This window comes from Mytilus californianus, unplaced genomic scaffold, assembly GCF_021869535.1.
Source record: "Mytilus californianus isolate M0D057914Y unplaced genomic scaffold, xbMytCali1.0.p SCAF_6, whole genome shotgun sequence".
Lineage (NCBI taxonomy): Eukaryota > Metazoa > Mollusca > Bivalvia > Mytilida > Mytilidae > Mytilus > Mytilus californianus.
Window position 1 is genome coordinate 58,003,297 of NW_026262712.1, and position 72,089 is coordinate 58,075,385.

General features: G+C 33.1%; 2 protein-coding genes across 2 annotated transcripts; one reads left to right on the forward strand and one right to left on the reverse strand.

Moving 5' to 3' along the window:
• Nucleotides 1-22,024: 22,024 nt before the first annotated feature.
• On the reverse strand, nucleotides 22,025-38,747 carry LOC127704583 (sulfotransferase 1B1-like). Its single transcript, XM_052208705.1, has 6 exons — nucleotides 38,700-38,747; nucleotides 36,950-37,149; nucleotides 34,241-34,564; nucleotides 33,511-33,611; nucleotides 26,344-26,512; nucleotides 22,025-22,585 (listed from the first exon to the last, which is right to left on the reverse strand). Exons 2-6 carry the CDS (start codon nucleotides 37,146-37,148, stop codon nucleotides 22,476-22,478), a joined length of 903 nt encoding a protein of 300 aa, XP_052064665.1. The 5' UTR covers nucleotide 37,149; nucleotides 38,700-38,747; the 3' UTR covers nucleotides 22,025-22,475.
• Nucleotides 26,781-28,845, forward strand: LOC127704584 (uncharacterized). The gene has a single exon (XM_052208706.1). It carries the CDS (start codon nucleotides 27,055-27,057, stop codon nucleotides 27,817-27,819), a length of 765 nt encoding a protein of 254 aa, XP_052064666.1. The 5' UTR covers nucleotides 26,781-27,054; the 3' UTR covers nucleotides 27,820-28,845.
• Nucleotides 38,748-72,089: the final 33,342 nt, after the last annotated feature.

Sequence of the window (72,089 nt, forward strand, 5' to 3'; positions counted from 1 at the left end):
TTAGTCACTTCAAACCACGTGTTCTTTGTTGAGTTATCGTTGTTACTATTTTTAGTACCATCAGGTGTATTGTCTGATTTCTTATCAGAATTACTGTTATCTCTTTGTTTATTTATACTAGTATCACGTGTCTGTGATTGCTGTACTGATTGATCTGACGCAACTTTTGAATAGACTGGTGTGTCTGATACATTATTGTCGTCAGTCTTATCATCAATACGCGGATCCGAATGATTATCAGCCTGTGGTCTGTAATCTCGTGGATCTTTGTACGGTTTTAACCTATTAGCATGAACTAACGGTTTCATCAATTTATGTGACTGCAGTTCACATATTTTGTACGTATCATTTGATCCGCACCGTACTATGTAATAAGGGCCCATCCATTTCGGTTCCAGTTTCTTTTCTTACCGGACCGAATCTTCATTATTTTTAAATAAACATGATCTCCAACTACAAATTTTGGAATCTTTGACTTTTTATCATAATATATTTTACTTTTTAATTGCGCCTCTTTCATATTCTCTTTAGCCGTTTCATGGATAATTTTGACCTTTTTAATCAGTTCATCAATGAACTGTTTGGGTGCTTTTTCCATTTTTTGTGTGGGGATCAATTGAGTATTGATAGGTAAAGTCATTTCTTTCCCAAATAGGACATAATAAGGCGACTATCCTATAGATTGGGTGACTGGCGTCATTCGAAATGCCATCATTACACTAGGCAACACTTCATCCCACGTGTCCTTTTCCAATGTATCCATTGGAGCATAACGCTTTCAAGGACTGGGCTAATGTGAATTTACTCTTTCGCATGATGAGTTCGTTTGCGGGTAAATAGAGCCAGCTACAATACCTCACAAAGTTAACTCGTAGCGATAAGAAGCATGTTCCCTCATTATGTGTAACGGGGAACCATATCTTGTGAAGATTTCTTTATATAGCACGTCTGCTATATGTTTCGCCTCCTGATTTTTCAGGGGGAAGCACTCCGGCCAGTGACTCAGACTGTCTGTGACCAAGAGGATAACTGAATTCCCAGAACGGGATTTGCATAATCCTTCAAGGATATCGACATGAATACGTTCGAAAACGTTTACCACTGGCATAGGATGTAAGGGCGCTCGCATTTGTGGACTTGATTTTACTTCCTGACATGTTTTACATGATGTCACGTAATTGTAAACTTATTGATACATGCCAGGCCAATAATATTTAGCTTTTATAGCTTCATAATTTTTATAACACCTAGGTGGCAAGAATGATCGTGAAATACAATTAATATGCTATTTCGTAATTCTTCCGGTACTGCAATTTGTAATAACACTCCTCCCCTTTTTGTTTTTTGTTTAGCGCGGGGTTGAAAAACGTGGTATAATCTTCATTAACCATTTCATACTGCATGCTTTCATAAGGAATATTTTTCTTTTTATCTATAGTATCTGTTAATATACCTTCTAATAGATACTCTTAGATGTATTTGAACTATGGACATTGTCTCTGTTTTATCCCTATATTTTTCGCAACGGTGTCTATGTATGCAATGTTATTAATAGTTGGTAATGTAGAGACCTGGGAATCTTTATGAATAAGTCTGAATGAATGAGAGTTATCTCAAAAAATTGTCCTGGAGGAATAGGTGCATCGTTTGAAAGGTCTTCAGAATTTTATTTTAGTAAGGATTAGGCAATCAATTTTTTTAAGAATATAATTCTATAAATTTTTTTTTTATCATATATATTATTTACTTGTCAAACTTCCGATTGTTTCATCCCTTTTTGTCAAACTATTCAATATAATTTTTTTTATATCAGATAAAAATCACGAGAGCAATCAGTTGGTCAGTTACTCGAATTTAGTTTTTAGTTAATATTACACGACAAACTATACTTATGTGTGTAATGCAGTAATGCAAATTTATTGACCAAAATGGTCAAAACCGGATCAACAACTTAAAACTTAAAACTTATAAAGAAATTGTGGATAAATATAGTTTTTTCGCTTGAATGTGGCAATCGTTTATTAGTGTTACCGTGATGATTTAAAATAGACAAAAATAAATAATGATTCAGTTAAACGTTTTATACATTGCAATTTGCAATGAAAAAGCAATCACCACAAAAGATACATGTATCTAACGGTAAAGTTATATATTATATATTTTTTTAATTTCGTTCAGAAATATTCAAATTTGATTTTTGTTTATACAAATAATTTATTTACTTATTTTAATTGTTTTTCTTTTATTCTTTTTAACTAGTGTTTTAGTAGAGAGAGAAATATAGTAAAAGCAACAATCTTACCGTACATGTGAATACAAATATATACGAATTAAATTACTGTCCATAGATAATATTGCAACTTTTGCTAGAAAATATAATATTGTTCGTGCGTGATTTAATAGTCTCTTCTGTTTTATCCTTCGGGTTGTCACACAGTTGTGTATTGGTAACTGATTGTATCTGTCTCTGTAAGAATAGGACGAATCTTCATGGTAAAACATAGTTTCGTTTTGAGGTTCGGGCTCACTGAATTGAGGTTTTGTAGTTGCTATCTCTCTAGTGCCGATTGGCTGGTATGAAATTGTTCCTAACATCACATAGGTAAATTCTTATGAATTGGTTTATGGTACTGTTTGTCTTCTATTTGTGTACTATCCGTTTACTGAAATATTTTTGTGATAGTTTAAACACGTAGCAGCAGTTGTTATACTCCTCGTGGTTGATAAATTTCTGTCTCCACCTGTGGTATTGAAAATTTCTTCAAGGTCGTTTGCATCGTCTCTTCCTTTGTTGTTATAAAGAAGGTTCGAGTCTCTACCAGTTGTTGTGAAGGTTTTTGTGGTCCTTTTTGTTGTATACTTCACAGGGGAACACTTGTTAAGGTGGGACTATGATTGTGCTTTATGACTTCTATATTGATAAACATGATGGTGATTTCCCTTCTCACGTTTGTTAAGTTCTTTTACGGTTCCTGTAGGTAGAAAGATGTCTGGGCATCTGGGGACTACATGTCGTTGTTATGGACTGGCTTGGCAGCGAGAGTGGGACTCGCGCCTTCCGACCCTTTTTAATGAAATAAATAAGACAACTCAATTTGCTGGTAGGAACAAGGATAGTACGGGCAGTAGACTTATATTTGCTTTTATAGTCACAATTGAATACCCGACATTCTTGTTCCCCAGCCGAAATTGTGCTTCTTTTGCAAACGATGGAATTTGCTGCCAAAACATTTATTGCATCATGATATGCAAAATGCATTTATTTGATTTTGAAAAGCATCAGAATTATGTTTTCTAAAATTAAAAAGAATAATATTTTTGGAAGAATTTTAATTTCTGATCTTAATAATAAAAGATAATTAAAAATTTGTTAAATTTTAATTATTATCTTGTATACATCAATCTTCGTATCTCAGCTGTTTGATTGGTTGTTAAGAACATTCTTGTGTGCCTTAATGTATTACTGAATATTCATGATGATGAAGCTTATCAACACTTCTGTGAATATGGTTATAACCTTGGATGTAATAGCAATTCGCCATACATCTGTCCGGCAACCTATTACGCGTGCTAAATAATTTGTTTAATGAGGTTCTTGACTTTGTACTATTATTGATATTCTTGCATCCCAGATAAAGTTCGTTATTCTTAAGAATCTTGATCTAATTTACTTATGTATTTTCTTCTTATATCAACGAATTATTTGAAATTTATATTCCATTTTACTTTTCACTATCTTAAAAAACTAGAAATATATTTGTTTGTTTAACTAATATCTCCTTGATTTTAATTTCTAATTATTTTGAATAACGTCCTAAATCCTTTCATAACATTAGGCAAAGGGAATAACAGAGTATTTTCACAAACATCTATGCCTATTCATACTGGCTAGTTTTTGAAAAATGATCCTCATGGGCACAATGGCGGTATAGGTATTTCGGAATGAAAATAATAAATTGACCTAGGATTAACAGCATATAAAAAGCCTTTTACTAAAACTATTTGATATACAACATTCATTTCCTTTCCAACTAATTTTTAGCTTATTAAAAATCTTGAGGTCATGGTGCTTAATGGGGCTTGGCAGTTTAAACGAACAAAAAAATGCACGCGTCTAAGTATTTGAACATCCCGCACAGCCAAACAGAAGTGGCTTATTTTACCCAACACAGCTAATGTAGATAGATGCCCCTTCACAAAATGTACTGTAGAATTGAAGATGTTAATTCAAACTCTACACACTTTTTAGGAGGACGGTTGTAATAGTGGACAAAGTAAAATAGATTTGGACTTTATAATGTTAAACCGTTTAAGAATACAGAATATAGAAAACAAAAAACATAGAAATTTGAATATATGAATGAATAAATGATTCTTTATCGAAAAAGCATAACCATGCTATGACAAAATAAACAACTTATATATCATAATATAAAACATGGATAGACAGCAGTGAACAATAGTACAATACTATGGCAAATGTGAAGTTTTGAAACTACATGAGATCTAATAGTCCATGCAGTTTTTATATATTTGTAACTTTTTATAATTTTTTTAACGTATATGAACATTGATCGATTGGTGTTTGCGCCACCTCCGAACAAGAAAAGGCTATTCCGCGGCGAATATGAAATTGATAGCAAGTTAACAGTTTGAAAATTGTGAATTTAAAGCAGTTTATTCAAATTGTCTTTTAATTACTGGTTCTGCAACAATTAAACAATGAAGATTTGCATAAAAATGGCTTGAATTTGTACTAAAACGGAAAAGTACACATGGCTTAGACGAAATGCATTAATTTTCCGCTCCTATCATTGTAATATTTCATCAAGAAATGACAACACCATGTCAGTATGACATATTTTCTATTTTGTTGTTAGCTTGTAAACACTGTTTAAACATTAATTCTGTTTATCTGAAATGGCGTAAAGTCAGTTTGTGCGCTCCACAGTTTATGAACTTAACATACAGTTAGAAACCAGTTTGATACATATGTAACGACTAGTCGATTCATAACATGTGCCATTTCTTATAGGATTGTATATCAAATGTCAAATGCCATTTGCTGGTTTAATTTGCAGTATAATGTAAATAAGGGATTATTTTTAAGTACATTTACATAGTACATCAGTGTCAATTTAACTGACTAACATGAGGAAAAATCCCTCTAATAAAATTGAGAATGGAAATGGGGAATGTGTCAAAGAGACAACAACCCGACCATAGAACAGACAACAGCAGAAGGTCACCAACAGGTCTTCAATGCAGCGAGAAATTCCCGCACCCGGAGGCGTCCATCAGCTGGCCCCTAAACAAATATATATACTAGTTCAGTGATAATAAACGCCATACTAAACTCCAAATTGTACACAAGAAACTAAAATTAAAAATAAAACAAGACTGACAAAGGCTAGAGGCTCCTGACTTGGGACAGGCGCAAAAATACGGCGGGGTTAAACATGTTTATGAGATCTCAACCCTCCCCTATACCTCTAGCCAATGTAGAAAAGTAAACGCATAACAATACGCACATTAAAATTCAGTTCAAGAGAAGTCCGAGTCTGATGTCAGAAGATGTAACCAAAGAAAATAAACAAAATGACAATAATACATAAATAACAACAGACTACTAGCAGTTAACTGACATGCCAGCTCCAGACTTCAATTAAACTGATTGAAAGATTATGTCTTCATCATATGAATATCAGGCACAATCCTTCCCGTTAGGGGTTTAGTATCATACCATCATAACATATATGAGAAGAACATAACCCGTGTCATGCCAACAACTGGTTTTTAAATAAATGTTTTTAGTGCCGAAACACATTTGAGTGTAATTCAGTTCAATTGTGCACCGAAATAAATACAGAATAACGCCATTATGAATGTTGGATATCCGTTGTATATCAAATACAGTGTTTGCTTTCAGCTTTTGAAAATCTAACCCAGAATGCATTAGTTTATCGAGCGTGACTGTTTTAGCATAAAGACTGAGGGGTGGGTAGAATAAGGGAGCTACCATTTGATTTTTATGAGGGGGGGGGGGGGGGGGGGGGGTATAGGATGAAAAATTTTGTCCTGCATTTTTTTCAGTTGTAATCTCTGTCCTGTCTTTTTATTTTTCACTCTATTCGGTCCTGCATTTTTTTTTAAAGTTTATCCTGACTTTTATTTTTTTTTTGCAAGTGTCTCATTCTGCCATTTTTTTACTCCAAACTGCTGTCCTGCATTTTTTTTCAAATTTCATCCTAGCCCCCACTCCATAAAAATCAAAAGGTCCCTAAGGCTATCGGTCCGCCAATTTGAAACCTCTCATTTGTTGTATTGCATATTCCCAAATGGGTTCTTGTATCTACAAATAGGAATACTTATTCCTAAATTGGTACTTATATCTCCACAAATGATTGCATATTACCAAATGAGATCTTGTACGTCTACAATACACAGCACACGTCACACACACGTATTTAATCTTACAGACATAGACGTGACTTGTGTGCTAACACATTCACCATTGTTTACTAAAGAGTGAAAATAATCAATCTTACTGCACATATTAATTTAATTATAACAAAAATACAACTTATGATAAAGAATTACACGAAGTAATTATGCCATAAACCAGTGTTCTTGTGAGCAAATCGCTAAATGATATCTCCTCACCATCTCAATTGTCTTTCAGGTGTAAAGGTCATTTGTATGCCAATCAAAACGACTGACCGAATATTTTGTGTTCATTTGCAACTTCCTATGTGTATTATCTATGTTGAAGGTTATTGAAAGCCATTTTAAAGGGTAATGAGGAATTGCGCTTAAAGGCGAGTAAAGGATGGACCCACAACGAACACACCTAGACGTAATTAACTAAAATGAACCTACCTATAGATAATTACTTTCTACTACTTCATTTTAACTCTAGTGGATATTTGTCTCATTGGCACATCTCCTCATTTTGACAATAACGCTTAGCATCTACATTAAACGCTTATTAATAGCATAGTGTCCTCTATACATTTATTTTCACAGATAAACGCTGGTATGTGACACTTCGAGTAGTTTGGTTGAAATACAATATTTCAAGACATCAATGGATGATAAATATTTGTGGCGAGAGTGTATGGAAGATGTCCAAAGACTAGTTAACAACTCAAACACAACAATGTAAAAAAACATGATATCTGAATAAAATATTGTCAGTTTTATCCATAATAAAAATTAAAAAAAAAAACCCAATTTAATGGGACAGACATAGATTAAGGGAGATAAATATTAAAATCAGTAATGCGTTTGTTATAGGCAGTTTCATCATTACCTTTTAAAAGCGTTCATGTGAAACAGACGTTTAATAATCTGTTTGACTTTGAAGCTAATGATATATCTATATAAATCATGAACACAAACGTTCCAGTGACTTTTAAGAGTTACGTCCCACATCATATGTCTACTTTCTAAAAGTTTCTGTTGATGAACTCTCATGGCTTTACACTTTCTATGTCAACAAGGAAAAACAAATGATTAAAAATTAAAAAAACTCGTTTTCACACAGTCATTTTTATTCGTACTGAAATTTGAATTTACTGTCTTTCATTTTCTCATTGTACAAAGCTTCATATAGTTCATTCTGGGCAACAGTATAATAATTCTTCCAATCGCCTACCTCACCTGTAAATAAAATTATAAAAAAAATGAAAACAACATATTCAAAAAAATATATCAATATGCAAATAAATATATGAATTACTTTATTCCTTGCAATTAAGTTCGAAACAGACATTCGTATTTCGTTATTACTCGTTGATGTTTTTTTGTTGAATAAATAAAAAACAATCCTATCATTATGCAATTATGTTCCAAGCAAACATTCATATTATTTGTATAAATATATTTACGAATAAAAAAGATAGATAAAGATATTTTTTACAATAAAATAGAACTTTGTCCTATATAGATGTCTTCATATTCTAGATAATCTCTATCTTTGTAGATAATAACACCAGTTAGTTGTAGTTGTGGACATGCTACTTACAAAAGATAAATAGATGGCTGTTTAACGGCTAGTGGCAAATTAAAAGCAGTCTCAGGACGAGAACATGTTAATGCGATACTAATATGAACCCTACTCTGTACTAGACACACTATTCTGACTCCCAGACAAACAGTCTTTGCTCTAACGTCTTAAGGCCACGAGCAAATACATATTTTACTGTCTTTGGTTTGACCTGGCCGGGGTCCAAAAAAAAAATTCTTGAAAAATCTTTTGTACTTCATCTTGTTCTTTTCAGAGATCACTTGGTCAATTGGGAGCACTTACCTTTTCTGTAAATAAAACTTTGCCCATCAATAGCCCTGAATTTTGACCCATCCATTTTGTTCTTCTGCATATTTTCAAACGATGTTGCCTTTACTATGCCCTCAACAAGTTCGTTTGTTAATTTTATTTCAAGAAAGTCTGCAAGCTTCTTAATTTCTTTAGTTGGATTCTAAAATGAGAGCTGGCTCACATTCAAATCGTTGAAATAATGCTGTATTTAATACGATTACTGCTAGTATATTTTGATTACATCTTTCATTTTTTTCTTTGAATGCCCGTTTTATGCAGAAATCATTAGCATTACAATTCAATGTATGTTTCATAAGAATGCGTTACTTTGATTGGCTAACAACAATTGCGAGGCACTCCAATATCATAAACAGCTTTGATCGTGCGCACATTTTCAGTATGAAGCGCTTTTACACCCCCAATAAAATTATAAAAAGAAGCATTCAATTCTTAAATAGACGATTCCAATGTCGAATGTTGTATGTTAAGTCTTTAAGTCATTTCATTGCTGAGCGTCAAAACCCGCTTCACATGTTACGTCACAAATATGAATTCCTACGCAGACGAAAAGGTTTTGTAAGTGTTCGTGAAATGTTCGTGAATATTTTTAGAAATACTTCGGCATTTAAACAGTTCTACTGAGGTGTCAACTTGGTCTTTCATCTACGAACTTAACAGTTTGTTTTAGTTTGGGAGTATGTTTGCGAGTGTACACAACAATAAACTTCTTTAAAACAACCTTTATTAATTCAATAAAGAAATGTCAACTGAAACATTAGGGTTTTTACTCAAATATATTGTAATGGTATCACCACAAGGGCGGTACCTTTGCTGATAAATCGTAGTCTATGAGAATATCTTCAACATGTAGATAATGGAACTGCCTTTACTAATTTGAAAGTTAAATCCTCAAAAATAGCATATGGGTCAATACCCCGAATGCACCTCAAAGAAATTTTAATATGCAAACCAAAAAATCGCTGTGCAATGATAATAAATATGATACTATTTTTAAAGATTGACTTAGCTCAAACATTTGTCCTTTTTCTGAAAATCAGAGGTCCATAGAATAAACTATTCTGAATTCATTGTATGTTAATTGTCTATTCTGTAAACCCCATCTGGGCCCTCATAATATGATATACCTTTTTCATATCCTCGTAGTAACAAGTGTAAATCAGTCCCGGATGGTCCTTTTCTGCTTGTTCCATTCCAAGTTCATAATCAAACCATGACCCATACGGTACTTCAAAAGAAAAAAAGACATCAATGTTTATGTTTAGAAATTGACAATTAATGTGTATTATTTTGTGATAAAAATGCATTTTTACACATACCTAATTTAGATGTAATTTTTAATAAAATATATTCGTCTTACATTTTACTGAAAAAAATATAAAATTGCCGTATGCTTCATATATGCTTCACTGCATATGTTTTAGAAGAACGCTTCTTTAAAATCATAAGGTAGCCAGTATTTTTTTATTGATTGCCTAATACTTGACGGTCGATATTCGTTTACTATGGAAAAATCAGGAGAGAAACAAATTTGTTTCATCCTAATTGGATCCTCAAATGGGGAAACAATTTTCTTAAGCACTAAATAAATCAACTACGAGTTTCTCTGGCGATGCTGAAAAAAACAAATATTTTCCTGTAATTGTCTGGGATCACACAAGAAAACTGATGACGTGAATAATGACCAAAATTACTTTTTATATATGCCAGTATATGTAGCTATAGGCCAATTAGCATACAAAAAAAAAACAATACGGTAAGTCGAAGTAATGCCTTTAACTCGAAATTGATGTATATATGTGCAACTGTGTACGAAAAAAGTAAAATCACAAAAAATCCTGAACTCCGAGGAAAACTCAAAAAGGAAAGTCCATAATCAAATGGCAAAATCAAAAGCTCAAACACACCAAACGAATGGATAACAACTGTCATATTCCTGACTTGGTACAGGCATTTTTATTATGTAGAACGAATCTTACATTTTCCCGTCATCCAGATTTCAAAGTACTCATTCCATGGTATATCTAAATTGTCACAAATATCTTTCCTTGTGTGGTTATGGTCTGAAACGCTGACATCTTTAGGATTCCTTATCATGTGAACAATTTTCCCGCCTATTTCAATATGACGTGTTGGTATATATTTAAACTGCACATGCGTGTCGAGAAGTCTGGGAGATGGAAGTGCATCAAGCATGGATAAGTCTAACATTCCTTCCAACATCTTTTCTCCCTTTGTCTCTTTAACTAATTCTGTTTTATTACTTATAATCAATGCCAATATTTCATATAACCAATGTGTGCCTGGAATAAAGAGATGTACATTTTGTCTGAATTGCCTCTCTTTCATTTTCGATAGTTCATTTTCTCTTCGCTGTCATTACATGTTCTGCTTTAGTTATATACTATGTATGTAATGAACGTTAAAAGGTATTAATATGCCAATAAGGGCTTTGTTCCTTGCAAAATTAAAATTATCTGAGTAAATTTAAAAAAGCAAACACTTCCTTTCAATCGTTATCCCGTTATATGTGATAGACTTTTTTATTCTTCAAGACAACGGAACATATATCAATTTCTAATAACTATTTAATTTATTAAAACATTTATAGTTATTTGTTAGCAGAACATATGCTCTTCCTTTGATCTCTGATGGATAGTTTCATTATTGGTAATCAGACCATATGTAATTATATTTAATTGATAAAAGTGACGAAAAACAAATGAACAAAAATTTAAAAGAAGGAGCACAATGTATTCAACATATATCTGTATGTACTACTACGTTTAATATGGCGATAATAAAGGTATATTTTAAATCTATTTTTTTTATTTAACACATATTCATAAATTTGGTGTCTATATTTTGCAGAACTGAAATTAGGTTGATACCGTTAAATATTTGAATGCCCTATTGTTGATAGCTTATGGTTTCAAGCTGCGTCAATACTCATTGCGGCAATGCAACGTTCAGGCGTCATACACGTTTTTTGTTTCATATAAAGCGAACTATGTCTTAGAATTCGTTTTATTTTAGATGTTATTTATAGTTGTGGTGTTGGACTAAAAAATAAAGTGTCATTCTTGAATATCATTTAGTTTGATCACCTTCATAAACGTACTAACATTTTAATGTAAAACATTTTTTTTCGCAGATACGTTTGCTTTCGCGTTTAATAAGTCCTTTTTATCAAATTTGCGGCACTTTATTTCCTCGATTTCCTTACGTTATTAATTTATTTGTACAACAGACGATTTATATTCTCAGTATTTTTCTTCTCATAAAACATGTAAAAGTAACGCATTCTATGTGATATGAATGGATTTTTACTCATTGTTGAAGGCCATACGTTTACCTATAGTTCTAATCTTTACCTCATTAGGTCTCTAGTGTAAAATTGTTTTAAGGACAATCGTTTCACATCTTTTTTTTTTATACAGAAACATGAAAATCGATTGCGAAAGAGATGAGGCCAATTTCCCATGAATTTGTTTCTCTCACAAGATTAAAGTCTCGAAGTTGTTGACTCATATTAGAAATTGAAAACTTAAGAGTCTACATAATTAAATTAAAACATTTATCAACATATTTACGTAAATCCCCCCAAATAAAATCAAAATTTACTCAAGGCAATGTTGCTGTTGAAGGCATTTTGATACAAAATAGCAAATTTTACATATTTTTTGTAAAATTTTGCATCGAAGGAGTACACTAACCAAACTCTATTAATTTGTATATGAAAGGCAACGACCCTACAGTTTTGATAAACATACTTTTAGTTTTTAATATGGATGTCCTTCTTATACATTGTTTGGTATAAATTCTCAAAATTAGACAAAATCTGTCAAAATTTCGCTTTTGTGCTAACTTCAGTGAACAGTGTTGATTTAATTTTTGCAGCACTGGGTCGATACCGCTACTGGTCGACTATCAATCTTTGGTGGTATCATCAATACTGTAGTCAGTACTTCGTATATAATTAGAAATTATTAAGAAACTATAAGGTTTCAACTCCCTCAGGCAAAGTTCACCTTCGATAGATTTGGCTATTATTTTAGGTCATTCTTGTTCATATAGTTCGTCAACAGTTTCGGTTTGTATACACCCTTGACTTTCAAATATTCGGATTTGACCGTTTCTGGTGAAGGTAAATCCAGAAAAGCGCGTCGGACGCATGACACTTTTAAAGTGTTGTTCTCATTTCTTGCAAGCGTTTATGAATTGGCGATATGTTTAAAAATAGTAAATAGTATAGTTAGAACCTTAAACTACACACCTGGAGCTGAGATACCGTGAATTTAGGTAAAGATAAAAATTATTTTCAAAATGGCATGATGTGAAATGAATTCGGGGGTTATTGATTTTACCTCTTTAGTTTGTTTACAGTGTGGTCACAACTATTATACATGTACCTGATTTTGAATGAGTGCATATTAATATATCGGTTTCTCGTGACTGAAAGTTCTTTATTTCCTGTATAGTCTGTTCCACTCCTTTCATTCGATAAGTTAGCAAGGATGGATAAGGTATTCCTTCATACTTTGGCCATGGAACAGGAGGCAATGACTTCATTTGCTCCAGAGCCTTCATCATTTCGGGAGGTACGTCCAATCTGTGTAGTCAATTTCGCTAAAACGAGTTAATAATCAAACTTCAAATTGAATACAATGTTAACGAAACTTCATTTAAGAAGTCAAATCTCATTACTTTATAATCTTCCTGAATATAGACGTAATATTTGCTGCTGTTTATAATGAGTATAGTGTTACGTAATATGGAACGGACCGGATATGATCTCTGCGCCCGAGATTGCTGTCGATGGTATTTTAACTTGTATCATGAATAGTGGAATGTCACGGTGCTTTTTCTTTGTTGACTGTTATGTATGAAATATATTCCAGATCTTGATGAACCAACTACAACTATGGGGACATATCTAGTTTCAAACGTTCTGGTCGGTGCAAGTGTTATCTACGAATTATTTATGTCTCCTTTCAGGATTTCCTTGACATGATATGAACTATATATTGTGTACAAGATGAACATGAATAGATTGCATTTGTCGTAGCCATAATCCTGTCTTCCTATCATTGTTTATCATACCAGGGAATGCGAATCAACATTAAACATTTACTTATCATGACGTATTCAACTAGTGGAGCAAGAATAACGTGCCCTGTCGGAAGATCTGAGTTCAAAACCAGTTTTTGACGCAGTCCATGCTATTCAATCCTTAATTTCCTGTTTAGTGTTTTGTAAACGGACTGGTTTTTTTTTCTTAACACTTTTTCTTTTGTACATGATGATTTTGTTGATTTTATTAAAATTATGGTAATAAATTCTCTGACATTTAAAAGTAAAACGTAGATTGCGTTCTCGGCCAGTTGAACTCTATAACATCTCTATCAACACTCACGTCAATTAGATAAACTAGATTGAAGCACATTCAGTGATATCGATGCATTGTACATCGTGAATTTGAAAGTTTAATACAAACACATTCTAAAACGGAACAATTTTCATGGTAAGTTTGATAAATAATGGAGAAATGCATTTCTGTTTGAGTACATGTGTACAAACAACAATACACTTAAGGTGGTACCATACACCTTGACTAAAATAAATTTGGCTCGCTTAATTTTCATAAAACTTTTTTAAAATATTTACTTTGACCCTCTGACAAATATATAAAAATTCCCCAAAAAATGAACCACACGCTTTATCGGAAAACTTTTATTGGATATATAGCAGTTTGACAAACACTAATTTTGATCATTGAGAAGCTTAATATTTCCTTAACAAAAGAACGTAATTAAAACGTTCAGCTGATTTTTACAGAGTTATCTCCCTGTAGTGTTATGTACCACCTTAAGTTGTGTTGTTTGTCAGGTAGACCATTCAATCAATAATGTATAACATTGAAACAGTTACTGTAGCCTTAACAGAAATATATGGTTATTAAAAATATTCATAATTTACTATTCTCTTGTGGTTGTGGCTTGTTATCTATTTCTTGCATGAAGAGATAAATCTCGTATCACACTGCACGGAGTGTGATACGAAAAAGTGATACGAAATTCTTCGTTAGTGTAATTGACTTATCCAGCATCATGAGATATTACGACATTTCCATTGGCTATTCGTTAGGTCATTGATAACTTTCAAAGGTTAAGACGATGTACATTTCGTCCATGGCAACGGACATATGTGATTTCTTCAATAATATACAAAACACTCACACTTTTCACCTGGAAATCTTCTTTTTGTCAAATTTAATTACATTCTGAAGCGTATAAAAAGTTTTTTTAATGTCCGGTATTTAAGTTTGACAAAGGGACAGGACATATGACGTTATACTTGAATGTTCAAACGACAAGATAAACTATTCTTGGAATTTTTAATTTAACACAACGAGTGTTGACCATAAGAAAAATAGGTTTAACAACTTGTAAGAATTGGATATCGCTTGATATCAACTCTCGTTATTTAATTTAAATGGTAATAATAAACTCGCCGAAGGCTCGTTTATTATTATATTGAAATTAAATAACGAGAATTGATGTCAAGCGATGTCCAATTCTCACTCGTTATGAAACCTATAATTATGTATACGACATTCATATCAAATTTTATAACATTTCTCATATAAATTTTCGATTAACTGAGTGTATATTATCAAAGTACATGTATAGGCCTACATGTATAATAAATACATATATGTTAAATAAAGGTATAACGGAAAATGTTCAGAAATATGATATATATTAGGGATTTAATTAATATAAACCGGATGTTTCTGTTTAGATGAAGTATGTCAAGTCAAAGACTTCACTGTCGGTGAGATTTTGTAAAGATATATATTGGATTGATTCTGGAGACACGTTTTAAAAAAGGATCCCGTGTTTTTAAAATATATAAAAACATGTTTATCCCCCCTTTTTCCAAAAATCTTTATCACTCCAGATAGATGGGGCAGCCCCAAGTCGGTAATAATTGGTACGTCCTTAAATATAAATAAATAATAGTACTTTAAGCAAATATGACCCTTTTAAGTACTTATTAATTGACAGAAAAGGCACAATGACGGGGTTTCCAAAGGAATATTAGTTTTTTCAAACTTACATGTATGTCAATGTTGATTTAGAAAAAAAAGTGCGCTGTATGTTATCTTGTTTTTCTTCTCCTGACGTCAAATCTGTTGCTTAGTTTTTCTGTAAAATATGTATATTTCACATTATGTATATAAATTAAAACAATTCTAATGTATTACATAACTCAATGAGTTTTAAAAGAAACCGATAACTATAATACTCATAATGTTGCTAATTTTGACCGAACATACCTTGATTTTCTTGTCAAATATTAATAATACATGTTTATTTACTTATTCCTAGCTTCTCCGAAAACAGAAATAACAAAAAAGACAGCATTTCATCATGTTTATTAACTACATTGTCAATATTATCAAATTAAGGTATACATATACACCATTTATGACCTCGACGACAAGAAACGTGATTTGAATCCCAATAGTTATTAGACAGCATACTTAATCAGAATTATCTGCAATACATTGAAGATCAAAATTCTTTCAAAATTTATCTTTGCATAAAATTAAACATCGAACAAGAGGGTATCTATACTTTTTGTTTAGAAAAAGGAGGGATCCAAGACACGAATATAGAGACTCCATGGCAAGAAGCATGTATCGCTTACCTAGCACTTTTGTTTTATACAATGCAATAAGAACATTTGCGTTAATTGGATCGATACTGTGTTGGGGAAAACATTGTTTTGCTGATCAAAATCGCTATTGATGGGCAATTACTGTAAGGAGTCGGCCGATATCGACCTTGTTGACTCTTGAAAATCTTCTATCGTTGATGAATTAAATTTGGGTATTTCATAAGATAGAGAAAACGCTCACAACTTACCGAAATATCGTGAGCCTAAATCCATCAATTGGAAATACAACTTCAAAATACTGATGGATTCAGTCGAGGATTATACCAGGCAATGGGCTAAACGCGAGAAAGAAGACGTAGATACTCTTTCCGAATGGATTAAGGCTGTGAGGTCGTTGATACAAATCCGAATTAAGAAACTAAATGGGTCTATCAATACCCACGCTACGTCAATTTTTAAAGACCCAAATGTTGCAAAACACTTGTCCTACCTCCATGACAAATATGTTGTTGTCCCCACAGATAAAGCCCCAAACAACATCGTTTTTGTGTGTAAATATCATTACATAAACTGCTTGATAAATGAATTAGGTATTGACAATTCATTTGGAAACTCAACATATACCCTCACGACACTTACCAAAGAAGAAATCTTGGATAATCATAGGTCTGTTCTATGTTCCTTTGGAATTTTAACCAAAGATGAAGAACTGGATCTTCCATCACTGTATTGGATACCTAAACTACATAAGTGTCCTTACAAACAACGGTATATTGCTGGGTCTTCCAAGTGCTCCACGAAACCTCTTTCTAAATTATTAACATCTTTTTTTTCCGCAATCAAAGCCGGGCTCCAAAATTATTGTGAAACTGCCTATTCTAGAGGTGGCGTGAATCAGATGGGGATACTAAAAAATTCCAAAGATCTTTTAGAGTACATACAATCTAAGAGTCTCTCATCTTGCAATAGTATTAAAACATTTGACTTTTCTACACTTTACACAAGTATTCCCCATTCCAAACTAAAAGACAAATTGAAAGAGTTGGTATTACTTTGTTTCATTAAAAAGAATGGCGAACGTAGATACAAGTATCTTGTCTTGGGGAGGGATAAATCCTACTTTGTAAAGAATCACTCTGATTCAAACAAAAAATTCTCTGAAACTGACATTATCAAGATGCTTGATTTCTTGATTGACAACATATTTGTTACGCTTGGAGGACGTGTTCTTCAACAGACTGTCGGAATTCCAATGGGAACCAATTGTGCCCCTCTTCTTGACGACTTGTTTCTTTATTATTATGAGGCTGACTTCAAACAGGAACTTCTTAGGAAGAAAGATAAAAAGTTAGCAATATCCTTTAACTTTACGTTCCGCTATATAGATGATGTTTTCTCACTATATAATACAAAATTTGGTGACTATGTTGAACGAATCTATCCCATCGAACTAGAGATAAAGGATACTACAGATACAGTTAAGTCTGTCTCATATCTTGACTTACATCTAGAAATTGACAATGAGGGTCGGTTGAAAACAAAACTTTACGACAAAAGAGATGATTTCGGCTTCCCAATTGTGAACTTTCCATTTCTATGTAGCAACATTCCAGCAGCGCCTGCATACGGAGTATATATCTCCCAATTGATACGATATTCCCAGGCTTGTATTTCCTATCATGATTTCCTTGATAGAGGATTGCTGCTCACAAGGAAGCTATTAAACCAAGAGTTCCAAATGCTGAAGTTGAAATCACCCCTTCGTAAATTTTACGGACGCCATCACGAGTTGGTTGACCGTTATGGAATAACTGTTTCACAGATGATTTCGGATACGTTCCTTATGTCGTAACTACAATATCCTTCCCTTTTCACGAATGTGACCTACCGAATTAGACTATTTACCGGATTTGTAATAACATAAGCAACACGACGGGTGCCACATGTGGAGCAGGATCTGCTTACCCTTCCGGAGCACCTGAGATCACCCCCAGTTTTTGGTGGGGTTCGTGTTGCTTAGTCTTTAGTTTTCTATGTTGTGTCATCTGTACTATTATTTGTCTGTTTGTCTTTTTATGTTTGGCCATGGCGTTGTCAGTTTGTTTTCAATCTAGGAGTTTGACTGTCCCTCTTGTATCTTTCGTCCCTCTTTTACTGTAATTTCAAGGCGGGCCCTAGCAATGGATTACATGAAATTTGTTTGCTAGATGTCTACCATGCTATATATGTGCGCTAAAGAAAACGCTTTGGGTAACAGTGTACCGGAAAAAAATCTAACAAATGCTGTTGATTTGTTCGTCTATACTTATCGTACACGACTTATTTATTGGTTACAGTCAGATTTATAGTTCTGTATTTAATTAAACTGTTTTACGATGGATGGCCTTAGGCAGATTTGGCATTACGTTTTTGGTGGTATCATGGTAGCGTGCTCGCCTCGAGTGTGGGAGGTCGTGGGTTCGATCCCCTACCGGATCAGACCAAGGCTTTTAAACTGGTATTTGCTGCTTCTCTGTTAATCACGCGGCATTTAGGAGTAAGAGCTAAGACTGGTCGGCTCGGAGTCAGAATAATGTGTCCGGGTAGGGTGACTGCGGACTGTTACCTTGTTAACTAGCACGTTAAAAATGCGGCTAAACGTGTCTGTCTAGTAAAACGTTCAACAGCCATCCATTTATCTATTCCGACGTTTTTTTATTTTTTTTGTTTTCAATGCACTTCAATTTCGCATTTGATCTTAGCCTTCCAACTGCTTTGATTCGCGGCCATTGATGAGACTTATACCGAGCGTATTAAATAACAAATCTGGTATCCTTGATGAATTTTTACAACTGGGTCCATGCCACTGCTGGAGGACATTTCGTCTACGATGGTGTCAACAGCAAAATAGACAGTGCTCATGTGTTGATCCGAAATATCATTGAAACGGTCTTTTCGACTGTCATACAAGTAAGAGATTTAGCTAGCTATAAAACCAGTTTTAGTCCACCATTTTCTATATTAGGAAATGCCTGTACCAAGTCAGAAATATGTCACTTCTTTTCTATTCGTTTGATGTGTTTGAGCTTTTGATTTTGCCATTTTATAAAGGACTTTCCGTTTCTAATTACCCCTGGAGTTCGATATTTTTGTTATTTTACTTTTTCCTTTTAATTCACTTCTATGAAACATTAAAATCATTCAAAATACTTAGGATTTTCTACCCCCAGGAATTGCTAGACTAAGCCAGATCCAGCACTTATTTTGGAATTTTGGGTTATCAATTCACTTCTTGATTTTGACTGCTTTGATTCAAACGTCAATAATTAGTCTTATGTAGACAAAAAGCGCGTTCGTAATATTAAATTATTATATAATGAACATAAAGGATCAATTTTTTTAAGTAAGTTCACTTACTTAGCCCTTGTCATTATGTTAAGCTTGTGCTGTGTGGAGGCCTTAGAAAGTTTCCCTATGCTTGATGAAATGTATGCTCTTATGGTTTTTTTTTTTATAGTTATGGCCTTTTTTATTCAGTGCGTTGAGATTTTGTTTGTTATGTATTGAAGGCTTCACTTTGACTTTTGGATGAAGGTTAGCAATAAAAGCGCTGTTCCTCTGCTTTGTAGTGTTTTTGGTTGTGCATGTACTGAATTTGTGTCATAAATGGATATCCCATATACTCTCTTTTCTATTAAGACATTTGACTAATGTTTTGTTGTGTATTTGTACCTCTAGATCTTTTTAGTTGTCTTTTGGTAAATATAAAACATGGATAGACCGCAGAGAACAAAAGAAAAATACTATGACAAATGTAAAGTCATGAAATTATATGAGATCTAATAGTCCATGCAGTTTTTATATAACTGCAACTTTTCTTAATTTTTTTCTAACGTGTATGAATATTGAATGATTGGTGTTTGCTTTACGCCACATCCACACAAAAAGGCTATACCGCGGCGAATATGAAATTGATGATAAGTTTACAGTTTGAACACTGTGAATTTAAAGCAGTTCATTTAAATTATCTTTACTGGTTCTGCAACCATTAGGCCATGAACATAGTGCATACACATGGGTTGAATTTGTACTAAAACGGAAAAGTACACATTGCTTAGACGAAATGCATTAATTTCTCGCTTCTATCATTGTAATATTTCATCAGGAAATGACACCACCATGTCAGTATGACATATTTTCTATTTTATTGTTAGCTTGTAAACACTGTTTAAACATTAATTCTGTTTGTCTGAAATGTTGTCAAGTCAGTTTGTGCTCACCATAGTTTATGAACTAAACATAGAGTTAGGAATCATTTTGATGCATATGTAACGACTAGTCGATTCATAACATGTGCCATTTCTAGCTATAAAACCAGGTTCAATCCACCATTTTCTACATAAAAAAATGCCTCTACCAAGTCAGGAATATGACAGTTGTTATCCATTCGTTTGATGTGTTTGTTTTTTTTTATTTTGCCATTTGATTGGGGACTTTCCTTTTTGAATTTTCCTCGGAGTTCAGTATTTTTGTGATTTTACTTTTTTCTTACAGGTTTTTATGTCAAATGTCATTTGCTGGTTTAATTTGCAGTATAATGTAAATAAGGAATTTTAGTACTAAGTTGTAAATAACATTTTCATACATAGTAGTGAATCTTATTAATAATATTAATTGCTCATCCGATAAGTGGAAAGCTCCGAAGTAAACGGAGGTACATACATGTACCTGTACAGAACAAAACAGAACAGTACATTTACAAAGTACATCAGTGTCAATTTAACTGACTAACACGAGGTAAAACCCTCCAAACCATTCACATTTGAGCGTAATTCAGATATTTTACGTGCACCGAAATGTATACAGAATAGCGCCATTATAAATTTTGGATATCCGTTTTCAATCAATTACAGTGTTTGCTTTAAGCTTTTTGAAAATATTACCGAGATTACATTAGTTTTTAGAGCGTGACTGTTTTAGCACAAAGACAGATGGTTGGGTAGAATAAGGCTATTGATGCGCCAATTTGACACCTCTCATTTGTTGGAAAGTAATTTCAGTTCCAATAACCTGTGAGTCAATTAAACGTTATGATATTTATACATCCCGTACAACTAAACAAACACAAAACAACAAATATCCCCATAATGGCTCTTGTATGTCCACGGACATTACATATTCAAAAATGGTTTCCTGTTTTTCCAGAGAGGATTGCATATTCCAAAATGGGCTCTTGTATCTCCAAATAGGAATACATATTCCTAAATTGGAACTTATATCTCCACAAATGATTGTATATTACCAAATGTGATCTTGTACGTCTACAACACATAGCACACGTGCCACATACGTATTTAATCTTACAGACATAGACCGTGCGTGACTTATGTGCTAACACATCCACCATTATTCACTAAAGAGTGAAAATAATCAATCTTACTGCACATTTTAATTTATTTATAACAAAACTACAACTTATGATAAAGAATCACATGAAGTCAATACATGCCATACACCAGTGTTATTGTGAGCAAATCGCAAAATGATATCTCCTTCCATATAAATTGCCTTTCATATGTTAAAAGTTCATTTATATGCCAATCAAAATGACTGACCAAATATTTTGTGTTCATTTACAACTTCTTATGTGTATTATCTATACTGAAATTTTATTGAAAGCCTTTTTGGAAGGGTAATGTGGAATTGCGCTTTCAAGTGAGTAAAGGACGGATCCACAACGAACATATCTAGTGGTAATTAACTATAATGAACCTACCTATAATTACTTTCTTTAACTTCATTTTAACTTTGGTGGATAGTTGTCGCATTGGCAATCTTACCACATCTCCCCATTTTTACGATAACGCTTAGCATCTCCCTGAAACGCTTAACATCTCACTGAAACGCTTATTAATACCATAAAGTCCTCTATACATTTACGTTCACAGATAAACGCTGGTATGTGAACAGTTCGACACTTCGAGTATTTTGGTTGGAAATACAATTTTTTCAAGACATTGATGGATGATAAATATTTATGACGAGAGTGCATGGAAGATGTCCAAAGACAAGTTAACAACTCAAACAAAACACTGCCTAAAACATGATATCTGAATAAAATATTGTCAGTTTTATCCATAATAAAAATTTTTTAAAAATGAAATTAATGCGACAGACCTTGGTTAAGGGAGATAAATCTTAAAATCAGTAATGCGTTTATTAAAGGCAGTTTCATAATTACTCTTTAAAAGCATTCATGTGAAACAGAAATTGAATAATATGTGTGACTAAGAAGCTAATGATATATCTATAAAAATCATTGACACAAACGTTCCTGTGACTTTTAAGAGTTGCGTCCCTTATTATATGTCTAACTTCTAAAAGTTTCTGTTGATGAGCTCTCATTTCTTTACCCTTTCTCTGTCAACTACGAAAACAAATGACTGAAGTAAGTCGTTTTCGCACAGTCATTTTATTCGTACTGAAATTTGTATTTACTGTCTTTCATTTTCTCCTTGTACAGAGCTTCATACCGGTCATTTTGAGCAACAGTATAATAATTCTTCCAATCGCCTATCTCACCTACAAATAAAATATAAATATTTGTGGACAACATATTTAAACAAACATTTTATGTAAATAAAATATATATTCTTTGATTTCTTAACTGACGTTCGTATTCAGTCGTAGTTATTCTATTATGTATATTAAATAAATAAATAGATAAATAAATAAAAATTAGTATGTACATGTAATTAAGTTCTAAACAAACAATCATAATGGTATTAATATTTTTATTCAATTTTTTTATGATACCCCCGCCGAAATATTTCGGTAAACAGGAAGTTGTTGAGTGATGAATCTGAAAACGCATCACACGGTGTAACTTACTTATAAAAACCCTGAAACCAAATTTTGGAAATCCTTGTCAAGTAGTTCCTGAGAAAAATGTGACGAAAATTTTCAACTTGGCTATCATGTGTAAAATAATACAAGTGTTCGGTAAACAGGAAGTTGTTGAGTGATGAATCTGAAAACGCATCACATGGTGTAATTTACTTATATAAACCCTGAAACCAAATTTCAGAAATCCTTGTCAAGTAGTTCCTGAGAAAAATGTGACGAAAATTTTCAACTTGGCTATCATGTGTAAAATAACACAATTGTTCGGTAAACAGGAAGTTGTTGGGTGGTGAATCTGAAAACGCATCACACGGTGTAACTTACTAATATAAACCCTGAAACCAAATTTCAGAAATCCTTGTCAAGTAGTTCGTGAGAAAAATGTGACGAAAATATTCATGGGACGGAAGGACTGACGGATGGATGGATGGACTGACGGAAGGACAGACTGAGATAAAACAGTATACCCCCCCCCCTTTTTTTAAAGCGAGGATATAAAAACGAAAATTTCTGAATGTAATCAATTATTTTGAAAGTTAATCAAACTGTTAAGGATAAGACATGAAATGAATTTATTTTACACACACAGCGTTTTAAGATCAACATGATTTTTAAAATAGGTTTATTTATAAAGTATCTATACTATTAAATGAGAAGACCTCATTTTGTGTGTCGCTTCTCTTCCTTCCACAATAAATTAATCATCATGCCTCTGTGTCCTATAGGTACCATGCATAGTCGCATTTGTCATCTATTCTAATGATTATTCAGTTTGGGTTATTTTGGGAGAAAAACGAAAACAAAGGCGTCCGGATATTGTTTCCGTCATCGGACGGACTTTTAAGTCATAGACAAAGACTTCCGTTTAGGACTGTTTAAATTACACATAATTTTCATTAAGTTATCGGGGACAGGACAATTATTTTCGCGTTTATCTGCATGTATACTATGATCATACTACTATAAAAGCTAGAGACTCTCTATATAATATATCAGTGACCGCCGTGGATGATAAAGTTGGAATTGCTAGTAAATAGCAAATACACTTTATTTATGATAAACAATTATGTATGTTCATAGTATACAGAAAACGCGAAAATAATTGAACTTAACAGAAAACAAAAAAATAACGAACTTCGGAAAAAAGGGAGAGGGCTAGAAAATATTGTCCTGTCGCAGTACCTTTGACTTTTGATACCTTTCCTGAAATTCTCCAGTCATAAAGTCTTTTACAAAAATTCACCCTAATACAGTTTACATACTTTCAACCACGCTCTAAATGCCCGCGATTTCGTGGGTGTGTTCTAGTGTTAATGAATAGTTGAAATGCGTTATAGGACCAGGATTCATTTCATTGAAAAATGATCGTGCCGATTTGACAATTCCAGGCACTTCCAGGCACTTCCCACTGGTTTTTCAGTTTGTTCATTATATGTTGTATTGTTATAAATGTACCAATATCCAATGTTTGTGGGTTATGAGCTCACAAACATGTTAAACCCGTCACATAATTTGGTAGCCTGTCCCAAGTTCATGTTATTCAGTGGTTGTATTTGTTTTGTTTTTAATGTTTTAGCATATACACTTGCATCAGGCGGTTGGTTCTCTCGTTTGAATTGTTTCATCCTTTGTCATGCCAGAGTCTTTTATAGATGACTATAAGATATGTGTGTTGCTCATTGATGAAGGCCGTACAGTAACTTATAGTTGCTTACATCCACGTCACTTGGACCCTGGTGGATAGTTGTCTTATTGACAATCATACCATATGAAATACGGACAAAATTGTGGCATGTACTGGTTAAATTTACATTTTATTATTTGTTCTGTGTTTTTTGTTAATTATACACATTTTAAATGTGATACCCAACAAAGTCAGAGTGAATGAAAGTTTTATATGTAGTCATGCATTCTGCTCTTGAAGAAAACACATTCTATCAAAACCAGATTTGATAACGAACACCGAGTGTCGTTACACAATTCAATTTCAGTGTATGTTTGTTTATTTCCAGGTTCTAACAGACTATGAAATAAGACATACGTTAAGGTTGTCACCTTTTTAAAATATACCAAAAGCCTGCTTAAAGACAAGTAATACCCTATTCCAAACACTTCTTCCTCATAGTCTTTTAAAAACCCCGCCGTCACCGGAGTGGACATTAAGTGTTACCCTTGTCCGTCCATACGTCCCAAAATTGGTTTCCGTTCTCTAACTTTAGTTTGCCTCAACCAAATGTTATGAAACTTACACGCAATGCTAATTACCATAAAATACAGATCAAGTTCGAATTTGGATTACGTCACTTTTACCGTTCTCCAGTCATGGCCCTTTATAGCGGTATATGCAAGCGAGTGCATTATCTGTGTCCCATTTATTCAAATTACGTATAAGGTCAAAACTTGGCATCAAATCAAATTCAAAGATAGTCAAATTCAAGAACTTTTTTTAGAGATAAAAGCCTAGGACGAGCACGGTTTCGCGATTACGAAATATAAGGGTCCAACGGGAGTTAGATCGCTTTGTGAATGAATAAAGTGTAATATAGTTGAATAACATGAGTAAGAGTGCCAAATCAAATACTCTTCCCAGCGATAATATGATATTTTATACAAGTATGTCATGTATGTGTTAACGATGACTAACAATAGACATTAAAAACAGAATCGCAGTGTACAATCTACACGCATTCGTTCATTAATCTTTTGATAAATTATCAAATTGTTGCTTATTTTTTTCTAATGGCAAAAGAAATTCAGAAACCATGCGATGACAAATCAATTTAACTTTTCCTGTTGATTAATCTAAACATTCTGACAACTAGATATCTACATTTAATGTATATCATATCTATGTGTTGTACAGAAGAATACAAAATATAAAGGAGATATTCAGTTGTAAGATTGCCAAGGAGACACCTATCCACACAAAACCAAAGGACATGGATGTAAAAGTCAACACTTCTGCGCTTAAAATAAAAAAATGTGCGCACGATCAATGCTTTTACATGTAACCATATAAAATTACTTGTTTACGATACAATCATCAACATGATAAACTTAATAGTTATATGAAGCTTTTCGTTTGTTTTTCAATACATTACATCAACATTGTCACGGATACATGAGTACGTGCAATAGCTTTTGTATTTTATACGGAAATAAAATATGATAGTGGAGTGTCTTGCGATTGTTGTTAGAAAATCAAAAGTACGGATTATAATAAAACAGACATGTACATGTAATTTAATTATACATCTCCGGGTTTCAAATGTTGAGATTTAGGTTCTTTCTAAAAGTAGATACAGAAAAGTGATTCTGGAGTTCGAAATTGTAAAGATTTATTTTCATTCAAAGAAATCAAGCATATAAACTTGTACTGTAATTGTATTCTTTTTAGAGATCACATGGTCAACTGGGAACATAAGTAATAAACTTACCTTTTCTATAAATAAAACCTTGTCCATCACTTGATACGAGTTTTGACAAATCCATTTTGTTCTTCTGCATATTGTCAAACGATGTTGCCTTTGCTATGCCCTCAACAATTTCGTCTGCTACGTTGATTTCAAGAAAGTCTGCAAGCTTCTTAATTTCTTTAGTTGGATTCTAAAATGAAAGCTGATTGTTCAAGTCGTGGAAAGAATGAAGTAATTAATCCGCCTACATGTACTACATACTGAAGAAAGCTTTCATTTTTTTCTTTTAATGCCCGTTTTATGCATAAATCAGAACACATCTTTTTGATAAATTATTTTTGTTCCGTCTTAAGATCTCTTTACTGAAAGGAAACGAAAAAACTCTAAATCAAAACATGTTCTTAGTTAAAAAAAGTCTTGCATTGTATTCGAAATAAGTGAACGTTTGACCTTTATATAAATATATTTATTAAAGGTATTGGTCACATGACGTAGTTACGGTCAAGTGATTGTTTACTATAAACACGTGTGTGTGTTTACATCAAGCACATGGTGTGTGTTTATGTTCTATTTGATTGGATGGCATATACCCGCAATGCGGTTTTTACGGGTATATGCGCTCATGAGATTCGTGAAAAGCATGATTAAGTATTACTTAAGGGGTTCGTTTGAGAAAATAAAGTTATTCGATGTTTGCCTATAGTTAACGTAGCAGCAGTTCGTTATTGTGGTATGTCTGACTCCGAGAAACTTCTAGATTCTGACCATGAATCTTTGCCTGGTCCTAGTGTACATTCGTTGCCTGATGGTAGTTCTGCACATCATACTGGTAATAACGACTTGGTGGATACATTCTCGCTGTTTAAAACCTATCTTGACGGGAAGATCGCTACTCTTCACAAAGACTTGGCCGTTGGCAATGAGAACTTCGCTACCAAACTCAAGCAAGAAGTGTCAGTTAAACTTAAAGGTGAGGGTAACCAGATACAGTTCAATTTCAATTGTGAAATTATGGCCGACCTTGTTAAGCTTCAGAAGCGTATTCCTGATGAAGATGCAGCATGTCTTAAATTGGTATCTGGTGCTATCCTCAAAGTTAAGAAGCGTAATAAACTCATCCGCATTGCAGACAAATCTCCCGCAGGCTGGAAAACCGTCCGCGAATATGAGAGTGACGACCTTGCCTCCGACTCAGAAGATGAGAAACGCATTCGTTCTGCAGAAAGCCGTGCCATTAGGAGTATCAAGGAAAAGAAAAGACCTCATCCTTATAGAACTGTTACAGCTACTGTTTCTGCTCCTCCTGCTCCAATGCCCAATCAACACAATGTTCGACAAAACAATTATCAACAGCCGCCCTTTCGGACCAGCAGACGGAGGGAACCCTCATCTCATGACATCTGTTACAACTGCAACCAGCTTGGTCACTGGCGAACTCAGTGCCCCCTTTTCAGTACAAAACCAGCTGTCCCAGGGACATCAAGGCAACAGAGTTAATGATAAGTATTTTGATACTACTTTTTTAGATGAAAGCAATCTTTACGGACAGTTTGAACTGTTTCTGTCACATGCAAAATATTTTGATAATATTGATATTTCATCTGTTGCAAAAGGGGTAAAATATAGTTTACGCAAGCATATACAATTCTGGAAACATATAGGTGCAAATGAATTTGTTATCAATACTATCCAACATGGTTACGTTATTCCATTTTTGCAGACTCCTACATCTATGTCATTTAAGAATAACAAATCTGCAAATGTCCATTCTAAATTTGTAAATGAAGCAATTTCAGAATTACTGAATATCGGATGTGTTATTGAAACTCCATTTCAACCGTTTGTTGTAAATCCGCTAAGTGTTGCAGTTCAAAGTTCGGGCAAAAAACGTCTGATTTTAGATTTAAGTGAACTGAATGTTTTTATTAAAAAAGAAAGAATAAAATTTGAGGACTGGAAAGTGGCTTTAAATTATTTCACAAAAGATTGCTATCAATTTAAATTTGATCTTAAGTCTGGATATTTTCATTATGACGTATGTACTAAACAACAAACATATTTAGGATTTTGCTGGAACGAAAAATTTTACTGTTTTACAGTGTTAGCCTTTGGTCTATCATCTGCTCCATATCTATTCACAAAATGTCTACGACCAATCGTAAAATATTGGCGAGAAAATGGCGTAGATATTGTACTTTACTTAGATGATGGACTTGGAATGGGTAAAAATAAACAAGAAGCTTCCGAATGTTCATCTTTCGTGAAAACCTCCTTGTTAGAAGCAGGGTTTTTAATTAACATGGATAAATCTATTTTTGAGCCAGTACAATGTTTAGAGTGGTTAGGTTTAGTTTGGGATTCGTCTGATTTTTCAATTAGTATATCAGATAGACGGATTGATAATACACTTACATCATTGGTTGATATTTTGAATAACTTTCCTAATTTCACAGCACGTAAATTGGCTCAGGTAACGGGAAAGGTAATTTCTATGTGTCCAGTCATGGGTAACATAACAAGTTTAATGACCCGTTATTTACACTGGGCAATTGAATACAGAGTGAAGTGGGATTTAAAGTTAATATTGGAATGTCCTGATTGTGTATTTAATGAGCTCACATTTTGGCTGAATAACATTAAAAGATTGAACAGAAAACATTTAGCAGGTTATTCTTTTCCTCACGTGCTTGTATATTCTGATGCCAGTAACGTAGCTGCTGGTGCTTACTCGATAGATATTGACTCTAATATTTTTCATCAGATGTGGACTTTACAAGAGTCCCTAAAGAGTTCTACATGGAGAGAACTTCAAGCCATTTTGTTGGCTTTGATGTCGTTTAAGAACCGTTTAAGAAATAAATGTGTTAAATGGCATACAGATAATATTAACTGTGTTTCCATTGTTCAGAAAGGAAGTGCAAAAGTACATTTACAAGAGATAGCTATTAATATTTTTAAGTTGTGTTCTGAATTGAATATTACTTTAGATGTTGTTTGGATCCCGAGATCTAAGAATACAAAAGCTGATTATATTTCTAAAATGATTGATATAGAAGACTGGGGAACAAATAAAGAATTTTTTAAATTAGTAGATAATATGTGGGGTCCGCATACTGTGGACAGGTTTGCGAGTAATTTGAATAAAAAATTACCAAGATTTAATTCAAAATTCTGGAATCCAGGTGTTGAAGCAGTTGATGCGTTCACGCAAAATTGGAAAAATGAAGTAAATTGGATTGTTCCTCCAATTTCCGTTGTCTGTAGAGCAATCAAACATTTGATTTTATGTAAGGCTAGAGGCACTTTGATAGTTCCAAAGTGGCCTTCCTCGTCATATTGGACAATGATTTTTAAAAAAGGTTCGCATTTGCAACCCTATGTAACTGATGTTTTAGAATTTCAACCAAATCAGAACATTTTTATTCATGGTATGAATAATAAGTCCTTGTTGGGATCTTCTGAATTCGTTTCTAGTGTTTTAGCTATTAGATTGAACGCTCAGTTCATGTAAGAATTTACGACAAGGCTGTTGAGCAAGGTCGTATGGTAAAGACAAGGCCAATCTAATGGCAAGGTCGTATGCTGATGACAAGGCCAAATTAAATAGGCAAGGTCTCACCTGACATGGCCAGTGTGAAAAATAAATCTGGCAAGGTCATTTAAATATATTGTAAACTAGTAGTAGTATAGTAGATTATATTTCTATTTGATATGCACGTTTTTCAGATATTTTTTCATGTGGAGTCTGGAAATCCTTGCCTAAGCCAGTTGACCAAGATTTATCATCTTTATCTAACTGCCTACCTGAGTTCTGTCTCTATTCGAAAGCCGAGAATACCAAAAGAAAATACTCTTATGCATTTAACAATTTCTGTAAGTGGTGTAATAACTATTCTTATGTTAAACCTTTACCAGCTTCAGATTTTTATGTTTCATTGTACTTAATACACATATCAAAGACATTTAACTCGTATGCTAAGGTTGAAGAAGCATACTATTCAATAAGCTGGGCTCACAAACTAGCTGGCTTTTCTAATCCGTGTAATTCACAGTTGTGTATATCGGTTAAAGAAGGAGCTCATAGAAAGATTGGACATATTATTGTAAATAAAAAAGAACCAATTACGCCAGATATTTTAAAGAATATTGTTAATAAATATGGTAAAGAATGTAACAATCTTATAGAAATTAGAATTTGTTGTATGTGTCTTATTAGTTACGCAGGGTTTTTAAGATTTTCTGAAATGGTAAATTTAAAAAGATCTGATTTAAAATTTGCTGATACACATGTCTCTTTGCTCATACAGAAAAGCAAAACTGATCGTTATAGAGAAGGCACACAAGTTTTAATTGCTAGAACAGATACACAAACATGCCCTGTTAGTATGTTGGAGAAATATTTGTTATTATCCAATATAGATGCATCATCTTCAGATTATATATTTAGATCCATGTATTTATGTAAATAATCTAGATCTTATAGACTGAGAGGTTTTAAACCTTTGTCATATACTAGAGTTAGAGAAATTATATTATCAGCTCTGGAATCTATCGGTTTAGATAAGTCAAAATTTGGATTACATAGCTTGAGATCAGGTGGAGCTACTGCAGCTGCATCAGCTGGCATTCATGATAGATTATTTAAGAAGCATGGTAGATGGGCTTCAGATAAAGCAAAAGATGGCTATGTAAGAGAAAATGTTAAAGAAAAACTGACAGTGTCTAAAAGTTTGGGAATTTAATTTTTATAGATATACTATATATGTGTATTATTCTTTGCTCAGATCTGCTTGGCTTTCTTTGTCTTTCGAAAGGCTGCTACACCTGTAGGCACACTTATCCTATTTATGTGTTGTTTTATTTATTAAATAATTTATATTCGTTTGAGCTGGCGAATTAGAATATAAATATATTTATTAAAGGTATTGGTCACATGACGTAGTTACGGTCAAGTGATTGTTTACTATAAACACGTGTGTGTGTTTACATCAAGCACATGGTGTGTGTTTATGTTCTATTTGATTGGATGGCATATACCCGCAATGCGGTTTTTACGGGTATATGCGCTCATGAGATTCGTGAAAAGCATGATTAAGTATTACTTAAGGGGTTCGTTTGAGAAAATAAAGTTATTCGATGTTTGCCTATAGTTAACGTAGCAGCAGTTCGTTATATGTTTACCCACCCACCCACCCCTTTTATGAGTTGGTTATTGTTAACGTGGGCATATACATATATTACACTATATTAATATGAATTTTTCCTCTTTTGTAGATAGATTTTGATTGTGTTACTGTATATTCTATTATATGATTGGATTGGTAGTGTGCTTGTCTGAATTATAGTGAAGGACTTTAGTTTGAAGAATTGTGAATGTAAATAATATTAAAGGCTGCTACACCTGTAGGCACACTTATCCTATTTATGTGTTGTTTTATTTATTAAATAATTTATATTCGTTTGAGCTGGCGAATTAGAATATAATTATCCTTCTTTCCTTCTTGTGAATATATATAGTTTAGTTAAGCATTGTGACGTAGGAATTTTACTTATTCATTTGGGAAATTGTGAACTGTTTTCTGAAGAAATGAAATGTACTAATATTGATATAAATGTAGTGTTGTCTCACTCATATCTACTCCTAGGCGTCGCCCATACTCCGCACCTATCCTTGTTTGCAAATATCATTTCATTTTCTTTACTTGTGTATTTACTTTTTGAAGTTGTGTTACGTCTTACTGAATTTGCCATTTCCGTTCACTTAGACAACCATCAAAAACGTAGAATGAAACAATACATGTTGGATTTGACATCAATAAGAAGATTATCCAGAAAAGCGCTTCGGACGCATAAAATTATTTTACGTGATTTTTTGTTTTTTTTTATCGGAAAAGAACAATGCAATATATTCAAGCGAATCGCACTACGCATTGCATGCTCTTAAGATGATGATTAACATTATAAATAACTGCTATGTTGAATGTTGTCATGAAATGTTTGATTGGAAATACTTTCATGTATTTTAACAGTAACGAGGTCTATTGAGATGTCAACTCGGTCTTTCACGAACAAACTTAATAGTTGATTTCGTTTTTGGAGTATGTTTGCGAGTGTAGGGGCCTACACAACAATACACTTCTTTAAAATAACCTTTATTACTTCAATAAAGAAATGTTGACTGAAATATTGTGGTTTTTACTCAAATACATTGTAACTGTTACACCACAAGGGCGATAACATAGATGATAATTTGTACTGTGTCTACAAGAATATGTCCAACAAGTAGATATAATGAAACTGCCTTGACTAATTTGAAAGTTAAATCTTTAAAAATAACATACCATGGGTCGATATCGAGAATGCACCTTAAATAAATCTTAATATTCAAACCGAAAATCGCTGTGCAATGATAATATTTAATAATTGTCTGAACTTAACATTTGTCCTTTTTTGAGGATCAGAGAACTATGGGATAAACTGTTATGAAGTTCTCATTGTCTACTAATACGACTTGTAAAAATCTCTTAAGTGAACACCTGTAATAAGGTCTACGAAGCTTATTAAATTCCACGTTTTTAGAATATAATGCATTCTGGGTAATATTTTCAAATAGCGTACACAACGCTTATTTATTTGTCTGCTAATACGACTTGTAAAAATCTCTTAAGTGAACACCTGTAATAAGGTCTACGAAGCTTATTAAATTCCACGTTTTTAGAATATAATGCATTCTGGGTAATATTTTCAAATAGCGTACACAACGCTTACTTATTTGAACAGTTGAAATTCAACCAATGACGTAAGATCGACTCATTTTCCTCTTAAACCTGAGCATACGGCAACTGAGGATACAGCAAGTCGCACCTAATAAAAAATAAACGGTCTTAATGAGGGTCTCTACAATTCTGTATTGTTTAATTTTTAGCCATTTTCTCTATTCAATTTCTTCATAAATTTGGACCATTATTCTATATTCTTTATAGTTAAGCGCCCCATTTTCATTTTTCTCTTTTTTTATAGCTTAGCGCCCCAACATTTTCTATTCTTTATTTATTTGCCTATTTTTTACTATTCTTTATTTGTTTTTGCCTATTTTTCACTATTCCCTGTTTTTGTCCATTTTTCTGTAGTATTGGCCTTTATCGTCTATTCTGTAAATCACATCTAGACCCTCATAATAGAATATACCTTTTTCATATCCTCGTAGTAACAAGTGTAAATCAGTCCCGGATGGTCCGTTTCTGCTTGTTCCATTCCAAGTTCATAATCAAACCATGACCCATACGGCACTTCAAAAAAAATTAATAATACATCATTGTTTATGTTTAGAAATTGATAATTAATGTGCATTATGTCGCGTTCAAAACTCATTTTTCAGATAATTCTTTTTGATGTTTATCAAATATATATTTCATAGTGTCTTACATTTTTACGGAATAGTTATAAAAAAAATAGCCGTACATGTATGAGATATGCTTCATTGCATTTTTTTTTATCAGAATGCTTCTTTAAAATCATAAGGTAGCCCGTATTTTTTTATTGACTGCCTAATACTTGACGGTCGATATTTGTATGCTATTGACAAAACAGGAGAGAAAAAACAATTGGTTCCATCATATTTTGGATCCGTTAATTGGAAAGAAATCTTATAAAGCACTAAAATCAATAACGAGTTTCTTGGACGCTGTTGGAAAAACACATATCAAAATTTTATCTGTAATTGGTATACAAATTCCAGTACAATGTGCATGTAGCTATTATAGGTCAATTGGTATACAAAAACAATATGTCTTTGCAAATGCCAGTACATGTAGTTATAGGTCAATTATCATGCAAAAAACAATATGGTAAGTCGATGTCCTGCCATACAACTAGAAATTGATGTATATATATGGAATTATGTACGAAAGAATCTTACCTTTTCCCGTCATCCAGTTTTCAAAGTACTCATTCCATGGTATATCTAAATTGACACAAATATCTTTCCTTGCGTGGTTATGGAGTGAAATGCTGACATCTTTAGGATTCCTCATCATGTGAATAATTTTCCCGCCTTTTTCAATATGACGAGTGGGTATATACTGGAACCGCACATGCGTGTCGAGAATTCTGGGAGATGGAAGTGCATCAAGCATGGATAACTCTGGTATCGCTTCCAACATCTTTTCTCCCTTTGTCTCTTTTGTTAATTCTGTTTTATTACCTATAATCAATGCCAATATTTCATATAACCAATGGGTGCCTGCAATAGAGAAATGTATAATCACTGAATTGCCTCGGTTTTATTTTCGGTAAATTATTTTTCCTCTGATTTCATTACATGCTCTGCTTTAGTTATATACTATGTATGTATTAAATGTTAAAAAGTGTTAATATATCAATAAAAGTTGCTTTTCTCCTTGCAAAATTAAAATTTCCAAAAATCTTTTTTTTTAAACCAAACACTTCTTTTCAATGGTTTTTCCGTGGGAGACTTTATTTTTTTTTTTTTTATTCTTCAAGACAACAGAACATGTATCAATTTCCAATAACTATTTATAAAAAAAAACATTTATAGCTACTTGCTAGCAAAACATATGCTCTTCCTTTGGTCTCTAGTGGATAGTTTCAGCATTTGGTAATCGGACCATATGTCATTATATTAATGATGAAGTGACGAACGACAAATAAATTAACGAAAAATTTAAGAAGCGCAATACAGTCAACATATATATGTGTGTACATGTACTAACAATGTGGTGATAACAAACAACAGTGTATTTTAAATCATTTTTAAATGAACACATATTTATAAATTGGTGTCTACATTCATTTGTAGAACTGAAATTAGGTCGATACACTTGAACGTTTGCATGCCCTATTGTTAATTGCTGGTGGTTTAAAGCTGCGTCAGTACACATGGCCGCAATTCGCGGAGATACGACTTTCATACTAGTGTGAAGGCAAGCTATCCGGGGTTAATATTCATGAGGCTAGCCTTCAATAATATTCATGAGATGAGACCGCGTTCGATGAAGTGGTGTGGGTAATTAATAGAATTTGTGACAATAAAATAACTCTTTGCGGTAAATATCCAATACGGTTTTGCTATTTATACATGTAGCAATATAAAATCTTAAATCAATAGGTGTCTTCTGCAAGGTCCGCGTCTTTTAACATTTAAAATGAAAGAAAACAAAAAGGTCAATGCCTCAATACACATAACACCAAGAAACGATTTATTAAAATTATGTGATAAGTGAAATAATATAAACTGAAACAACAATAAATAAAAGGATGATTAGATATTGAAATTTAGCGATTACTGTAAATAAAGAAATTTAACAAAAGCGATGAAATATGCATATACTCTTCAAAATGGGACATCCACACCAACAGTCCATATCAATGAGGGGCCTGATGGGGGGAGGGGTCTCATCACGATTCACGAGTTGATTTTTTTGTCAATCACGATTCACAGAAAATAAATTTCCATGATCACGGATCACGAAAATATAAAAAAAAATAAATCTGTAGAAAAACGGATCACGATAGCGAAAATGCGCCGATCACGAAGGACGAAAATAACCCATCAGGCCCCTCATCAATACGGTTAATATAAATAATTATCATCTTTGACTTCTCAAAGTGTTTAGGAAAGGAATTATAGGGAATTAATTGTCATATGGGCATTCCCTAATCTGTTCGCTGTCTACAAATATAGTCCCAATTTAAAGTAACACATATGGTATGTGGTATGGCCTTTGCTCATTGTTGAAGGCCGTACGTTTACCTATAGTTTTAACCTTTACTTCATTAGGTTTCATTGACAATCGTTCCACATCTGTTTATTTTTATACAGAGACGGGAAAATAGATTGTGAAAGAGGTTAGGCCAATTTACCCTGTATTTGTTTCACTCACATGATCAAAATCTCGAAGTTGTCATACTGGAAATTGAATAGTAAAGAGTCTACATAATATACTTAAAACATTTATAAACATTATGGATGTCCTTTTTATACATATTTGTGATAAATACTCAATATTGACCAAAATCTGTCAAAATTGCGCTTTTGTGCCGATTCCGGTGAAAAATGTTGTTTTCATTTTTTTTTTTGCAGCACTGGGTCGATAACGCTGCTCGTGGACTATCAATCCCCGAGGGTATCATCAGCTCAGTAGTGCTTACTTCGTTTACATTATGAAATTATTAAGAAAGCAAGGTTTCAACTCCCAGGCAAAGTTGACCTTATATGTTATTATTTTAGGTCATTTCTGTTCATATATCTCGTCAACTGTTTCTGTATTCTGTTCTGTTCCTATACACCCTTGGCTTTTTAAAAGAATATTCGTCTTTGAGCGTTCCTGATGAAGGTAAATCCAGAAAAGCGCTTCGGATGCATGAAATTTATAACGTGTTGTTTTCAGTTTTTTGCAGGATTTATCAATTGGCGATTTGTTTAAAAAATGTTAAAAAGTATATCCTGAACCTTAAACTACTAACATGGAGCTGCGATATCGTGAATTTAAGCAAAGATGAAAAACATTTTGAAAATGGCTCTGATGTGAAATAAATTCGGAGGTTATTGGTCCTACCTGTTGAGGTTGTTTACAGTGTGGTCAATATACAACTATTATACATGTACCTGATTTTGAATGCGTGCATATTAATATATCTGTTTCCCGTGACTGGAAGTTCTTTATCCCCTGTAGTATCTGCTCCGCTCCTTTCATTCGGAAAGATAGAAAAGCTGGGTATGGTACTCCTTCATACTCTGGCCATGGAACGGGTGGCAATGACTTCATTTGCTCTATAGCCTTCATCATTTCGGGAGGTATATCCATTCTGTGTAATCAGGTTCGCAAAATAAGTTAATTACCAAAATTTACAATGAATATAATGTAAACAAAACTTCGCTCAAGGAGTCATATTTCATTACTTTGTAATGATTATCGTTCTGAATATAAAAGTAATATTTGCCGCTTAACGTTTAGAATGTATCCAATCACCCAACTATCTGACTACATTTATAAAAAATATATCTCAGTAATCAATCGCCGTATCAGAATCTCATGGATTCTGGGAAATATTTTCAAAAGCATACACCAAAAACGTTGTGCCTGTGTGATTGGCTTGCAACGTCCAAAACAATTGAAATTCAACTAATGACGTGACGTTCAACGTTTTGTTTTCATTTTGGGGTACGAACAATGAAATTACCCTCGATCCTTAAGATTCTGAAACGACGAAATTGTCTTTAAAAAATAATACTTGTAAACATACAAAAAAATCGGAAACTGGATCAGTCATTCCATACCATTTATTACTGAAAAGTACAAGCTCCAAACCTGTTTGTTTTTTATATGATGAACTTTTGATGGTATTTTAACGCTGTGTAGAATAGAATGTCACGGTACTTTTTCTTTGTTGATTGTTAACTATCAAATCTATTCCAAGTCTTAATGAACCAATTAAAATTATGAGAACATAACTAGTTGTTTCAAACATTCTGATCGGTGCAAGTGTAATGTACGAATAATGTATGTCTCCTTTCAAGATATCCTTGATATGAGTACTTATAATGAATTCATAAAGATTTGGTTGACTATTTTCATATCAAATTTCATATTTGATGTTTTTATTTTTATATATTTGATACCACCGTTTATGCTAATTTTGGATTAATTATCTTTATATATATTACGAGAAAAAAATTCTTCAGCGGAGAACGAAGGCAGGCTGATTTAAACGTCCATTTATAATATTTAAAGACAAAAGTATAACAGAAAGTGTTCAGAAATATGATAAGTATTACATGTATTATGGGGATTTTATAACCGGATGTTTCTGTTTAGATGACGTACAAATGTATGTCAACATGGTCAAGGCAAGACTCCACTGTCGTCGAGATTTTGTCAAGATACATGTATATTTATTCTGGAGTCACGTTTAAAAAATTATCCAGTGTCTTTCAAAATATATAAAAACGTACGAGCCCCCAGTCGGTAATAAGTGATACGTCCCTAAATATAAACAAATAATAGTAATTTAAGCAGATAAGTGCTGACCCTTTTGAATACCTAGATCTATTGACAGAATAGGCAAAAACACAATGACGGGGTTTCCAAAGGAATATTAGTTTTTTCAAAAGGTTTCAACATAGTACTTACACATGTTACACGAATGTCAATTTATTGAGTGGTGTTGATTTATAAAAAGTGTGCTGATTGTTATTTTCTTTTTATATCGTGACGTTAAATATGTTGCTTAGTTTTTTTCTGTGGAATATATATATTTTAGTACATTAAACAGTTAAATTAAAACATATATCAATGCGTTTTAAAAGAAACCTATATTATAATACACACAAGTGAACTGACTTTGACCGAACATACCTTGATTTTCTTGTTAAATGAATGTTTGTGCAAAATAAACTAGGTCAGTATTTATTTGAAAATATTAAGGTTAATATTTAGTTCGTAGTGTGTCGAAATCTGGAATTGTCAAATCATTGGATTTTCCTACTTGTAACTGATGCAAGATACTTAAAATATTAATATTAACTTATTCGAGGCTCCGAAAAAGAATATAACTAGTAAGACAACATTTCATCATATTTATGTTAATTAGGGATGCATACACAAAATACGGTCAACCTTTTGAACCTCTATTAACGTTCAATATCTAGCACGTACTAAATTGTCAATATTATTGAATGATTAGTGTACATAATAAACCATGTACGACCACGTTTAAAGGTGGAATATACACCCACTTTGTTGGATATTTAATTTATAAAATATGTACATTTATCCGTTTTTTTTCTTCTAAATCTACCCTTAAGAGATGTAAAAAAAAAACCCAAACTTATAATAATTATATTAGACAGCATACTTAATAAGAATTATCCGTAATACATCGACTGATCGGGATTTTGAAAAAGGACCCCCAAACTAGGAAACGTTAGGAGTGGTCACTGGAACATATAAAAAGTCTATACATTAACCATATGTAACTCCAAAAGGGGGCCCGGGCCGCCGCCCCCTCAAATTCGCCTCTGATCGAAGAGAAAAATTCTCTCAAAATTCAGCTTGTGCCTTGAGGCTCCATAGCAAGTAGCATGTATTGCTCACCTGGCTTTTTTGTAGAAATTTCATTCAACACAACAATGTTGGGAAAAATCTTGTTTTGCTGGACAGAGCTTCGATCTGTCTATTCATTACAGTTAACACGATAACAAGCAAATAAAAAAGGGGTAGAAATTGTGATTTAGAGCAAAACTCCTGTAAATAAAACCATAGATAGATCTACCATCATAGATACAAGGTTTAACATTTTATATGCCAGACACCGAGCAGTCAATTTTAAAGATTTCAACATTATTCATATATTAAATATTTAGATCTTGTGTTGCTGATCACTTTTACTGCTCAAAGTTTCAGATTATCTTATATTTAACAAGAACCGGGCCGATGCCACTGCTGGAGGGCATTTCATTTCCCGAGGGTATCGACAGCGCAGTCAGACAGTGTTCATGTGTTGTTCCTAAATATTATTGATACGGTCATTTCCTTTAAATTTACTGCTATGAAACGTTAAAAGCATTCGTAATACTTATAAGGATTTACTACCCCCAGTCATCGCTAGACTTAGGTAGATCTGACACTTTTTTTTTTGTTGGAATTTTGGGATTTCAATTTCAATTCACTTCGTAATTTTGGCTATTTTGATTCAAACGTCAATAATTAGTTTTATGTAGACGAAAGGCGCGTTTGGCGTTAATATAATTAGCATAATGGATCACAGTTTTTTTTTTTTATAATAAATTTGATGTCGAATAGTCTCTGTTAAACTGATTTATTACTGGTATTGACTACAACTAATTTTACTTACTTAGTTCTTGTCATAATGTCAAACTCGTGTTGTGTGGAGGCCTTAGAAAGTTTCCCCGTGCTAGAGGTGTGTGCTCTTATGGTTTGTTTTTGTTATGGTGTATTTATTCAGTGAGGTGAGATTTTTTATGGTATGTTTTGAAGGCTTCACTGTGGCTTTTGGATGAAGAACAGCAATAAAAGCGTTGTTCCTTGTCTTTTTGTGTTTTTGGTTGTGCATGTACTGATTTTGTGTCATAGATGGATACCCCATATTCTTTCTTTTCTATTAAGACATTTGCCTGTTGTTGAAGTTTGTATTTTGTATTTTTTCCTCTAGATCTATTTTTGCTGTCGTGAGGTTGCTATTTCATTGACGTTTATCCTATTATCCGTTTACTCACACTCTTAATTTGCATAAATATACAAACAGTAAATATGAATATACAAGTATATATAGACTAGATTTTTGGTATTTTGTATCTAGGAACTACATACTCTTTGTCAAATGGATTTACCTATAATCTATCGTATGTATGTATGTAGGTACGTATATATGTTCGCCCGTCACACGTTTTTTTCAGAAGCATATTTCTCCGATATTACCAGTTATAGCTTTTTATATTTGAAATCAAGCTTGTTCTGTTCATTATAAGTAAAACCCTTTAAAGTTAACTTTCACATGTATGTCAACTTCATGTACAGATCAGACTCATTTCATTATAATCATTATAAAAGCCATCTGACATTTTGTATCACTAAAGCTTTATCATTTTAAGACAAAGTTAAACTGGTATTTTTGGCTGTTATATTAATTTTGATTGATTTAAATCCAATGACATGTTTGCATGGATTCTTTGTTTTAAATTAAAACTGCTGAGAAATCAACAACATCGCCGATTGCACTGTGACCAATACCTTTGTCTACTCATGGAATATAGCTTGCGTTAGTTTAGTGGTGTCTTTAATCTAAGTTTCAAAACTGTTAATGGTGTATAGTGATTTGTAGATGGTGTACATGTACAGTTCATCTTTTTTTTAACAAAAATGATTGTCTTTCAAATTTGTTTGTGTCGTCAATTGTTTTGTACGGAAGCGTATTAGCGCCACACGTTTTTTTTTTTATATTTCTTCCTATGTTTGCATTAATTATAGCGTTAATTATAACGCAAACCTTTGCGAAATAACGCAAACCTTTGCGTCATAACGCAAACCTTTTCGAAATAACGCAAACCTTTGCGTTATAACGCATACCTTTGCGATATAACGCAAACCTTTGCGATATAACGCAAACCTTTGCGAAATAACGCAAACGTTTGTTTTATTTTATTTCTTATTTAAGTTTCAAAGGAAGCAGCTGTAAATGGAGGAGGCTGCATATATTAAAATTTATGACCCTTTGTACTCATTGCAATGTAAAATGCTTGAGTGTTTAGCACACATCATGGGATATTAATGAGCAGGATAACACATGTATATATATATATATATATATATATATATATATATATATATATATATATACAAGTCTAAATTGAAAACAACGTTCAAACCTATGATTGCGTTGGATAAAAACGGCAATTTTTATACGTGTGCATGCAAAACAAATTTCTTGTTAGAGGGGTCTACATACAGCACAAACAACATTTTCCAAAAGACCAAAAAGGTGAAAAAGTATATTTTAACAAAACGCATTTGACTAACAGGTCGAACAACAAATGTTCTTAAATCCTGCTGACTGCCATTGGCGATTGCCAAATAAACGGATCACAAGGTGTAATAAATGGATCTTAACTTTAAATTTAATACCAAACAGAAAACAATAAACTTGCGGCGAAGATGGTATACCGCAAACAAAGGTGCAAAGATTTTTTGTACACCATATCCGGATTTCGACAATTAATGTCTCTTCAGTGATGTTAGGAATCGAAACGGTTATTGGAAGGCCACATAATTTACCTCAATTTGGGATAGACTCTTGAATTTTGAGGAGTCAAAATAGGATGAACGGATCATAAAAACCCGAAGGCAAATATAATACAAGCCCAAACGAAAAAATATAAACAAGTCTAAATTGAAAACAACGTTCAAACCTATGATTGCGTTGGATAAAAACCGCAATTTTTATACGTGTGCATGCAAAACAAATTTCTTGTTAGAGGGGTCTAAATACAGCACAAACAACATTTTCCAAAAGACCAAAAAAGTGAAAAAGTATATTTTAACAAAACGCATTTGACTAACAGGTCGAACAACAAATGTTCTTAAATCCTGCTGACTGCCATTGGCGATTGCCAGATAAACGGATCACAAGGTGTAATAAATGGATCTTAACTTTAAATTTAATACCAAACAGAAAACAATAAACTTGCGGCGAAGATGGTATACCGCAAACAAAGGTGCAAAAATTTTTGTACACCATATCCGGATTTCGACAATTGAGGTCTCTTCAGTGATGTTAGGAATCGAAACGGTTATTGGAAGGCCACATAATTTACCTCAATTTGGGATAGACTCTTGAATTTTGAGGAGTCTAAATAGGATGAACGGATCATATAAACCCGAAGGCAAATATAATACAAGCCCAAACGAAAAAATATAAACAAGTCTAGATTGAAAACAACGTTCAAACCTATGATTGCGTTGGATAAAAACCGCAATTTTTATACGTGTGCATGCAAAACAAATTTCTTGTTAGAGGGGTCTAAATACAGCACAAACAACATTTTCCAAAAGACCAAAAAAGTGAAAAAGTATATTTTAACAAAACGCGTTTGACTAACAGGTCGAACAACAAATGTTCTTAAATCCTGCTGACTGCCATTGGCGATTGCCAAATAAACGGATCACAAGGTGTTATAAATGGATCTTAACTTTAAATTTAATACCAAACAGAAAACAATAAACTTGCGGCGAAGATGGTATACCGCAAACAAAGGTGCAAAGATTTTTTGTACACCATATCCGGATTTCGACAATTAATGTCTCTTCAGTGATGTTAGGAATCGAAACGGTTATTGGAAGGCCACATAATTTACCTCAATTTGGGATAGACTCTTGAATTTTGAGGAGTCAAAATAGGATGAACGGATCATATAAACCCGAAGGCAAATATAATACAAGCCCAAACGAAAAAATATAAACAAGTCTAAATTGAAAACAACGTTCAAACCTATGATTGCGTTGGATAAAAACCGCAATTTTTATACGTGTGCATGCAAAACAAATTTCTTGTTAGAGGGGTCTAAATACAGCACAAACAACATTTTCCAAAAGACCAAAAAAGTGAAAAAGTATATTTTAACAAAACGCATTTGACTAACAGGTCGAACAACAAATGTTCTTAAATCCTGCTGACTGCCATTGGCGATTGCCAAATAAACGAATCACCAGATGTAACAAAATGGATCTTATAATAATTTATTACCAAACAGAAAACAATAAACTTGCGGAAAAGATGGTTTATATATTACAAAGAAAATTGAGTAAATTGAAGTTATACCAAAGAAAATAAAAAATCAACCCCGCTAGTGTAGCCGAATTTAAGTATACTTCCAAAGTTAGCGCTCGTTTGAGCATTGTGTAAGGTTGGTTAGATTCAAAGAAGCTACCCTTTTTCCATAAATGTATAAGATGAAGATGTTATTTTATTATAATTATGTTCTCTACATTCAAATTGCTAGCCAAGCATCTTAAATAGCTACCTCACTAGATTGAAATTAAAATTCAATGACTTTTTTTAAAGAATCTTTATCATATTCTGAGATTTCAACAAACGATTTCTTACATCAAAATTTCAAAAGAATGTTTTTTTCTGAATAATAAATTTTAAAGCAGAAAGATCATTTTGTCTATTTGACTTATAGTTTCACAATTGAATGACATTATTTTTGTTCTTATCTAGTTTACCACTTTCCGTTATTCAAAATTTTCAAAATCTCGGCCTTTCAATTAAAATTTGCCTATACCATATCTATTTACTTGTTAAATTTATATAATCTTCTGATGCATAAACCATTTATTAATTTGTGTGTAATTGCACTTCAAGTATTCCTTTATTTCTATGCATATTTATTATAATGATTTTGCCTTGTGTTCATGGTTCTTCTCTTAACTAAATCACAACCGAAATTTGATGACAGATGGACATGAAAATGCCGACATTTACAAAACACTGCTTTCAAATTATATAATAAACATAAAATGTAAATTCAATATTATATATAGTTTTTTATTATTAAATATTCAAAACTTAATGAATAATTAAAATCAAAATGTTTGCGTTATTTCGCAAATGTTTGTGTTATTTCGCAAAGGTTTGCGTTATAACGCAAAAGGTTTGCGTTATAACGCAAATGTTTGAGTTATAACGCAAAGGTTTGCGTTATTTCGCAAAGTTTTGCGTTATAACGCAAAAGGTTTGCGTTATAACGCAAACATAGGAAGAAATATAAAAAAAAAAAAACGTGTGGCGCTAATACGCTTCCGTAGTTTTGTTATAAATCAGGCCATTGTTTTTTTTTTTCGTTTGAATTGTTTCACCTATTGTCATGTTTGAACCTTTAATAGCTGACTATACGGTATGGGCTTTGTTAAAGGTTGATAAATAGTTGTATTATTGTCAATCATACCTTATCTTCTATACATGGTATATCTGTGAATTGCATTATTATTTGAACATCCATGCATCGTAAAAGATAACAATAATGTTACTTTTCATACAGGAACATATATTTTAATTTATTATATACATATCCCTTTCGACAACTCTGAGATTTTTTGGTTCTATGATGCAGAGTCTTTATGTAATAAGAAAAGCTAATTAATCATAAATTGATTTTAAGACAGTACTGTAATTGACGGTTTCGATCAAAGGTATGTTCAATCTAAAAATGTTTAAAATCTGTATTTGCTGCTTTTTAAGTATTGAAAGGCGTAAGAGACAACATTGGCTGAATTTGTTCCAAAATGATGTGTTCCATTGTGATGACGCAATTGCAAGTTCAAAATGCGGGTCAACGTGTTGATCTAATACAAAGCATGGTTTATATTCATATAACATTAACTGACTTTTCTCTCTTTCTGAGTGTGAGTGTAATATTTGCCGCATGACGCCAAACCTCACCGATCTGTCATTTCCTCGTGAACATCCGCTTTGTGGTGATTGATAAATTGTTGACTTTTTAACGCAATATGAAAACCATTAAGTAATAATTACATTACATGTATGTTTCACGAGAATCCGTTAGGTTGATTGACTAACAACAATCGCGCGTCATTCAAAAATTAACCATCATATCAAAATGAAATGTTACATTCGTGATGACACGTACTTCCACAAGAAAAGTACAAAAGTAAATAAGATAAAAACTAGATAAAACCTTTTTGTTCATGGTTTCAGGTTAGGGTGAAGGTTGGCGCCTGTTAAAACGTTTAAACTCGCTGTATTTGTTTGCACCTGTCCTAAGTCAGGAACCTGTTTCAGTGGTTGTCGCTTGTTGATGTGGTTCTTAAGTGTTTCTCGTTTCTCGTTTTTTATATAGATTAGACCATTGGTATTCCTGTTTGAATTGTTTTACACTAGTCATTTTGGGGCCTTTTATAGCTTGCTGTTCGGTGTGAGCCAAGGCTCCGTGTTGAAGGGCGTACTTTGACCTATAATTGTTTACTTTTTACACATTGTGACTTGAATGGAGAGTTGTCTCATTGGCACTCATACCACAGCTTCTTATTTCTATTAGCATTAAAATGTTATTATAAGAAATGAACGCTTCTTTTAGTATTTTGATAAGGTTGTAAAAGTGTTTTTCCTGCACACATTTTTAAGCGCTTCATACAAAATGTGCTTCGGTCTACACTTTTACACCGCAATAAAATTACAAAAAGAAGCATTCATTACTTAACTTCAGCTTGGGAAGTTTTTGCACTAAATAAACTGTATAAATTAACTCGCTGTTACGTTTTTTTTTTGTGTTATTCATTCACATTATATCTAAAAATTCTTTTTTTGTTTGTTTAAAAAACATTCTTTAACCACTTTATGTCAGTCACATCTGCTGGACTAACAATAATATATGTTTAACAGACGTTTTGACAGAAAAATACATCAAAAAGTTCAATAGGGCACAGAGTTCTCATTTGTATGATTTTTACTTAAAGCGGCGCAAATCTGGACAAGCAGAAAATGTAATATTAGACTAGCTGACAGATTCTGTCAATATACTGGCTAGTTTTGACATTAAATTGCCCTTGGTCAAGTTAAGTTAATCCGTCTGTTGAAACATATCTCCTAGATGATAAAAGAAAAAAAGAGTTGTAAAAGGTAACTCAGTGTAAATGAACCAATGAGATAAAACATGTGAATGATATACTTTAGAGATCATGATTGTAGGCACCTGATTGTGTATACACTTTAAAAAACTATATATATATGAATATTTGAATCTCTTCAGCAGCCTCACTAGACTCTATAATCGTTACTCAGAGAAATTCGCGTCAAAATCTGAAAAAAAACTATGGTTCACAATTGCTGTTATACATGCAACATGCACACTTATAAATAGGAGGGGATCTGATTCCTTACCGAATGAGATTGCATGGTCAAGTTTAGTTATGTGAATCTTAATATAAGGTCTGTCAAATTAAACTATTTTCATACTACTATTAAGATATATGTCAGGTTGCAACACATGCTTTGTGTGTGTGCATACCATTTGTAAGGCGACCTGGATTTGATGACATCTTTTTCCTTTGGTCTTAATGAATAGTTGTCTATTTGCATGGCCGTCATAGTTACCACATCCCGTTATTTATATTCTTGCACGTTTACGTTAGTCACGGGACCTTATATTGTATAACTTTCTATTTTAGAGGTCTAAATAGGGACTATTGAGTAAAATGTACACGATTTTGGTTATGCTAGACCACTGTTCATATCTGATATCAATATAGACTATATATTTTACAGTTTTGTTCTTATGTTGTACTGTTACAACACTGTCCCGTGTTAAGAAAGGGTTAAGCGCTCATAGATATATTTAACTCCGAAACACCTTTTTATATAGATATAAGAAGATGTGGTATGAATGCCAATGATACAACTCTCCATCCAAGTCAAAATTTATAAAAGTAAACCAATATAGGTCAAAGTACGGTCTTCAACACGGAGCCTTGGCTCACACCGAACAGCAATCTATAAAGGGCCCCAAAATTACTAGTGTAAAACCATTCAAACGGGAAAACCAACGGTCTAATTTATATAAAAATATGACTGTAATGCATTTGTTGTTGGTTTCTGTCTGTCATATTCAGCTTAATTATTATAGCTTTATTCAGACTGGATTTTCTCGTGTGAAATGTTCAACATGTTGTCATGCCGGGCCCTTGATAGTTTATTATACAATATGGTGTATGATAATTGTTGAAGACCATAAGGAGACCTGTGGTTGCTTATATCTACGTCTTTTTGTCAATGTTGTATCTTTGACAATCATACCACATCTCCTTATTGTTATAAAGGAAAAGAATGTTTTTAGACTCCAGAACACAATCGTGTTGCTAACATTTTTTTTTAAATATGTAATAACAAAAATGTCACTATACATCATGATGGCAACATCAACTGATAGAACTAGTAATTCATTAAAGAACTGATGTTTAATAAACAAAGATAAGAAGTTATTGCTAAAAAAAAAAACTGACAATAAGATATTAAGCTTCTAAGTGGTGGACGTTTTTGCAAATCAAGAAATTATTTGAGCGAAACATATCGGGTGTTTTAGCGTATTGGTATAATATGGAAGCCGGCTAGTGTTGGGTTGTAGTGTTAGTGTCATCACGACTTAGTAAACCGTTATAACGATTTACTTACTCCTTTTGACGAATAAGCTATTAGTATATTTTGTAAGACTTATTAAATTTGTGGATTTTCTTTAGAAGCCTAATTTTGTATTCATTATCAACATTATTTATAAAAAAAAAAACAAATAAGTAAAGCTACAGAAAATTACATGCATGTACTGCAAGGATAGCGGATAAAATATGCGTACCCTATATACCAACTTCCAAGCAAGGACCGAAGCTCATAAACTCGGCAATGTTAAACGCAGGACTTCGGGAAAGTTCGGAGAGCCGACAACCTTGCTTCGGAAGATGCCTATATACATGTACATTTATAGAGTTTTCCTTCTTATGTTGTAATTCTCTGCGCATTTATAGCTCGAAATACTAGTAACCGTTAAAATTCGGATCGGTACACGTATAGTTAGTATTCTCAGAAATTGATTAACTTACAGGGTCAGAATTGGAGAGTTGACGAAGTCAAGTAGAATGACTAAAAATATTTTCCAAAAATTTGCATTAATGTTACGAAAATATAAAGAACTTTTTTCAACGCCATTTCATAACGACAGTAATAGCAGATTTTACACGTATTCTGTAAAAGTTTGTTATTTAGCACATTCAAAACTAAAATGAATTCATTTTATCTGAACAACCAATGCTTTACTTCGAGAAAAAAAGAAAGGTTTGCAATGTGCTTCTGATATATCTTAAAAATAAATAATGAACATTTGTCCCTCCCCCTCCACCCCCCAAAATGGCAGTTTTGGGCCTTCTGAAATTATATATTGGTAAAATTTTCAGAAAGATAACGTATGTAGCTTTATCAGAATATGTAAATTGCTCTATCGATACTGTCAAAGCTAGCGTGGTGAAGAATCAGGAACTTTTTAATATCGCCCAGCTTTGTAAAATAAATTCAGGGGAATCTGGCCTTGGCTTGAAATTGTTATGGAAACAGTTGACGTCCAAAAAATATTGATACACTATCGAGAATACAAAACGAAATAAAAAAATATATCTGTTTATAGGTTGTTATCTATATTAAGTATTTGAGTATACTAGTATGTGGGAAATGTGATGAAAATATCTTTTTGTTGTCCACTAGGTCATCTAATAGCGGAAAAAACTGTTAAAGATTGATAAAGACACTTATGACTGACAGTTTGTCAGTTTTGACATGGTTTTAAATAGAACAACAAGTACCTTGAACGCAAATCGAACTTGTTGATACAGTCAGTATATAGTTAAATAAATATGACAGAGTTGAATAGATACACATGGTTTCGTGAATGTGTATAAAAGGAGACGTGGAGTATAGTTATGTCACCAACGACAAAATGTCCCAAAATACATCTATGGTGCAACATATGACCTTCTAACATGTCTTTACAATATGGCAAACTTTAAATCACTCTGGATCTTAAAAAGGGGAATATATTTAATAAAAAGAGACAGAAGACACCGAGCGGACATTCAAACCCCATAAGTCGAAAGGAAACAACGCTATGTCATAAAACTAAAAACGTCGAAATTTCTGACCAAACATTATGCAACATAAACCGCACCAGAAACGGGGATGTTACCAGGTACTCCGAAAGGGTAAGCAGTTCCTGCTCCACGTGTGGTGAGAAGAGACTATCAAAGATATGATATTAGCAACAGACCCCGATGAGGACACTCACACAAAACCCAACAACACAAACGAACACACAGTGATATATAAAACCGAAGAAGTAAGAAGTCAATGACGAAGTTGTTCAGAGATTTAGAACCAGCCTTATGCAATAAAAATGTAGCGGGTCAAATAAGTTGTTTTAGCCGTCAATGCAATCAATTAGGAAATAAGTGATTTAATTTGACATGTAAATACTTTAACATTAGTGTAAACTAAATACAAAATATGCAACATTTAACTGAACTCTGTAAAAATGAACATGGTGTACCAAGATGTTCCCTTTGCAACGAACTTTTAAGGCTTTACCATGCTAAAAAATAGAATTTAAAAGTACTTTTTCTTCAAGAATCTAACAAAATAAATTATTTTTTACGACTTAACTATTTGATTTGCAATTTTAACTAACTAGAAAATATTACAAGCCGTTTTCAAAATATTCACAAATGTCCACTGCGTAACGATATGTGTCCTCTATGAAACAATCTGTGTCCACTACGCAACGGGTTGTGTTCCCTTCGCAATAAAATGTTGCGTATTGGACCGTTGCGCAGTGGACGTATTTACATATAAGCCATTTGGTTACATGTGGTTTCTCAGGGATACATGTTTTTATGATTATTGTCGTAGATAATACATTTTATTTCATAAACTCCACGTTTTTAATGTTTTGAGGTCAACATTTATTAAAAAAGACGTTGCAAAGTGGACAAGTAAAAAACACGATATCAATAGGACTTGCAAATTGATTCAAGAGACATTCAAACTCAAAAATCGAAAATAAACTGACAAACAGACAAACAATAGTACACAAAACGCAATGTAGAAAAATAAGAATAAGCAACACGAACCCCACCAAAAACTGGGGGTGATTTCAGGTGCTCCGGAAGAGTAAGCAGATGCTGCTTTACATGTGGCACCCGTCGGTTTGCACATGTTCGTACAAACCCGGTGATAAACCTAATTCGGTAGGTCACATTCGGGGAAAAGGTGACAGTGTTGGACCCTATCCGTTGCCATCTGTAAAACGGATATTACATAACGGTCAACTAACTCGTGATGGCGTCCGTAAAATTTACGACGCAACGATTTCAGCTTCAATTCTTGGAACTCTTGGTTTAATAGCTTCCTTGGTAGCAGCAACCCTCTATCAAGGAAATCAAAATAGGAAATACAAGCCCTTGAATATCGTATCAACTGGGAGATATATACTTATTTTCGAAAATTGCCGACGTAACCATGGAAACTGCAAAAATGTGAAAAATTTCGAAATGCTTCAAATTTAATGAACCTTTACTCAAATGTTGACTGGCATATGTATGTAAAGTATTTGACTTTGGAATTTTCAAAATGGCCGCCGTAATCATGGAAACAGCACAAGTGCCAAATATTGAAATTTGATCCAATCTTGATGAATATTGTGGATTTTCGTTGCTTAAGATTTTTTTCCTACCAAGTTTACAGCATTGAGGTATAATTATATAAGCGTTCCCGATTAAGGGAAATTCAGAATAGCGGTTCTGATGCAACAAATCTAGATTGGTATTTTAATATCATTTTACTCAAGAAACAACTCAAACTAGTTATGAAAAACTCAATGATAAGTCTGGTCAATATTGGTCAATTTATACATTTTGTATTCAAATCAGTGTTTTAATTTTAATAAAAGTTCTTAGAAACAAATGGGCCCTATATATGACTTTACTACAAAAAAAGTTAATTTATAAGGTTACTGCCATTAAAAAAAAAGAAGAGACAAATGCATGTCACAACCCGAAGTTTTAACTAAAATATTAAATTTCACGTTACGGAAACAAGATTTTAAAAATATTGAAAGGAAACGATAATAAAATTTGAAAACTTCTGTACAGTAATAAATCACTTTGCTTTAATTTTATGTATTTGCAACATGGCTAAGGTCATGTTTGGCTTGATATAAAGTTGAAAATAAAAGCAGCATTTATCTTGTTTATATATATTTTTATGTAATGTCATGATTTTAACCAACAAAACAACTTTTTTGTCGACTTTACACATATTTTCAAAATAAAACCATACGTGCTTAACAGAAATAAATTTAAATGGTGCCTATTTCAGCGAATTTCGTGTATTTTTTAACATAAATAAATAATCAAAATTATGTTTCTTGTCAACCAGAAAAGGATCAAAGAACACCGGTGATTACGAATATAACATGGATTTTATTTCAGGAAGAACACCATTTTAACAGTTTAAAATTTAATGTTTTATAATTAGAACAACGCTTAAAGGAAAGTCCTATTTTGATATATGTAACTATGTATGTTTCAACTAAAAATGATTGACGCTAGGAAAGTTGTATAAAACAAAAACGTAATAGTAAAGGAACATCTGCATACAACACAAAGATCAAGAAAACGAGGGAAGAAAGAGAAAGAACAATGAATAAAAGGGGATGTAGAAGAGGATGGACACAACGTAAAAGAAGAAGGTTGGGGTGGTACATAACACTACATGGAAATAACTCTTTAAAAATCAGCTGAACGTTTTAATCACGTTCTATTGTTAAGAAAATGTTAAGCTTCTCAATAATCAAATTAAGTTTTTGTCAAACTGCTATATATCCAATGAAATTTTTCCGATAAAGTGTGTGGTCTCAACTTTTTTGAAATTTTCATATTTTTGTCAAAGGGTCAAAGTAAATATTTTGTCAACATTTTATGAAAATTAAACGAGCCAAATTGGTTTTAGTGAAGGTGTTTGGTACCACCTTAAGAAGACAGATTTGGAGTAAACGTAGATGAGGAAGAATATTACACAACGACGACCACAAAGAAAAAGAAAAGGATACGAAATAGTATTCATAAACAATTCACCTGACCAAAAACCCCAATATAAATGAATGTTTCTGCTTCATACGTGTATGATTGTTTCAATTTATTCCAAACAAGTGTTGTATCACATACATTCACATCATTGGCCGCACTGAAATCTTTTAAAACAGAACATAAACTACAATAGGAACTTTAGAGGACGGTGAATTCAAAAAGGTGAAAAGGATCATGAGTTCCTTTCCACCATCAAGTAAATCATATTTGTTGTCCAGTGACATGTCATGTATAACGACTGAATGAAGAAACAGAACTTCCACAGAGTGATTGCCATTTGTATGACAGACATTCCAGAACGGACAAACTTGACAGAAAACTCGGTTAAAAAACGAAAATAACAGTGTGATTTTTATACGTTCCTAGAGCTATACTGGATTTACCTTCATAAGGAACGCCCAAAATCAAATATTTGAAAGTCAAGGACTTGTAAGTATCGACACAAGTTAAGAGCTATGTGATCCAAAAAGGGATTTAAAATAATAGCTAAATAATATGATTTTAAATGTGAACTACTTTGGTGGTCTAGATCTCGTTGTTGAAGTGTGGTCCCTTGGACACACCAAACCAAAGTCTTTAAAGCTGGTATGTGCTGCTTTTCTCTAAGCATGTAAAATGTAAGAATAAAAGGAACGACTGGTGGGCTCGGATTAAGAATACTGTGCTTGTTCCGGGTGACATGTTTTTATTTGGACTAACACGTACAGTACAACACCTATCTAAGACTACGTCTTATATGAAAAACCGAACTTGTTTGCAGTTATGGTGATAGTACTAACATGTTCTTACTTTGTTTCTTTTTATGATAAATTTCAGGAGAGTACTGTTATGACCTATAAGGAAACTAAACTATTTTGCCAGGTTAGGTGATGATACATGTACTCACATTTTTTTACTTTGTTCCTTTTTGATGGAATTCAGGAGAATTAAGTTATTTCTCCTACTTTAGTATGCAGTTTTAGTATTTAAAGTCAAATGACGGCATGGTTATCTTTATATTGTGCTTGCCTATAGTATTCGTAGCAACGGTTAGTATTTCTATAAAAAAAATCAAAAGCATTTTCTGAAATTCTCAAAAAATACTTCCATAGGCCTTAAATATTCTGCAGTTACAATAAATTGAACATTTCTGTTTCATACAGACATGTATAACTGCTTAAATTTACTCTTAAGAAATTTTAAGAATGGTCTCGCGTACATTCACGTGTTTCACCCATTCACGTCATATATTAAATTAGTCTGCACTGAAAACTTAATTAAACAATATAAAATCTAAAACAGGAATTTAACAGGATGATGAACTCAAAAGCTGAAGAAAAATAACGAGTTCCTTGCAATTGCCACTATCAAGTAAATCATAGTTGAAGTCCAGTGACATGTCATGTATATCGAATGAATGGAGAAACAAAACTTCCATAGACGCAGCAGACGCCCATTTGTATGGTAGACATTCCGGAACGGACAAATAGGTCGTAAAATAAACCATAGCATAAACTCAGTTAAAAAAATGCAAGTAACACTTTGTAAAATTTATGCGACCAAATTGCTTTTTTTAACATTTAGATCTACCTTCATTAGGAACGTTCAAGGCTAAGTATTTGAAAGTTAAGGATGTATAAGTACCAAAACAAGCGAAGAGTATGCCAAATAATTTGATTTTAGATTTGAACTACTTCGGTTATCTCGTTGCTGAAGTGTGGTCGCCTCGACGCGTCAAATCAAAGACTTTAATGTCTTGTATTTGTTCATTTTTTGCTTAGCCAATAAATATAAGAATTAAAGAAAAAGCTGATCGACTCGGATTAAGAATACTTTTTTCGGTCCGGCTGACATGTTTTATATGGTCTAAAAGAGGGACGAAAGATACCAGAGGGACAGTCAAACTCATAGATCGAAAACAAACTGACAACGCCATGGCCAAAAATAAAAAGACAAACAGACAAATAATAGTACAGATGACACAACATAGAAAACTAAAGACTAAGCAACACGAACCCCACCAAAAACTGGGGGTGATCTCAGGTGCTCCGGAAGGGTAAGCAGATCCTGCTCCACATGTGGCACCCGTCGTGTTGCTTATGTTATTACAAATCCGGTAAAAAGTCTAATTCGGTAAGGCACATTCGTGAAAAGGGAAGGGTATTGTAGTTACGACATAAGGAACATATCGGATATCATCTGTGAGACGGTTATTCCATAACGGTCAACCAACTCGTGATGGCGTCCGTAAAATTTACGAAGGGATGATCTCAACTTCACCATTTGGAACTCTTGGCTTAATAGCTTCCTTGTGAGCAGCAATCCTATCTAACATGTACAGTATAACAGGATGAAGAACTCAAAAGCTGGAGAAAAATAACGCAAGTGGATAGTGGGGGCTGGTTTTAATCAGACTGAGTATAACACCTATCTCATGTCTTATAAGAAAAACTAAACTATTCTGCCAGTTTGGAAGGTGATACTCACATTTTCTGACTTTGCTTCTATTTTATGATAAAAGTCAAGAGAATACTGTTATGTCTGCTAGAAGTACTTTATTGTGAAGTTTTATTATTTAAAGTCAAATGACGGCATGACCATCTACACTAGTGTTTTTGCCTATAGCATTAATTACAACAGTCATTATTTCTATAAAAAATCAAAAGTGTTTTCTAAAATTCTCAAAAAAAACTTCTATAGACTTCAAATTTTCGTCAGTATAAATAAGTTGAACGTTTCTGTTTCATATATGTATAACTGTTTCAATTTACTGTTAAGAAATGTTAAAAATTGTCTCGCGTACATTAACGTGTTTCACCCATTCACGTCATATATCATATTAGTCTGCACTGAAAACGTATAAAAAAATCTAAACAGGAACTTTAGAGGATGATGAACTCAATAGCTGAAGAAAAATATCATGTAAATCATAGTTGAAGCCCAGTGACATGTCAAGTATAATGACGAAACACAACTTCATCAAACGCAGTAGATTGATGGCCATTTGTATGGCAGACAATTCGGAACGGACAAATATGTCGTAACATAAACCATAATATAACATGTAAATTCAGTTAATCTAATTTTAGATTTGAACCTCCTTTGGTGGTCTCGTGGTAGTAGCTTTCTCAAACTTCGGAAGTTGGTATTTTGCTTAACATGCAACATTTAAGAGTAAAAGGAAACAATGGTGGATTCGGTTTAAGAATACTCTGCCCGGGCCGGCTGAGATATTTTCATTTGGACTAACAAGTTCAATACAACACCTATCTTAAACTGTACGTCTGGTAGGGAAACTAAGCTATCTTCCAGGTTAGGCGATAATACTTACATTTTCTGACTGCTTCATTCGATGATAAAATTCAGGAAAATTAAGATATGTCTGCTAAGAAATACTTTCTGATGCAGTTTAAGTATTTAAGGTCAAATAACATCATGCCGATCTTTCTATTGTGTTTGCCTATAGTATTCATAAAAACAATCATTCTATGTTTTTTACATATAAACAATTAAAAGCATTTGCCAAAATTCTCAAAACAGTTCCCATGGGCTTCAAATTTTTAGAAATGAATTGAACGTTTTTGTTTCATACATGTATGATTGTTTCAATTTACTCTTAAGAATTTGTACAAGGCGTATATTCACGTCATATGTCCTATCAGTCGGTACTGACAACTGTAAAAAAATTAAAAAAGAATAAACAACAGGAACTTTAATGGATGGCAAACTCAAAAACTGAAGAAAATTTATGATTTCCTTGTAATATTCGTGCAGTGATAAGAAATGTATAATGACTGAATGAAGAAACAAAACTAATACAGACGCAGCAGGTTGATGACCATTTGACTGTGTATGATAGACATTCCGGAATGGACAAATATGTTTTAAGACAGCCAGTTAGTTACCATATAAGCATACTAATGTATACACATGCCAGAGTCTGAGCTTGTTTTGATATATGATATAAAAACTAAATTGAAGAAAAAAGGTCATTTATTCAAAATCATAAAATGCAAAAAATACATTTTGCAAATAAAACATTTGACATAAAAGTTCATAATTAATATGAAATTATAATACATAATTAATACGAAATTACATCAACTAAAATCATACCAATTGAATAAATGACAAAGAATAGCAAAGGTGGGGAGAAAAATCTGCCCCACCAATAAACATATATACATATCTACTTCTCAAGATAAAAATAAGGAAGGTATGCGGGTGGGAATTTTTCACAAATTGTTTGATAAGAATTATAAGTTAACACGTCAAAAGCTAATGATAAAAGGAAGAGACCACAACGTACTTACACGTGAACTCGTGCTGACCCCGCAAGATAATTGACCAATAAGAAAGATGTAATTCAATCGTGCACTGGTCATTAGTGAAATTTCTCTACACGTGAAAACATGTTATCTAATTTCAACAATTTATCGTTTAATCAAGTATGACAAATCTGTAATAGTTATCCCATGGGGACGCGGTGTGTCAGTGTAAGATCACCCCGATGGCCGGAGGTCAGAGGGTGATCTTACACTGACAGACCAAGTCCGAATGACAAAGAATAGCAAAAATTTACAGTATAAATAGCTCACTCTTTATTTAAGTCTGAGTAATAAACAATTAATACATAATTATCTTATTATCTGATTTTATTCAGCTTAATTTTCAATTAGCAAATTAAATTTGTTGTAACATAAACCATAACATAACATGTAAACTCAGTGTATTTAACTTTCGATTTTAACCTCTTTGGTGATTTCCTGATGGTAGCTTTCTCGCCTTGAAAAATGGTGTGTGCTGGTTTATCGCTTAGCACGCAACATTTAAGAGTATAAGACATTTCTGATCGACTTGGTTTAAGAATACTCTGTTCCGTCCGGCTGACATGTTTTCACGTAGACAAACATGTACGTGTGCAACAAATATATAAGACTGTTGGTTTAGAAGGTAAAGCTAAATTCTGCTAGTACGGGCGATAATACTCACATTCTCTGACGTTGTTACCTTTTATGATGAAATTCACGAGAATACAGTTATGTCTGGTCGAATTATTTTTTACATCGCGATGACCTTGAGGTCATTCTGATGTATTGCTATCGCCTAGATTTCCATTATGTAAATTAGTTTTGGGTTTGTAACCGATCTATAAACATGATAAATATGCGCTCATAAACGAGTGCAAAATAACATTCCTTATCGTTTGATATAAATACATCTCTTCAATGAATACTGATAAAAATATTTTTGTTTACAACATAAATTAATAATATGAAAATGTTTTGTAGTTAGATATATATCTTTATATATAAGTAAAAAATCATTGATAATATCAATGCACACGTACCGAAAAATTGTGTTAAAGCATGCGGACAAATATCTCAAAGAACGTTTTGCGACAATACCGGCAAGGACCGGTAACTCTGTAATTTTTTTTGCGGGAAAACATGAATGCCTACTCGTATCCAATCTTAGAAAAATCGAATTTTTACAAAAAGTGTCCACCATGCACTTGCATTGCACTATTATTAGAATAGTAGAATAGAATGATATACAAATGGATGCAAATCATATATATATGTAACTGTTATTTTAATATAATATATAACAACAAATCAGTGTATACTGATTTGTATCACTACTATATTATAGTTATTACGGTGAAGTTGAATTCCCTGTCATTTATCCATCATCCACGCACGAACTTGTCTCAGAAAAAAAATATATCTCTGTACATTAAGCTCAGTTTCAGGTAAAGAGATATGTTGTTTTTTTTCTGAGACAAGTGCTTTTGATCATCCTCAAGAACTTGTGGTCATCCGATGTTCAGTACTTCAGTACTTTGATTTATGCTGTATTGGTATTCAAAGTCATACGACGTCATGACCACCTTTCTAGTTTGCTTTTATATAGTATTTATAACAACAGTCATTATTTCTATAAAAACTCAAAAGCATTTGTAAAAATTTCCATAAAATATGTCCATAGGCTTCAACTTTTTTGCAGTAGAAATAATTTGGAATTTCGGTTTCACACATGTATGACTGATTCTATTAACTCTAAAGAATTTTTGTCTCGCGTACATTCACGTCAAATATCTTATTCGTCAGCGTTTAAGTTATATTAAACAAAACAAAATAAACAACAGGAAATTTAGAGGATGGAGGTGAACTCAAAACTGAAGAAAAAGTATGAGTACCTTGCCACCATCAAGTAAATCATATCTGTAGTCCATTGACATGTCATGTATAACGACTGAATGAAGAAACAAAACTTCCACATATGCAGCAGATTGATGGAGATTTGTATTGTAAACATTCCTGAACGGACAAAATGTCGTAACAATGTCGTAACATAAAACTCAACAGAAACTCAGTTAATTTAATATTTGATATGAACCTCTCCGATGGTCACATGGTGGTAGCGTTATCGCCTCTACGTTGGTACTGGTATTTGCTGGTTTAGCACTTAGCATATAGCATTTAAGAGTTAAACGAAAGAATGATCAATTCGGATTAAAAACATTCTGATCGGTTCGGGTGACGTGTTTTCACGTGTAGTAATATGTAGATGTACACCTATCTCAGACTCAAAACGTGGCCATCTTACTATTGTACTTGCTTATAGTATTAATAACAACAGTCATACTTACTATAAAAAATCAAAAGCATTTTCAAACTTATCAAACATTATTTGCATGGACTTCAAATTTTCTGCAATGAATATACATAACTGCATTTGTTCATGAATAGATAAGAAAATAAATTATACAAATTTATCCAATCATATCGCTTCAAAATTGACTTCAATCAGCTGAGTAATAAAGCAAAATGGCCACCTAATTCACGTAATAATGAAATACTATTTTCATTTGTGTGAGATGTTCATTATGAGTTGTTTAAATCGTTGTTTTAAAATTAAAAATGGGCCAAATAACCAACAATTTAAAAGCGTGAATAGGTTGTAGGTCAAGGGAAACTGAATAATCATATTATCACATATTAGAGTGTTCGCCTGCAATGCGGTTCTGGATTCGATAGCAAGACGGATCTCACAAAAGCATCTCTGCTAAGTATGCGTCATTTAAGAATAAGAACATAGGTGTTTTTAAGGTGTAAGAATAATGTGACCTACAGTTGTTTACTTCTACAAAATGTAGTCTCTGGTGGAGTGTTGTCTCATTGGCAATCATATCAATCATACTTCTGATTTTTATAATGCTAATCTGACTTCTACCTTCCCTATTCTTATAGAAAAGTTTTTATAAGGCAAGAGGTAAATGGGATGTTTTGTTCCGATACAGTCTGTGTGCCATAGTTTGAGATTGGCAATTACCTCCCATACCATTTGATTAACATAACTAATATAAATGTACTCAGTGCACTTTGAAAAGATGTTTGACTCTTAGGCCAAGTAAATCAAAGCTTATATAGATAAAGCCTGTCAAAAAACGTTTACCACTGACCCAGATAATACATAAAGACTGACCACCAACATTTGTAAATAAATAAAAAAACATAACAAGCATATTTGTCAAAAAGATTTATGTACAAATGAATAACAATATTTAGAAACTCAGACAAATCTACTCTGACTTAATTAAAATGCTGTAATAAGTTAATGTAATCTAAAATGGTCAAAATAGAGTTAAAGATATACATGAAGTTGCTTCCCTTTGGCAACCCATAGTACTTAGAAATTCACAGGAAGACCTTGACGTGTAAAAAAATGGAACAACAGAATGGAAATGAGATATAGGTCAATGTACCAATATAATAAAATATAAAAAAATCATTTTATGTTACTTTTATTTGTTTACTTGTATTTGTCTCTTTCTTGACCTCAATAAATGTGTTAGTCATTGCTGTAAATGTAGCTTACTATTGTTTCCTGCATATATTGAACTGATGTTTACAGTTTTTTCTTATGTTGTGCTGTTACACTATTGTTCCAGGTTAGAGAAGGGTTGAACGCTTTAAAACATGATTAACACCGACACATTTAATATGTACATGTGCCAGTCTCAAGTCAGCAGCCTGTACATTCGTGATTGTTGTTGCATGCTGTCTGCTATATTTTCTTTCGTTTATTGTTTTGTCATGAATTAACCGGTTGGTTTTTTTTGTTCGAATTGTTTCATATTTTATCATGTTGTGGCATTGAACAGCTGCATGACAGCGCATTACGGATGTTTATGTAAGAACAATGAAATTACCCGTTGTCCTTCAGATTTGTAGATTAAAAATCGAATCGAATTACAAATGTCCAGCCTATTGTCATTGCTAAACACTGATTCTACTAGCTCAGTAGAACAGCTCTCAATCAGTAACATAGTGATGTTTTTTAATCGATCTTATAAACAATGTGTTAAATCTAACCAATAGTCTTAACAATATTGAAAAATAAAGACCACCATATCATGATCGACGAGGATGCGCCCAGCTTCTTGTCATCCGATTCGTATGACCTTCAACAATGAGAAAAACACATACAGTATAGTATAAGACTAAAAAAGGTAACGGGATGACATTATTTAAAACAATTAAGAAAAAGAAACATGTGTGTGTGAGCTCACCCTCTCCTGACCTTGGACAGTGATGAAACATGGTAAAAAAGAAAAAAAAATGTAAAATCAGTTGGAAAGGGGCTAGACTCATTAGATCGGTAGTAAGAAAGAAAAATTAAAAAAAACACACAAACAACAAAAGACACAAGACACAAAGTACCGTACTTTGAGTATTCGCAGTTACTGATTTCTAGTTCAAAGTTCAATTTCAACATTATAATTGACTTAGCTTTCCCTGTCTAAAATAACAATCGGTACAATGAGATTAAAGACGTCACAAACAGCATTACAAAAGAACGTACCACGGTCAGGATGCAGGACCATAAGTAGTAATAACTGGAAATACATAGTTAGAAGTATATGTATAAATATGTTTAAAATTTCGGAAGATAAAATCAATCTTAATTTAGAACCAATTAAGGCAATATTTCATATTCGTTTTAGTGTATGGACAATGAAATTATTTACAAACAAAAGAAACGAAGACGAAAAGAACTTTGTAGAAATGTTTTATTATTGGCCATCTATTATAGCTGATGAGCTAATCTATTGAGTATCTAACTTGTCAAACTAAATTTTACAGTGTATATTTAATGTTGCGCTGTTATCCCACTTTCCCAGGCTAGCGGAGGGTTGAGCGCTCAAAAACTTGTTTGACCCCACGACATCCTTCATTTACATGTCCCAAATCTGGTGCCTGTAATTCAGTTAAAGTTGTTGGTTGTTATCTGTTATAGTTTTTTTTTTGTTCTTTTTTATTTTTGTCAAAAAAAAAATCAGGCCGTCTGTTTCTCAATTGAATTGATTCACACTTTAGCATGTGGCTAAAATTGGAACGTTACGAGCGAGGGCGTACTTTTTATTTATATCAGGGTATTAAAATAAACAAAAACACTTTTAACTATTTTCACACCATTAGTTTGTAATTAGAAATGTTGTATGTCTACTCCCTATCTACGTACATATTTTCTATACGATAAATTACATGTCATTTTAAGTTTATAGTTTTGAAATTTATACTCAACATCTGAATATATTTACCACTGTTTGTTTTGCTAAGATGATGTTAGTATGCAAGAAGTGTTTTTTAAAAACATATTTTATTATTTAAAAAAAAAATATCTCGAGCATTTAAGGTTTTACAAAGATATATAGCATTTTCCGGTGAACTAGGAACTACTTTTATCTTTTGTTAGACTCACTCAGCTTTAGCCTACTTGGTAATTTTAATCTATTTTTCTGAAGCCCAGTAGTCAGCACGTCTGTTTTGACATGACTTATCATTCAATTTGATATATAGAAATGAGAAGATGTGGTATGAGTGCCAATGAGACAACTCTCCACCCAAGTCACACTGTGTAAAAAGTAAACAATTATAGATCAAAGTACGGCCTTCAACACGGAGCCTTGGCTCACACCGAACAGCAAGCTATAAAGGGCTCCAAAATGACTAGTGTAAAACAATTCAAACAAGAAAACCAATGGTCTAATCTATGTAAAAAACGAGAAACGAGAAACACTTATGCACCACATCAACAAACGACAACCACTGAACAACAGGCTCCTGACTTATGACAGGTGCATACAGATATAGTCATAATTATAAATTACCTGTTTATAGATCTTGGAATTTTTCGAAATATTAAGGATTTTCTTCCCCAGGAATAGATCACTTTAGCTGTATTTGACAAAACCATTAGCGGCAAAACATTTCGGACATTTGGGTCTTCAATGCTTTTTAACTTCGTTCTTCATTTGGTCTTTTTAAACTTTTTTTTATTCGAACGTCACTGTAGACTAAACGCGCGTCTGGCGTTCAAAAATTTTAATCTCGGTATCTGTCATGATAAGTTATTTCCAGTTGACGCATTTAAGCTGTTTACTGCACAATTTTGTTGTTTCGGCACATGTCCATCACGGAACTCCGTATACTGACATGAGGATAATCTATTCTGGCCATTTTGGCGATATACGTTTAGGAGTAATACCACCATGATTGTTTTCCCCTATTAGTCTTTGTTAAATTGGCACTATTCAAAAAATTGTGCAGAATTTATCTTTGTTTCAAATACAGAAATACTTGGCATGAGTAAAGTTTTATCCTGTCCAGTACTACAGACAAAATTTAACATAACATTTCATTGCATATAAGATGATAACTATCAATAGAAGTTAACCAATCAAATTTTCACACCTTTCCTTTCTTTTTACAAGCTTTAGTAACCATGTAACCTCAAGTTTACAAAATACTTTATAGAAACACCAAATAAAAAAGAATGGTGCTTTGAAACACCCATGCAAGATATATGTTTATGACTCAGAAATTTTTTACTGCAATGAAATGTAGGATTAATTTCCTACAACTGTCAGATTCAAGGGAATATTTTTTTTCGACCCTTTTTGGTGTTTTGAAACACCCAAGATATATGTTTATTACTCAGAAATGTGTTTACAATTATTTCACCTTTGGCAACTAACCTGGAAATACGTTGAAGTCTTCATCCTTTCTATGAGCTACACAATAATGTCTTTCAAAGAGTTGTTGATACACACTTAATATAACTTCTGTTATGCACCTTTTGTGAGGGTGTATTTTAAAGATCAATTGCTTGATTCGATTCCATATTTCTTGAAGACAAATAATTGCCTCTGAAGACAGGTGAAAAAATAGTTTTCTGTCACGCCTCCGACGAAAATCGCAGTATGCGAGACAAAGGTATTATTATCTTGCGGCGGCGGCGATGGCGGCGCATAAACTATTTGTATAAAGCTTTATATTTTAGCAGGTAGAAGACGCGGATGCTTCATTCTTTGTATGCAGATACATTATGTTATGAAGTTTCCGTCTGACATATGTCCATTGTCCTTGACCTCATTTTCAACGACTGATTGAAAAAACTCAGTTTTTTTTGTCATGTGAATTTCTCATTTATTATGAGTAGTATGATAACTATATATGGGTTCCTTGCAACGCCTTAATGTCCGTCAGACAGGGTTCACCTGACCTTAACCTCGTTTCATGGATCAGTGATTAAGGTTAAAGTTAAGTGATTGGGTCCGTTTCTTAGATACTATAAACAGAAGGTCAACTATATGTGGGACATGGAACGATTGTAAGGGGCACAGGTCAGTCTGGCAGGTTTCATCTGACCTTGACCTCATTTTCATGGTTCATTTGTCAATGTTAAGTTTTTGTATTTTGGTCTGTTTTCCAGGTACTATAAGCAGTAGGTCACATATGTTTGGTGTATGGAATGAATCTAACTTAAAGGTGTGCTTGTCGGTCTAATCGGTATTATCTGACCTTGACCTCATTTTCATGGTTCATTGGTCAATGTTTAATAGGTTTTTGTGATTTGGTCTGTTTTGTAAATACTAATAGCAATTGGTCAGCTATATTTGGTGTATGGAATAATTGTACGTTGTACATGTCTGTCTGGCAGGTATTGTCTGACCTTGGCCTCATTTTCATGGTTCATTGGTCAATGATACATTTTCGTAAATTTGTCAGTTTATCAGATACTATTAGCAACTTGTCAACTACATTTGGTGTATGGAATGATTGTAAGATGTACATGTCTGTCTGGCCTATTATCACAGAACATTGATAATGTTAAGTTTAAGTGATTCGTTTAGTAAAACCTTCATGTAACAGACTTACAACATAAATTCAATGATAAATAAAACAGGCGAGACATCTCAGCATCTGCACTCTTGTTTTCTACCCCCACCCCTCGAAAAAAAGAAACGAGACAGAATCATAACCAAGTAAGACTGTGTGTTTTTCCAAATGATGAGTAGAGAAACCAAAAAAACATATTACGCAACGTTACTTCTATCGTAATTTATCTTAAATCACCGACAGCCATTTTTAATGAAACATGGCTGCCACAGCCAATAAAAACGCTGTTAGCTTACGGAAATAGAACAAACAATTTTGACATATGTCTAAAACAATGAGTTATATGTCTTACAACCGTATGAATACTTCAAATTTATATTACTTCTATAAATAGACACCATATTACATTCTAAATGATAGATTTACTTTCATTTTATGTAAAACAAAACTATTGAAGCTGAATCAACATATTCATGGTCCCACAATTCTATGAATATGATATAATTAGCACAAATATATGTAATAAAGGTGTTAGTAATTATATTGTGGTTTATAGTTTTAATTAGGTTATCTTGTATAAAAGTTGATCGTGTATAATTGCATAGAAGTTGTATACATTGTATGAAGGCTTATTAATGTGCATGTACAAACTGTACCTTATTCACCTTTGAACCAAAAAAAAAAACAAAAACAAAAACCTCGCCCTAGCTCTTACAATTTCTACTTTACTTCTTGGGTACTTCCCTTAAATGAACCCACCCTAAAGATTATCCTGAGAAGAGGACCATTTGATAATCGGAAAAGGAAGGGGACTGGTAGGAACTGAAAATAAATAACCTTGCTCAAAACAGAATGAAAAATGAATATTTAACCTACAAAATGCAGGATATTAATGTGTACAAAAGTTAAAAATAAAAAGTAAAATAACGTGACTCGCAAAAGGTGAAAATGAATATTTCGTTAGAAAAAAAAAATTATCCTGCCTTTCATCCTTTTCAACATCAAATGATCGCACCCTTATATAATATGATGTCAATGAATCAGTAAAGTATACATCAGCTGAATTTGAAATTCAATTCAACATGACAAACTTGATAATTTAAATTTTAAATCTCTAATTTTGTATTCGTCATCCACATATAATGTTCCACATTGGCTAGAGGTATAGGGGGAGGGTTGAGATCTCACAAAACATTTTTTTCTATTATATTTGCCTATCAAATCTGCCTGGATGTTAAAAGGTTCGTATTGCACTTAAATATACATCCAGTTCCTAAATAGACTGAACAAGTTGTGCATGTTACAGTATTCTATGTAACTGTAAGGTACAAGTAAAAATATTCAATTTTTTTTAAATGTACTGAACTGTTAATTAAAACGAGTGTTATTATCCTTCATCTGCGACAAAAATGACCACAATTAACATATTAAACAGGAAGGCGCGACACCTTGCGGTTTGAACAAAAACCATAAAACCACCAAAAATAACTTGGCCTTCAAATAGTTTCAAGATAATATAAACAGTTTCTTAAGGTAAATACGTTCATAAAAGAAGAAAATAACACAACAACTATGATCGCGCCATATCAAATTAACGTATACCGTAAAATAAATAAGTAAATACACAGTAGTATGCCTTGGTTTTTATTTCCACTAATATTTCATTCCAAGGATGACATTCCTTTATCTTCGTCATTTGAACTCTGGTGGATAGTTATCTCATAGACTATCATACCACATATCCTTATTCTTATATCTTAGAATATGATTATTCCTAGTTTGGCTAGATATAGAAGGGGAAGGTTGAGATCTCACAAAACATGTTTAACCCCGCTGCATTTTTGCGCCTGTCCTAAGTCAGGAATCTCTGGCCTTTGTTAGTCTTGTATGTTTTTTTAATTTTGGTTCATCTATATGTTTTGGGGTTTAGTGTTACGTCCATTTTCTCTGAAATAGTGCACATTTTTGTTAAGGGGCCAGATGAAGCCTGCCTCCGGGTGCGGGATTTTCTCGCTGTGTTGAAGAACCATTGGTGGCATTGGTCTGTTTTCTGCTCTTTGGTCGGGTTGTTGTCTCTTTGACATTCCCCGTTTCTGCTCTCAATTTAAACATAGTTATCAAGCCTTAGGCTTCTCCCGCCCAACAGTAAGACTCACCCCGTTTTAATGTTAATTTGAGTGAGTAGAATGTATAAATACACAGCCACCTTCGCTTGGAATGGGAAATTCAATATGAAAGATAAGTATGCTTCGTGTAAGGAGAGCTGCACGGAAATTATTTCAGCCACATATATTGGATGGTTCAAAGATAACTTGTTGAAGGCAAAAAGTTATGTTCTATCCGAAAAGCACCCCCTTCCCGTGGCAGTAAAAAAATTTGGTCCCGGTCTTCTTCTCGTCCGACATATAGTGCAGGAGATACCAATTATATTTATTGCCAATTGATAATCGTCCTGAAATACATGCAATATTTGCCACTGGACGTTAGCAAACAACCAATCAATCAATACACCATTATAGAACACCAGGCTTCCATTCAGAAAAACGAAAAATCATTAAAAAAAATCTCGAATCAAAAGAGGAAAGAGAGTTATTGAAAACTATGAAATATTTACTGCTGGACGTCAAGCAAAGAACAACCAATCATTGTTCAATCAATTCTGCAGACCAATGTGAAAAATAATGCTTCCAATCCAGCCTTAGAAATCTTAATACGTTCATCTAAAATTTGAAATGAAAAAAGGAACGAACTTGTAAATGAGCAAACAAGTCAGGAGCCTGTAATTTAGTGGTTGTCGTTTGTTTCTGTGTATCATATTTGTTTTTCGTTCATCATTTTGTACATAAATTAGGCCGTTAGGTTTCTCGTTTGAATTTTTTAAATAAATACATTTGTCATTTCGCAGCCTTTTATAGCTGATTATGCGGTATGGGTTTTGCTTATTGTTAAAGGCCGTACGGTGACCTATATATTTGTTAATTTCTGCATGTCATTTGGTCTCTTGTGGAGAGTTGTCTCGTTGGCAATTATACCACATCTTCTTATTTTTATAAACAAGTAAAACAAGATTGAATTTGTTATGTGAATTTCGATTTAGATACTTGGTCGTTTAGTCATCTATCTAGATAAAATAATTATCTTTTGTTTTATTATTTATGTAGTAATGGCCAAACAATGTGTATCCTTGTTAATATGAAAATAAGGAGATGAGGTATGCTTGCCAATTAGACATCCTTGTTAATAGATGACTTAAAAACTAAGCAGTTTGATGGGACAATATTAGATAGCAAGAAATGCCAACTTTGATTGTTGATGAATTTATGACTCTGAATAATCTACTCCGAACATTAAATATATATATATATATATATATATGCATACGTATGTGGACCTTAATATAGTGTGTCCTTGGAAATTTCTATCGCGGTGAACTACCTAATACGTATATTCTGTAATCGTTCAATCGTATGTTAGCTTGTACATGTATTTGACCGTTTGAATTAAACAAACTGGCGAGACAAAAATGCAGATATATCTGTCATATTTGTTTTTGTTTTTTTTATTCTAAATCTAAATGATAATTATAAATGACTAATCATATCTACATTGAACCGAAAAGGAGCAAATACACACTTAGTCAAAGTGTCACAATATGTAAAATTACTGATCAGACTACTTCACTGGTATCTAAGGAACAACATTGTATATGCAAAACCGCGAAATCATGTTGTTTGTAAACAGTTGAATATTTTGGCAAAACACCGAAATGGAATACATGTATATTACTAGTAATTTACTTCGAATTATATTTTGATAAGTATGTTTATATACAACTATTTACATATTCTAACCGACACTTTAATGAAAGAGAACTTTCTTAAATATGGCAATTACAATGTTAGTTTCAAAGACCATAAACATTTACATTGACGGGGGAATTTATTTAGGGGGGAGGGGCTAGAATCTATTGCAATTCTGATGATTTCAACTTTCAAATTGTCAACTTTCCAAATTTTTTAATTATTTCTCATCAGTTACATACCCTCTACTCCACCATATGGGATATATGACATTACGCTCGTGCATGTTCACACTATTTGGACCTTCATTAACAGGAGAGTGATTCTAACACAACAAAAATGCTCAAACCGGGACGGTAGAATCTATGGCAATTCTGATGATTTATACTTAATTTCGAGTTGTCAATTTCCCAAACTTCTAATCAGTTACATGCTCTCATCTGCACCATATTGGACATTTGGCTATACGCTCGTTTATCGCTATTTTACGAAATTTTCCTTTGATCTTGCTGACTGATAATTTCCTTTCTCAACGGAGTCGAGTGATATGAAAAATTATCGCTAGAAACTAAGGGGCACGTGGCGTTGTCAATGAAATTGACCACGTCGTCATAGGTAAAATAGCGATAAACAGTTTATCATTGGTCATCTCAACTCGATTACTTTTCTCACTTTCGCCGTACCGGCTTAAGCAAGAAAATCAATCTCGTTGAGATGATCAACGATAATCTATAAGTATGTTCACACTATTCGGACTTTATTAACAGGGGGGGGGGGGGGGGGGGGGGGGGGTGCTCCTAACACGAATATGCTCTAACAGAGTTTTTAGGAAAAACGATTGGAATCGACAAGTTTTACGGTCACCATCACGAATTATAGTACCGATACGATGTGTCTGTGTCTCAACTAACTAGCCACATTTTTCGCGATCTTTGATATTTAGATATCAGAAAGTGGTCTGATTAGTTGTGTGTTATTCCCGATTGTGACATTTTGGTTAAGTGGATTTGCATGGTATGTGATGCAAAGACGCTTTCCCTGTCAACGGTCATGGTCTCAATCGCTCCTTTCGGAGTCCGTTTGATTCTTTCAGTTGTTTTCACTTGATTGGTATCTTCTTCGTTGATTTATGAGATTTAAACATAGGTTAAGTTAGTTCTGTTGCCTTTACTTTAATGAATTAGCGATTTCTGCTTTGTCGTTATCTATGTTGATTGTTAAATGTTTTAATCATATAGATATGAGAAGATGTGGTATGAGTGCCAATGAGACAAATCTCCATCCAAGTCAAAATTTATAAAAGTAAACCATTATAGGTCAAAGTACGGTCTTCAACACGGAGCCTTGGCTCACACCGAACAGCAAGCTATAAAGGGCCCCAAAAATTACTAGTGTAAAACCATTCAAACGGGAAGACCAACGGTCTAATCTATATAAAAAACAAGAAACGAGAAACACTTATGAACCACATCAACAAACGACAACTACTGAACATCAGATTTAATCATGCCTTCTTTTCACTTGTTTTAGAAAAAGATTTGTTTTTATTTTACGGTCAATTTTAAATTCATATCATTGCATTTGTCATAAAAGCTGACGTCAGTTCAGTACTTTGAGATTAAAGCACCGTCCGTTCTTCTTTTGTATGTGTGTATGTGTGAGCATGCCTTTTTATTCTCGAAACAGATACACTCATTTTTTTTTAAACCTTAATAAAACAAAAACTATGTTGATCAATAACACACATGGGATACACAAATTTGTGTGTTTTTAGACTTATTTTCAATAGGATATTTCTCCACTTCCCTTCTATAACACATTTAACATTTCCCCATGACATATAGAACTTAAACAATTCATTAAAAAATCCACACCCCCGAAGAAGAATAGGAAATATATAAGAGCCAGGTCATATCTCTATGTACTATAGCATACTAGTATATTTTTTGTCGTGTGTGCAAAGTCGCTTTTCGTGCATCAAATCGTGACATAAAAATATTATTGTAAATTTATATAATCAATGCACTGAATATTCATAATGATTTTAATTGATGTTTGACAACATAAATGTTCATGTGACATTAATTCTTATCGTGCATTGCATTAAATCCACAACTTAAATATTCTGATCAAATTACATCACGAAAATTTGCCAAATTCTTCTGTTGTTAAACATAGTAACACCAACCAGTGTTACAACATGTCCAAAAACAAAGCACGCCAATCAAACACATTTGGTCTCTGATAGAGATTTGTCTCAAAGGCAATCATACCACGTCTTATTTTTATACAGGCTCAACAACTGTGAGGAATAAATGCCTAATAAAGAGCCTAGGCTATTTCTGACATGACTTTTATGATACGTTCCTTTGTATAACTTTTGTTATTTCACTAATAGAGGTATCACTAATAGAGGTAACAAACATGCAGGAGAATTACATTTAATAGGAACTAAAAAACTATGTTAACCTCTCAACTTGTTTTTGTATGGATAAGAGTAGACATGAGGTATACTTCAATGAGACAGCAACCAAACAACACACATAACCAAAAAAACATCAAAATGCTAAAGGGTCTCGTCGGCCGAGTGGGCTATGAGTATAATAGTAATAACTAGTATCTACAAAAGAAGAAATTTCGTATTGTTGGATCCTTATAATAAGCTAAACTCAATTTAGTTAAAAAAACACACCTCTCACTTTGTTATCTTTTAAATCTGAGAAAAGAACATTTATCATTAGTTAAATATTTCATATCAGACAATCCTGTTATTAATGTAACAGATAGCCATGCAGAAATATTGTATTAATTCTAAACTGTATCAGTTGTTATGTAATATAATTATCATACAATGTATTTAAACTTTTGTTGAATTTCTTTTAATATTGTTTTAATTGACTTTATGTAACTGTTTTTTTGTGACACCAGGTACTGTCTGGTGAACTTTTATTGTACATATTTGAATAAAATGTTATCAAGAGAAAAAAGTAATTCATCTTATGTATAACTAACTAGCCTGTCATCACTGAGGTTGTGAGTTCGAACCCCGCACGTGGCAGGTGCGTTCGACTTCAATTTTAAATTGTCTAGGCTTGTCATTGTTTTTTCTGCTGAAGGTTGGTCGTTCTCTCCTAGTATGCCATATTCCTCTACCAATAAAAACTGACCGCCACGATATAACCAATAGTACTTCGGGCGGCGTTACAAACTAACAATTAATAAATCATCTAGGGGCCAATATACAGTCTTCAACAACAGACATGTGTCTGCACACTATGTTAAACTCTTAGTAGTAAACTCTATAAAAGTTGGAAATGACAAAATATGAAATAATTCAAACGAAAATATCAACGGCCGAATTCATGATAAACAATATACGAAACACAAGTATGACTGTCAGCAACTAACAACAACCACTCCAATAACAGGTTCCCGAATCATGACACTCACATCTGAGTGTAGAAGGGTTAAACATGTTTTTGAGCGCTCAATCCTTCCTTAACATTGGACAATGGTGTAATAGCACAATATAAGAACAAACTGTTACACACAGTAAAAAAAAC

Excerpts from the sequence above, each read along its gene's own strand:
- LOC127704584 (XM_052208706.1), top strand. The coding sequence starts at position 27,055 with ATGTCTGACTCCGAGAAACTTCTAGATTCTGACCATGAATCTTTGCCT.
- LOC127704583 (XM_052208705.1), bottom strand. The coding sequence starts at position 37,148 with ATGGATATACCTCCCGAAATGATGAAGGCTATAGAGCAAATGAAGTCA. Across the intron at positions 33,612-34,240 it reads AAACTGGATGACGGGAAAAG|TGCCGTATGGGTCATGGTTT; the intron begins GTAAGATTCTTT and ends TTTTTTTTGAAG. Across the intron at positions 26,513-33,510 it reads ACTACGAGGATATGAAAAAG|AATCCAACTAAAGAAATTAA; the intron begins GTATATTCTATT and ends CTTTCATTTTAG.